The following is a 71,866-nucleotide window of genomic DNA, read 5'->3' as shown; positions in this document are numbered from 1 at the left end:
AGGGAGAGAGCGATGAGAGAGAGAGATAGGACTTATTGACAGACTGCGTTGGTAGAAGGAGACGAGGGGAGGAGGCAGAGAGAGACTGACATATAAACCAACTGAATATATTTGTATCACTGACTTCTCACCAGTGATGTCATCATAACCAGTAACCTTTTCCTCTCTTGGGCCTTAATGGAACATTAAGCCAATATTATATAAGAGGTGAACTCAATCAGTAGAAAGTTAGAGGTGATATTATAGGACACACTATGTGTAACTTTGCTGCTCTGCCAGCAGTTTCCTGTGGAGTTTTTCTAATGTCAGTGTTTCCTGTATGTAGGTGGGTTTAACTGATCTTATCTGCTTAAAGGTTTGTCACGTCATAGAAGTAAGGAAGTAATGATATAGAAGTCATATAGTCTAACAGTATTTCTCACTCTTCAGTCCTCTCTTTATGACAGTAGACTTGTTTTGTCAGTGGAGCCCAAGTTAGAGACAGATATGATACCTGCAGTGGTACTGATGACCCTGTTGTGGAGCACAGGTAGGACGCTGTTATGTTGATGTACACTTGTGACAGTTACTGAGATATGATTTGATATTGTAAGGTATATTATAATTTGCAGGGTTAGTAAAATAACATACAACTGGAAGCAGACAGTAAAAATGTGTCTCAAAGCAGGACAATGATGTGATCACCTGTAAATGTACTTTACTGTAGTCTAACTGTCCATCTGGGGACAGGCACTAATGTCAGTTAAGTTGTGATGGTGTCATGCATCTGACTGTTGTATATTCAGTGTGTCAATGATTGATTGTATCTGTCTCTATGTAAATGAATGAAAGTATATATGATGTATTATATATTAGATTGGTGTTATGTTTGAGTAGGAGAAGGGAGGGGTGTAGATGATAGAGGTCTATGAGCTGAGTCAAGATCAACAGGTCCAACACTATGAGAGAGAGAGAGAGATGAGCAGCGTGAGAGAGAGGAGAGGGGAGGAATGGGGTGAGCATAGGAGGGAGAAGTGGAGGGGACAGAGGGGAGGGGACAGAGGAGGGGAGGGGACAGAGGGTAGGGGAGAGAAAAGGGGAGTGGAGAGAGAAGGGGAGGGGACAAAGGAGGGTAGGGGGAGAGAAAAGGGGAGTGGAGAGAGAAGGGGAGGGGAGGGTGGAGAGGTGGAGGGGACAGAGATTTGTGGAGGAGAGAGAATGAGAGAGAAAGGGAGGGGAGAGAGAGGAGAGGGGAGGAATGGGGTGAGCATAGGAGGGAGAAGTGGAGGGGACAGAGGAGGGAGGGGACAGAGGAGGGGAGGGGAGAGAGGAGGGAGGGACATAGGAGGGGAGGGGACATAGGAGGAGGGGACAGAGGGGGTATGGGAGAGAAAAGGGGAGTGGAGAGAGAAGGGAAGGGTGGAGAGGTGGAGGGGAGAGAGATTTGTGAAGGAGAGAGAATGAGAGAGAAAGGGAGGGGAGAGAGAAGCGGAGGGGATATTTGTGGAGGAGAGAGAAAGTGTCAAGGAAGGGCAACACTAAGACCTTCTAAGCCAGCTGTATCCACTAGGGCCCTCTCAACCAGCTGGCTCCTATCGGGCCCTCTCAACCAGCTGGCTCCACTAGGGCCCTCTCAACCAGCTTTATCCACTAGGGACCTCTTAGCCAGCCGGCTCCACTAGGGCCCTCTCAACCAGCCGGCTCCACTAGGGCCCTCTCAACCAGCGGGCTCCACTAGGGCCCTCTCAACCAGACGGCTCCATTAAGGCCCTCTCAACCAGCTTTATCCACTAGGGCCCTCTCAACCAGCTTTATCCACTAGGGCCCTCTTAGCCAGCTGGCTCCACTAGGGACCTCTCAGCCAGCGGGCTCCACTAGGGCCCTCTCAACCAGCGGGCTCCACTAGGGCCCTCTCAACCAGCGGGCTCCACTAGGGCCCTCTCAACCAGACGGCTCCATTAAGGCCCTCTCAGCCAGCTGGCTCCACTAAGGCCCTCTCAGTCAGCTGGATCCACTAGGGCCCTCTCAACCAGCCGGCTCCACTAGGGCCCTCTCAACCAGCCGGCTCCACTAGGGCCCTCTCAGTCACCCGGCTCCACTAGGGCCCTCTCAGTCACCCGGCTCCACTAGGGCCCTCTCAGTCACCCGGCTCCACTAGGGCCCTCTCAGTCACCCGGCTCCACTAGGGCCCTCTCAGTCACCCGGCTCCACTAGGGCCCTCTCAGTCACCCGGCTCCACTAGGGCCCTCTCAGTCACCCGGCTCCACTAGGGCCCTCTCAGTCACCCGGCTCCACTAGGGCCCTCTCAGTCACCCGGCTCCACTAGGGCCCTCTCAGTCACCCGGCTCCACTAGGGCCCTCTCAGTCACCCGGCTCCACTAGGGCCCTCTCAGTCAGCCGGCTCCACTAGGGCCCTCTCAGTCAGCCGGCTCCACTAGGGCCCTCTCAACCAGCCGGCTCCACTAGGGCCCTCTCAACCAGCCGGCTCCACTAGGGCCCTCTCAACCAGCCGGCTCCACTAGGGCCCTCTCAACCAGCCGGCTCCACTAGGGCCCTCTCAACCAGCCGGCTCCAATAAGGCCCTCCCAGTCAGCTGGCTCCACTAATGCCCTCTCAACCAGCCGGCTCCACTAGGGCCCTCTCAACCAGCTTTATCCACTAGGGACCTCTCAGCCAGCTGGCTCCACTAGGGCCCTCTCAACCAGCCGGCTCCACTAAGGCCCTTTAAGTCATCTGGCTCCACTAGGGCCTTCTCAACCAGTTGGCTCCACTAGGGTCCTCACAACCAGCCGGCTCCACTAAGGCCCTCTCAGTCATCTGGCTCCACTAGGGCCCTCTCAGCCAACTGGCTCCACTAAGGCCCTCTCAACCAGCCGGGTCCACTAGGGCCCTCTCAACCAGCCGGGTCCACTAGGGCCCTCTCAACCAGCTGGCTCCGCTAGGGCCCTCTCAACCAGCCGGCTCCGCTAAGGCCCTCTCAACCAGCTGGATCCACTAGGGCCCTCTCAGCCAGCTGGCTCCACTAAGGCCCTCTCAGCCAGCCGGCTCCACTAAGGCCCTCTCAACCAGCCGGCTCCACTAAGGCCCTCTCAACCAGCCGGCTCCACTAAGGCCCTCTCATTCATCTGACTCCACTAGTGCCTTCTCAACCAGCTGGCTCCATTAAGGCCCTCTCAGCCAGCTGGCTCCACTAGGGCCCTCTCAGCCAGCTGGCTCCATTAAGGCCTTCTCAGTCAGCCGGCTCCACTAAGGCCCTCTCAGTCATCCGGCTCCTTCAGGAGGTTAGGAAGTGCAGCTCAGTTTCCACCTCATTTTGTGGGCAGTGGGCACATAGCCTGTCTTCTCTCTGCCTACCTCTCTCAATAGCAAGGCTATGCTCACTGAGTCTGTAAATTGTCAATTTTTTTCTCCGTTTTTTCTCAGTCACGGTGGTCATATAGTTTGCCATCATTTATATATGTTTGGTTATAATTTGTTTGGGCCAGACTGTCTGAGTTCTGTCCTGAGGCTTTGTTGGGTTAGTAGTGGTTTGTGAACTAAGCTTCAGGACCAGCTGGATGAAGGGACTTTTCTCTTTGTTTATCTCTTGGTATTTCAGTGCTGGTCTCTTGTTTTTATGTGGTTATAGACATTGAAGACTTGTTTCTGGATATTAATTAGTGATGGATATTAATTAGTGATGGATATTAATTAGTGATGGATATTGGTCTAATTCTGTCCTACATTATTTGGGCCTTTTTCTTTGTACTCTAAGAATGTTTATGCAGATAGTACATAACTCAACTCTCCCTGACCCCACCAGTCTAGTACATAACTCAACGCTCTCCCTGACCCCACCCCACCAGACCCCACCTAGTACATAATCAAACCCCACCACTAACTCAACTCTCTCCCTGACCCCACCAGTCTAGTACATAACTCAACTCTCCCTGACCCCACCAGTCTAGTACATAACTCAACTCTCCCTGACCCCACCAGTCTAGTACATAACTCAACTCTCCCTGACCCCACCAGTCTAGTACATAACTCAACGCTCTCCCTGACCCCCACCAGTCTAGTACATAACTCAACTCTCTCCCTGAACCCCACCAGTCTAGTACATAACTCAACTCTCTCCCTGACCCCCACCAGTCTAGTACATAAGTCAACTCTCTCCCTGACCCCCACCAGTCTAGTACATAAGTCAACTCTCTCCCTGACCCCCACCAGTCTAGTACATAACTCAACTCTCTCCAACACAATTTCATTCCTACCTTTTGTTTGTTTTCATCCCAAGGGAAAGGTTTGGAAACACCTACACATACATTAACACAGAAACAGCACAATTCATCTCATATGACCTAGTAGTCCTGTAGAGCTCTTTAACATCCACACAGTATAGCTGGGTCTCCCTGTCCTGTCCCTATGTGTCCACTGCCCTGCAGAGCGCCAACCCAACACATCCCACTCAGCTTTAGGGTCTTAGTGAAACATTCATTATTGGTTTCAGGTGTATTAGGTCAAGGCCAGAGTGACAACCCACAGGACAGCAGACCCCCAGGGCAGGACGGAACAACCCAGCAGCTGTTGAAAACAGGAAGTGGACATCTTTTCAATACAGACTCCTTTTGTTGTACTGTTTTCAATATAAGACATCCAGACCTTATTCAAATTGTCCAGTAAACCCTTATAAGAGGTGAACTGAAGCAGTAGAAAGTTAGAGGTGATATTATAGAACACACTATATGTGTAACTTTGCTGCTCTGCCAGCAGTTTCCTGTGGAGTTTTTCTAATGTCAGTGTTTCCTGTTGTTATGTGGGTTTAACTGATCTTATCTGCTTAAAGGTTTGTCACGTCATAGATGTGACCTGAGTCAAACTCAACAGGCCTGATGCTATATGTCAGGAAGAGAGAGAGAACGAGAGAGAGAAAGGGGGGTGGGAAGGGCAGAGGAGAGGAGAGAGTAGTGGAGAGGAGGGGAGGGGAGGAGACAGAGGAGAGAGTAGTGGAGAGAGAGGAGGGGAGGGACATAGGAGAGAGTAGTGGAGAGAGAGAGGAGGGGAGGAGACAGAGGAGGGAGTAGTGGAGAGAGAGAGGATGGGAGGGGACATAGGAGAGAGTAGTGGAGAGGAGGGGAGGGGAGGAGACAGAGGAGAGAGTAGTGGGAGAGAGAGAGGAGGGGAGGGGACAGAGGAGAGAGTAGTGGAGAGAGAGAGGAGGGGAGGGCAGAGGAGAGAGTAGTGGAGAGAGAGGAGGGGAGGGGACAGAGGAGAGAGTAGTGGAGAGAGAGAGGATGGGAGAGGACAGAGGAGAGAGTAGTGGAGAGAGAGAGGAGGGGAGGGGACAGAGGAGAGAGTAGTGGAGAGAGAGAGGTGGGGAGGGGACAGGCCAAGGGAAGTAGGCGTGATGAGGGTGCTGCAGTGACCCCAAAAAAATAACACATGTAACTTTACTCAAATATTCCAATAACGTGTCGTAAATACTGAGCCCACAGTAACAGACCAAACATACATAAAACAATCCCGCACAAAAACCATGGGGAAAACAGAGGGTTAAATAATGAACATGTCATTTGGAATTGGAACCAGGCAAAGCAAAGACAAAACAAATGGAAAATGAAAAGTGCATCGGCGATGGCTAGAAGGCCGGTGACGTTGCTGCCCGAACAAGGAGCTGGACCGACTTCTGTGGAAGTTGTAACAGTACCCCCCCTTGAGGCGCAGGGCGATCCGGATGGAGATGGTGGAACTCCCGCAGCAACGAAGGGTCCAAAACGTCCTCCACCGGCACCCAGCATCTCCTCCGGACCGTACCCCTCCCACTCCACAAGGTACTGAAGGCCTTTCGCTCGACGCCTCGAGTCCATTATGGCTCAAACAGCATACGCCGGGCCCCCCTTGATGTCCAGAGGGGGTGGAGGAACCACCTGCACCTCAGACTCCTGGAGTGGACCAGCCACCACCGGCCTGAGGAGAGACACATGGAACGAGGGGTTAATACGGTAATTGGGGGGAAGATGTAACCCGTAGCAAACCTCGTTCAGTCTCCTCAGGACTTTGAATGGCCCCACAATCCGCAGGCCCAGCTTCCGTCAGGGCAGGCGGAGGGGCAGGTTTCAGGTCGAGAACCAGACCGGTGAAAACCCGATGGCGGAGGTGAAAACCAGAGGTAAGGCTGACCGAGACCCCAGACGTTCCATGAACGCCCTACAGACCCTTGACGTGAACTGGGGACCTCGGTCAGACACTATAACCTCAGGCACCCCATAGTGCTTATAAGACATGTGTAAACATGGCCTCCTCAGTCTGTAGGGCTGTAGGGAGATCGGGCAAAGGAAGGAGACCGCAGGACTTAGAGAACCGATCCACAACGACCAGGATCGTGAGGGAGGAAGATCCTTGAGGAAGTCCACAGAAAGGTGCGACCAAGGTCATTGTGGAATGGGTAAGGGCTGTAACGTCCCTCTGGGCAGGTGGAGGGGAGTGGGCTCTGTACGTAACACCTGCTCGATGTCCGCGTCCAGCTCCCACACTACCGGTGCCACCAAGCAAGAGACCGGAAGTTCGGGAGTGTGATCTATGGACCGCTCCTCTGTGTCATACATCCGGGACAGTGTGTCTGCCTTAGCGTTCTGGGAACCTGGTCTGTAGGACAGTGCATCTGCCTTAGCGTTCTGGGAACCTGGTCTGTAGGACAGTGCGTCTGCCTTAGCATTCTGGGAACCTGGTCTGTAGGACAGTGCGTCTGCCTTAGCATTCTGGGAACCTGGTCTGTAGGACAGTGCGTCTGCCTTAGCGTTCTGGGAACCCGGTCTGTTGGACAGTGCGTCTGCCTTAGCGTTCTGGGAACCTGGTCTGTAGGACAGTGCGTCTGCCTTAGCGTTCTGGGAACCTGGTCTGTAGGACAGTGCGTCTGCCTTAGCGTTCTGGGAACCTGGACTGTAGGACAGTGCGTCTGCCTTAGCGTTCTGGGAACCTGGTCTGTATAGGACAGTGCGTCTGCCTTAGCGTTCTGGGAACCTGGTCTGTAGGACAGTGCGTCTGCCTTAGCGTTCTGGGAACCTGGTCTGTAGGACAGTGCGTCTGCCTTAGCGTTCTGGGAACCTGGTCTGTAGGACAGTGCGTCTGCCTTAGCGTTCTGGGAACCTGGTCTGTAGGACAGTGCGTCTGCCTTAGCGTTCTGGGAACCTGGTCTGTAGGACAGTGCGTCTGCCTTAGCGTTCTCAGAACCTGGTCTGTAGGACAGTGTGTCTGCCTTAGCGTTCTGGGAACCTGGTCTGTATAGGACAGTGTGTCTGCCTTAGCGTTCTGGGAACCTGGTCTGTAGGACAGTGCGTCTGTCTTAGCGTTCTGGGAACCTGGTCTGTAGGACAGTGTGTCTGCCTTAGCGTTCTGGGAACCTGGTCTGTAGGACGGTGAAAACAAAAAGGGTAAAAAACAACATGGCCCACCTTGCCTGGCGAGGGTTCAGTCTCCACCTTGCCTGGCGAGGGTTCAGTCTCCACCTTGCCTGGCGAGGGTTCAGTCTCCACCTTGCCTGGCGAGGGTTCAGTCTCCACCTTGCCTGGCGAGGGTTCAGTCTCCACCTTGCCTGGCGAGGGTTCAGTCTCCACCTTGCCTGTCGAGGGTTCAGTCTCCACCTTGCCTGGCGAGGGTTCAGTCTCCACCTTGCCTGGCGAGGGTTCAGTCTCCACCTTGCCTGGCGAGGGTTCAGTCTCCACCTTGCCTGGCGAGGGTTCAGTCTCCACCTTGCCTGGCGAGGGTTCAGTCTCCACCTTGCCTGGCGAGGGTTCAGTCCCCACCTTGCCTGGCGAGGGTTCAGTCTCCACCTTGCCTGGCGAGGGTTCAGTCCCCACCTTGCCTTGCGAGGGTTCAGTCTCCACCTTGCCTGGCGAGGGTTCAGTCCCCACCTTGCCTTGGGAGGGTTCAGTCTCCCGGTCCCCCACGTCATAGTCTCGCTCCGCCGGGCTGAGCTTCTTCGAAAAGAAAGCACAGGGGCGGACCTTTAGTGGCGTACCTGTCACGCCCTGGTCGAAGTATTTTGTGTTTATCTTCATTTATTTGGTCAGGCCAGGGTGTGACATGGGTTTTTGTATGTGGTGTGTATGTAGTGGGATTGTAGCTTAGTGGGGTGTTCTAGGTAAGTCTATGGCTGTCTGAAGTGGTTCTCAATCAGAGGCAGGTGTTTCTCGTTGTCTCTGATTGGGAACCATATTTAGGCAGGCATATTCTTTGGTTGTGTTGTGGGTGATTGTCCTTAGTGTCCTTATGTCCTTTTTCTGTCATGTGTTAGCACCAGTGTTAGGCTGTTTCGGTTTTCATATTACGTTTATTGTTTTTGTATTTGATTCGTGTTTACTTTGTCATTTGTCATTCATCATCGGCTGATTGGACTAGATCCATGTTGAGGTGAGACACGTCTGATTGGACTAGATCCATGTTGAGGTGAGACACTTCTGATTGGACTAGATCCATGTTGAGGTGAGGCACGTCTGATTGGACTAGATCCATTTTGAGGTGAGACACGTCTGATTGGACTAGATCCATGTTGAGGTGAGACCATTCCATGTCTTTATTGGTTTGTGTGAGAAGGCAGTTTGGGAGAAGGTGGTGGACCGTTTGAGGATTCTACAGTTCCCCTGGTGGAGGTTCTTGGAACACTGATATTTAAGTCTGAGGTTGATGAAAACAAATTTGGTGCTGCAATGTTGTGTGTTATCTTGAATAGCAGGCAGATGTTGGAGTACAGAATGAAATGGAGAGGAGAGGGGAGGGGAGGAGGGGAGAAGGGGAGGAGAAGAGAAGAGAGGGGGAGAAGAGAAGAGGAGAGGAGAGGAGAAGAGAGGGGGAGAAGAGGAGAAGAGAGGAAAGGAGAGGAGAAGGAGAGGAGAAGCAAGGGGGAGTAGAGGAGAAGTGAGGGGGAGTAGAGGAGAAGCGAGGGGGAGTAGAGAAGGGGAGGAGAGGAGAGGAGAAGCGAGGGGGAGTAGAGGAGAAGAGAGGGGGAGAAGAGGAGAAGAGGGGGAGAAGAGGAGAGGGGAGATGAGGGGAAGAGGACAAGAGATGGGGAGAAGAGGAGAGAGGGAGGAGGGGAGGGGAAGAAGAGAGGGGGAGAAAAGGAGAAGAGAGGGGGAGAAGAGGAGAGATGGGAGGGAGGGAGGGAAGGAGGGAGGGAGGGAGGGAAGAAGAGAGGGGGAGAAGAGGAGAGAGAGGAGGGGAAGAGGAGAAAAGAGAGGGGGAGAAGTGGGAAAAGAGGAAATGGGGAGAAGAGGAGAGATGGGAGGGGAGGGGAAGAAGAGAGGGGGAGAAGAGGAGAGAGGGGAGGGGAGGGAGGGGAGGGGAGGGGAAGAAGAGGAGAGGGGAGGAGAGGAGAAAGGGAGGGGGAGAAGAGAAGGGAGGGGAAGAAGAGAGGGGGAGAAGGGGGAGAAGAGGAGAGAGGGGAGGGAAGAAGAGAGGGGGAGAAGGGGGAGAAGAGAGAGGGGGAGAAGGGGGAAAAGAGGAAAGGGGGAGGCGAGGAGAGAGGGGAGGGGAGGGGAAGAAGAGGGGGAGAAGAGGAGAGAGGGGAGGGAGGGAAGAAGAGGAGAGGGGAGGAGAGGAGAAAGGAGAAGGGGGAGAAGAGGAGAAGAGAGGGGGAGAAGAGGAGAACAGAGAGGAGAAGAGGAAAGGGAGAGAAGAGGAAAGGGGAGAAGAGGACAGGGGAGAAGAGTAGAGGGGGAAGAGTAGAGGGGGAGAAGGGGGAGAAGAGGACAGGGGGAGGGCAGGGGAAGAAGAGGAGAGGGGGAGAAGAGTAGAGGGGGAGAAGAGAGGGGGAGAAGAGGAGAGGAGGGAGGGGAAGAATAAGAGAGGGGGGAGAAGAGAGACTGGGAGAAAAGGAGAGGAGAGGGGAGAATAGGGAGGGGTAGGAGAAGAGAGACTGGTAAATGAGTAGAGGAGAATAGAGGGTCAGAAGAGGAGAGGGGAGGGAGGGAGGGGAGGGGAAGAAGAGGAGAGGGGGAGGAGAGGAGAAAGGGAGGGGGAGAAGAGAGGGAGGGGAAGAAGAGAGGGGGAGAAGGGGGAGAAGAGGAGAGAGGGGAGGGGAAGAAGAGAGGGGGAGAAGGGGGAGAAGAGAGGGGGAGAAGGGGGAAAAGAGGAAAGGGGAGGAGAGGAGAGAGGGGAGGGGAGGGGAAGAAGAGGGGGTGGAGAAGAGGAGAGAGGGAGGGAGGGAAGAAGAGGAGAGGGGGAGAGAGGAGAAAGGGAGAAGGGGAGAAGAGGAGAAGAGAGGGGGAGAAGAGGAGAACAGAGAGGGAGAAGAAGAGGGGAGAAGAGGAAAAGGAGAGAAGAGGAAAGGGGGAGAAGAGGAAAGGGGGAGAAGAGGACAGGGGAGAAGAGTAGAGGGGGAAGAGTAGAGGGGGAGAAGGGGGAGAAGAGGACAGGGGAGGGCAGGGGAAGAAGAAGAGAGGGGGAGAAGAGTAGAGGGGGAGAAGAGAGGGGGAGAAGAGGAGAACAGAGAGGGAGAAGAAGAGGGGAGAAGAGGAAAGGGAGAGAAGAGGAAAGGGGGAGAAGAGGACAGGGGGAGAAGAGTAGAGGGGGAAGAGTAGAGGGGGGAGAAGGGGGAGAAGAGGACAGGGGGAGGGCAGGGGAAGAAGAGGAGAGGGGGAGAAGAGTAGAGGGGGGAGAAGAGAGGGGAGAAGAGGAGAGGAGGGAGGGGAAGAATAAGAGAGGGGGAGAAGAGAGACTAGGAGAAAAGGAGAGGAGAGGGGAGAATAGGGGAGGGGTAGGAGAAGAGAGACTGGTAAATGAGTAGAGGAGAATATAGGGTTAGAAGAGGAGAGGGGGAGAAAAAGGAGCAGGTGAATTGAAGGAGAGAAAAAAAAGAAAAAGAGGAGAGGAGAGAGAGGGGGAGAAAAGGGGGAGAAGAGGAGAAGAGAGGGACAGAAGAGGAGAAAAGAGGGGAGAAAAGAGGGGAGAAAAGAGACTGGGAGACGAAAGAGGAGAAGAGGAAAGGAAGAGGGAGGGGTGGAGGAGGAGGAGAGCGGGAGGAGAAGAGAGGGAGAAGAGGAGAGGGGATGAGAAGAGAGGGGGAGAAGAGAGGGGAGGAGAGGAGAGGAGGTAAGAGAGGAGGAGAGGAGAAGAGAAGAGGAGAAGAGGAGAAGGTGGAGAGGAGGTAAGAGAGGGGAGAAGAGAGGGGAGGAGAGGAGAGGGGGAGAGAGAGGAGAGGGTGAGAAGAGGAGAGGGGAGGAGAAGAGAAGGGGAGAAGAGGAGAAGAGAGGGGGAGGAGAGGAGAGGGGGTAAGAGAGGAGGAGAGGAGGAGAGAGGAGAGGGGGAGAAGAGGACAAGAGAGGGGGGAGGAGAGGAGAGGGGAGAGAGGAGGAGAGAGGAGAGGAGGAGAGAGGAGAGGGGAGAAGAGGAGAAGTGAGGGGGAGGAGAGGAGAGGGGTAAGAGAGGAGGAGAGAGGAGAGGGGGAGAAATGGAGAAGAGAGAGGGGAGAGAAGAGGAAAGGAGGGGAAGGGGAAGGGGGAAGAAGAGGAGAAGAGAGACTGGGAGAAGAGGAGAGGGGTAGGAGAAGAGAGGGGGAGATAAGGCGAGGGGGGAGGAGAGGAGGAGAAAAGGAGAGGGGAGGGGAGAAGAGGAAAGGGGGAGAAGAGGAGAGTGGAGAAAAGGAGAAGAGAGGAGGAGAAAAGGAGAGGGGAGGGGAGAAGAGGAAGGGGAGAAGAGGAGAGGGGAGAAGGGGGAAGAAGAGGAGGAGAGGGGGAGGAGAAGAGAGGGGAGATAAGGCGAGTGGGGAGGAGAGAGGAGAGGAGGAGAAAAGGAGAGGGGAGGGGAGGGGGAGAAGAGGAAAGGGGAAGAAGTGGAGAAGGGAGGGGGAGAAGAGAGGAAGAGAAGAGAGGGTTGAAGAGGAGGAGAGAGGGGGAGAAGAGGAGAGGAGAGAAGAGAGAGGTGGGAGGAGAGGGGAGGAGAGGGGGAGTGGGTGGAGAGAGGAGAGGAGAAGAGAGGGGGAGAAGAGGGGAGAAGGGGGAGAAGAGGAGAAGAGAGGGGAGAAGAGGAGGAGAGAGAGGAGAGAGAGAGGAGAGGGGAGAAGAGGAGAGGTGGGAGAGAGGGGGAGGGGAGAGGGAGTGGGAGGAGAGGGAGGAGGGAGGGGGAAGAGGGGGAGAAGGGGGAGAAGAGGGAGAAGAGAGGGGTTGAAGAGGGAGTGGAGGGAGAAGAGAGAGAGAGGAGAGGGGGAGAGGGGGGGAGAGGGGAGGAGAGGAGGAGAGAAGAGGAGAGGAGAAGAGAGGGGAGGAGAGGGGGAGAAGAGAGGGGGAGTTCATTAACTCAATTCTACTGACAATTTTGTCTATGGAGATTGCATGGCTGAATGCTTGATTGTATACATTTGTCAGGAAGGGGTGTGGCTGAAATATAATCCACTAATTTGAAGGGGTGTCCACATACTTTTGTATATATAGTGTATGTACACATGGGTGTTGTTGCACCATACCAACGATAATCCTGTCTTCCCCATCACATCATGAAAGGTCATGTTGATGTTCTTTAACCTCTGTCTCTCTCTTCCTCTGACTCCTCCCTTTCTCCTTTGTTTCTCTCTCTGTCTCTCTCTATCTCTTTCTCCTCTGTCTCTCTCTTTCTCCTCAGACCTCCAGGCTCAAAGCGTCAGTCCACCAGGTAGGTAGAGTATAAATCTACAGTGATTATAGCAGTTCAATATTAGTCAACTTTATTATCCCACATGGAGAAATTCATGTGTCCATACAAACCATTCTAAACCCCAATAACAAGTAGTGTTTTATGGAACTACTAATACTTGTCAACCACAAAGCATCACTGCTGTTAGAATAACAGAATCACTGTCATCATCTGTCCTCACCACTGTGTTTTCCTCTCTGCTGTTTACAGCTGAAGACTCAGTCAGACTGGTGAATGGGACCACTTCCTGTTCTGGGACAGTGGAAGTCTTCTTTGAAGGAGAGTGGTTGGGTCTATGTTCTAGTTGGTGGTGGAGCATAATGAGAGAGACGAAGGTTGTGTGTAGAGAGATGGACTGTGGGAATCCTGTATCTGTACATAGAGGACCTCTGTTTGAAGATGGAAGAACAGGAGTCACGATGTGGAGATGTAGTGAATATGAGTCTTCTAGAGAGTGTGTGAGCTCAAGATTACCTGGTGACTGTGATGGTGGATATTATAATCATGTGACCTGTTCAGGTAAGAGACTGGTCATATTGAGAGATGTATTTATACATTATATAATATTACCATTTATCATGTTTTATGTGTTTTTAGTTCATTTAAATAGAGGGAGAGATGTCAGATGTATTTAAACATTATATTTGTGTTTGTCATATTGGTTTATGGGAGATGTTCATGGGCAGATCATTGTAGATCAGATGGTACTGAAGTGAAGCTGCCTGATGGATGCCCAGCTGTTTATTTTCTATAAAGTGAAGTGAACTTATTCCTGTCTCCTGCCTGCATTATTCCCAACCCTATTCTGAGTGACTAAGAACCCATTTCTAACTCTTACAATATAAAACAAAGCAAACTACTATCTATTATCCAACATATTTGTGTTTAGTCCTTGACAGTGTCATCAACAAAACTGATTGAATGTTCAACCAACTCTTTTTCTCCAGAGTCTGTGCGGCTTGTGGGTGGAGCTGGTCTCTGCTCTGGGAGAGTGGAGGTGAAGTCCAATCAGTCCTGGGCCTCAGTGTGTGAAGCTGACTTTGACCGGCAGGATGCAGAGGTAGTCTGTAGGGAGTTTGGCTGTGGGGCTCCTGCAGCTCTACAGGGGGGGCTCTATGGAGGAGGTGGGGGTCAGACCTGGGATAAAGAGTTCCAGTGTAAAGGCAATGAGTCCCTTCTCCTGGACTGTGACACCTCAGACAGAGAGAACAACACCTGCCTACCTGGTAATGCTGTTGGACTCACCTGCTCAGGTAAGAAACAGTTTGTCTCTCAATCTACATTGTTTCTCACCTGGAGTGAAGAATATGAGAGACAATATAGGTGTGTTTTAGTGAGAAAATAGTAAGATTACTGTCTCTCTCTCTTCTTTTCTCAGAGCCTGATGATGTGAGGCTGGTGGGAGGAGGCAGTCGCTGTGCTGGTGGAGTGGAGTTGTACCACCAGGGAGAGTGGAGGACTGTGGGAACTGGAGACAGGGACAGGACCAGGATGTGTTTATCTGCAGTAGTGTGTAGACAGATGGGTTGTGGCTCCACTGTTTCAGCACCACCTGGAGACACCACTAGAGGGATTGGAGTTTTCTGTTTTGGGTCTGAGTCTTCACTGAGGGAGTGTGGAAAATCAGATAATCTCCTTCCTGGACTCACAGTGATCTGCTCAGGTAATAACAAGATACACTATATTACCAATAGTATGAGCACACAAATTGAGCACACAGCCATGCAATCTCAATAGACAAACATTGGCAGTAAAATGTTCTTACTGAAGGTCTCAGTGACTTTCAACGTGGCACGTCTGGGAGCAACAACGGCTCAGCTGCGAAGTGGTAGACCACAAAAACTCACAGAACGAACCTCAGAAGCACATAAAGTTCCACATACTTTTGTCCATGTATTATATCTCCTTCCTGGACTCACAGTGATCTGCTCAGGAAATATCAACATATTATAATTATATTTCAACTGATTTCCTTCATTCATACAACTTCCTCTGCACCTCTCATGATGACTGTTTAACTTGTCAATCTGCTTTACTAAATAGATCACTCAGTCAAGTAGGAATCAAATACACCTTAAATATCCCAGAATGCTTTGTAGTTGAGTGTTATCTCAGTGAATGTCTCTACTCACTACCACTGTCACATGTCATGTTATTGTCACATCTAAATGAGGAAAGTAGTTGAGGAGCTACGTTTTCTTTTTCTCTCCTCTTGTTCCAGATGTCCTGCTTAAGCCTGATATCAACATATGTTGTCTCAGTGACTGTAGGCCGACTACTCATGTTGCCCTGTGAGGGAGGGTGGCTGGCTCTGTTACATGCTGATGTTATTGTCATATCTATAGGAAACTAGTTGAAGAGGTTTTTCTTGTTCTCTTTTTCTTGTTACAGATCTCTTGGTCCAGCCTGATATCTTCCTGACTGACCCAATGGGAGGGGTCTTCAGGGGCCACCAGGGGCCCGAGATGTTCAGGGGCTACAATTTCACCATCACCTGCTCCACTCAGCCACAGTACCCAGGAGGCTCCTTCCTCCTCACGTTCACCGGCTCCAACAGAACCCAGACCCAGCCAGCTGTCAATCACTCTGCTGCCTTCCTCTTCCCTGCTGCAGATGACTCCCACCAAGGGAACTACAGCTGTGTTTATGACAATTATGTTTTCTCTCATAACTTCTCCTCTGAGAGTGAGCTCCTCTCCCTCACCATCACAGGTAACTGAACACGAACCAGACTTATAACTTTGTCATTGACAGATTTCCCACAGATCTATGTGATGATGATCAGTCCCCTCATCAAAGGTGTTTCTGTTTGCAGCCTCTCCTCTGCCAGCCTTCATCATCAGACACGTTGTAGTGCTGCTGATCGTACTGACAGCAATCACCACCTCCTACCTGTACTACAAGGTAAAGACATTTACTCAGACGTTACAAGTCATTTAAACTAGAGGGTGAGGAGGGGGAGGGAGAATGGAGATACTAGAGAGTAAATGTCTGACTGTTGGTGCTGTGCCTCCCTAGCCCACCAGGAGGCAGAAGAGGGTGAACAGGGTGAGCAGCATGGATCTTGATGTCAATGCCATGGAGATGGTCTCTCTGAGCTCCAGAGCTGAAGCTGGACCGGGAGAGGAGAGAGCAGCCCAGGGGACGGAGTAGGAGTAGAATGAATCTGACCCTACATGCTGATCTTAGGTCAGTTTTGTGTTTTAAATCGATGGTCAGCAGTGGACTGGTGTTTAAAATGTGGTGACAAACCTGAAGTGGTTCTAATTTTAATAACAAGTTCAGAATTAGTTTATCTTTCTAGAACCTTGGAAGAAATCTAAAAGTAGTGACTGCAACCACCATTATTCATTTAGTTTGGTTTTTTACCACCAGAGAAACATGGGGTTTTGGTAACATGGGGTTTTGGGTAACATGGTGTTTTGGGTAACATGGGGTTTTGGGTAACATGGGGTTTTGGGTAACATTGTGTTTTGGGTAACATGGTGTTTTGGGTAACATGGGGTTTTGGGTAACATGGGGTTTGGGGTTGGGTTTGGGGTAACATGGGGTTTGGGGGGTAACATGGGGTTTTGATTATTTTAAGGGGCTTAATTATGGGGTTTGTTTCATGTTCATTCATTCTTCATTTTTTCATGGTATCATGGGGTTATCTTTATTTCATGGGGTTTGGTAACATGGGGTTTTTTTTTTTTTGTCTTATTTAGTGTCTCTTAGATTCTCTTATTTAGTGTCTCTTAGATTCTTTTCTTTTGTCTCTTCTTATTTAGTGTCTCTTAGATTCTTTATCTTATTTAGTGTCTCTTAGATTCTTTATCTTATTTAGTGTCTCTTAGATTCTTTATCTTATTTAGTGTCTCTTAGATTCTTTATCTTATTTAGTGTCTCTTAGATTCTTATTTATCTTATTTTAGTGTCTCTTAGATTCTTTATCTTATTTAGTGTCTCTTAGATTCTTTATCTTATTTAGTGTCTCTTAGATTCTTTATCTTATTTAGTGTCTCTTAGATTCTTTATCTTATTTAGTGTCTCTTAGATTCTTTATCTTGAAGTGTTTCCATTCTTTATCTTGAAGTGTTTCCATTATTATTATAATCATCTGTTCATTCTTTGTATTTTGAAACATTTTTTAATAAAGGGGTTTGTTGTTGTTTACCTCTCATGATGTTATTGATTATAAATGTTATGTTATATTGATTATGATGTATGATTAGTGTTATGTTGTTAGTAGTATAGAGATAATGATGTTATTGATTATAAATGTTATGATATTGATTATGATGTAGATTAGTGTTATGTTGTTAGTAGTATAGAGATAATGATGTTATTGATTATAAACATTATGATATTGATTATGATGTAGATTAGTGTTATGTTGTTAGTAGTATAGAGATAATGATGTTATTGATTATAAATGTTATGATATTGATTATTGATTATGATGTAGATTAGTGTTATGATGTTGCTCTCTAAACTGCCATGTAATCAACTGAATGCTTTTAATAAAATTACAGGCTGTCAGTCTTGTGTGATTTAATTATTAGACAGACTACAACATACAGTATGAATTAACTGAGATCAGTCTGTGTGATTCCCCTCTTGGACAGACTACAACATACAGTATGAATTAACTGAGATCAGTCTGTGTGATTCCCCTCTTGGACAGACTACAACATACAGTATGAATGAACTGAGATCAGTCTGTGTGATTCCCCTCTTGGACAGACTACAACATACAGTATGAATTAACTGGTCATACATTTGGCAGGAGGTTAGGAAGTGCATCTCAGTTTCCACCTTACTTTGTGGGCTGTGTGCACATAGCCTGTCTTCTCTGGAGAGCCAGGTACTGACCTGTATATAGTCCTGCTATTGTTATTTTACTGCTGCTCTTTAATTACTAGTAACTTTAATTTCATATTCTTATCCTTAGGGCTCGTAACTAATACAATTTGATTTGAGTTCTGCCTACGGCAGCCTTTCTCAATAGCAAGGCTATGCTCACTGTGTCTGTTCATAGTCAATGCTTTCCTTAAGAAATGGGTCAGTCATAGTGGTCAGGTATTCTAGTAATTAAAGAGCAGCAGTAAAATAACAATAGCCCAGTCAAAACTGTTCGCTGCTCTGGCCCCCCAATGGTGGAACAAACTCCCTCATAGTGGTCAGGTATTCTGCCACTATGACCCTTGTCATTAATTCTGTGGTGCTCTATTCTGGAATATTAACTGGCGTTTGTCGCCCCCTGGTGGACATAACCTCTTATTGATCTCGCTGTCTTTAGAGATCTCTGCAGTTTGTACCTCGCAGCACACCGTACAAATATTTGAGGTTGAACTCTTATATTACCGTTCTGCTGGCAGCAGGATAATATGCTGGCAGCACAACAGTAGATTATTTTCTTCTAAATAAGAGTTCTCCTGCAAAGACGAGCACAATTTTGAGAATATCTATTATTTTAGCACTGTAGTTCAATACAACTGTTTTTCACAGCAGTGCAACCACTTTTGAAACAAATAAATGGATAATTTGACATATTTTAATATTGTATAATTTATACCAGCATTTCTTTTGACAGTTTCCAAACTGAATACTGGTATGTTAAGTGATATTGTGTAGGTCAGTGGTGTCGTGGTGCCTGGAGAAGTTGGTATTCAGTACTCTAATTTAGTAAAACATTTTCCAAACTGCCCAGAGAAGGAAAGGCACCCTGTGTGAAAAGCACGAGAAACAGTGATACACTCTGAATGACCTAAATGATGAATCCCATATTGGTCTTTCACAGTCAGACAAACCCAAGCTGTACTGTTCAGTAGGATAATAGTAGACCAACCCAAGCTGTACTGTTCAGTAGGATAATAGTAGACCAACCCAAGCTGTACTGTTCAGTAGGATAATAGTAGACCAACCCAAGCTGTACTGTTCAGTAGGATAATAGTAGACCAACCCAAGCTGTACTGTTCAGTAGGATAATAGTAGACCAACCCAAGCTGTCCTGTTCAGTAGGATAATAGTATTACTATTATTGAAACAGAGGATAACTGACGAAGAAACAGGTTTCAGAATTGATCTCATTTTTATTTCACGTTTTAATTCTCAAAGTCAGACTTTTTAAACAGAAACAAAACAAGACCAATTGTTCTATAACTCTTAAAGTAGGAGTTTATAACAATGAACCACATCAGGAGTTTGAGTTTTGGGAAAAATCTAAGAAATGTAGATTTGAGAGTAGTTCCCCTTCAATTCAAGTGTGAACCTGTAGTACAGACACCTAGCACTATTGTTGGATTAGCAGTGTTTATATAGTACAGACACTTAGCACTATTGTTGGATTAGCAGTGTTTATATAGTACAGACACCTAGCACTATTGTTGTATTAGCAGTGTTTATATAGTACAGACACCTAGCACTATTGTTGGATTAGCAGTGTTTATATAGTACAGACACTTAGCACTATTGTTGTATTAGCAGTGTTTATATAGTACAGACACCTAGCACTATTGTTGTATTAGCAGTGTTTATATAGTACAGACAATAGCACTATTGTTGGATTAGCAGTGTTTATATAGTACAGACACCTAGCACTATTGTTGTATTAGCAGTGTTTATATAGTACAGACACCTAGCACTATTGTTGTATTAGCAGTGTTTATATAGTACAGACACCTAGCACTATTGTTGGATTAGCAGTGTTTATATAGTACAGACACCTAGCACTATTGTTGTATTAGCAGTGTTTATATAGTACAGACACCTAGCACTATTGTTGTATTAGCAGTGTTTATATAGTACAGACACTAGCACTATTGTTGTATTAGCAGTGTTTATATAGTACAGACACCTAGCACTATTGTTGTATTAGCAGTGTTTATATAGTACAGACACCTAGCACTATTGTTGTATTAGCAGTGTTTATATAGTACAGACACCTAGCACTATTGTTGTATTAGCAGTGTTTATATGGTACAGACACACTAGCACTATTGTTGTATTAGCAGTGTTTATATAGTACAGACACTTAGCACTATTGTTAGATTAGCAGTGTTTATATGGTTAGGTAGGACACAGCATATTGTTAGATTAGAACAGTGTTTATATGGTTAGGTAGGACACAAGCACTATTGTTGTAGGAACAACAGTAGTTTATATGGTTAGGTAGGACAAGATATCTGTTAGATAGCATATTGTTGATAGGCAGTATCTGTTAGATAGAACAACACATGGTTAGGTAGGACACAAGATATCTGTTAGATAGGAACAACAGTAGTGATACATGGTTAGGTAGGACACAAGATATCTGTTAGATAGAACAACAGTAGTGATACATGGTTAGGTAGGACACAATATATCTGTTAGATAGGAACAACAGTAGTGATACATGGTTAGGTAGGACACAATATATCTGTTAGATAGGAACAACAGTAGTGATACATGGTTAGGTAGGACACAAGATATCTGTTAGATAGGAGCAACAGTAGTGATACATGGTTAGGTAGGACACAAGATATCTGTTAGATAGGAACAACAGTAGTGATACATGGTTAGGTAGGACACAAGATATCTGTTAGATAGGAACAACAGTAGTGATACATGGTTAGGTAGGACACAAGATATCTGTTAGATAGAAACAACAGTAGTGATACATGGTTAGGTAGGACACAAGATATCTGTTAGATAGGAACAACAGTAGTGATACATGGTTAGGTAGGACACAAGATATCTGTTAGATAGGAGCAACAGTAGTGATACATGGTTAGGTAGGACACAAGATATCTGTTAGATAGGAACAACAGTAGTGATACATGGTTAGGTAGGACACAAGATATCTGTTAGATAGGAACAACAGTAGTGATACATGGTTAGGTAGGACACAAGATATCTGTTAGATAGGAACAACAGTAGTGATACATGGTTAGGTAGGACACAAGACATCTGTTAGATAGGAACAACAGTAGTGATACATGGTTAGACAGGAACAACAGTAGTGATACATGGTTAGGTAGGACACAAGATATCTGTTAGATAGGAACAACAGTAGTGACACATGGTTAGGTAGGACACAAGATATCTGTTAGATAGGAACAACAGTAGTGATACATGGTTAGGTAGGACACAAGACATCTGTTAGATAGGAACAACAGTAGTGATACATGGTTAGGTAGGACACAAGACATCTGTTAGATAGGAACAACAGTAACGTTATTGATACAAACCCTCAATGTGAATTGATATTAATCCATAAATACAGAGCACAAGTACAACCCTTTTATATAAACCTTTTAAGGTAGTAAGAAAATAAACATTCACTTAATATTTCAATAAGTCCCCTGCTAGTAAATCACCTGCTGGTAATAACTAGCGTGACATTGTAGTGCAGAGACCAACGGTGCTCGTTAGCTCGTCTTTAACACGGCTAGCTAAGACAGCAACAACTTGGTTAACTGGCTGAAGTAGGTCTTCAATTCATGAACGGATAAATAAATATATACAGAGCCACATTCGCTATTGACTTTAGGATATATGAACCAGTTTTCCAAAACCACTATTGTGTTATACAGTTTGAAACAGTTTTTATGTACAGAGGAAGAGGACTCGAACCTGCTCTCAGAATATCTGTCAGACTGAGGAGCGGGCAGACCAACTTCCCAAATAGGGGAGAAGCACTCAAAACCTACTAGTTGTTCTTTCAAAGAAAATTATACAAAAATGGTAGGTCCGAAGATCTCTCGTATTAACAACCTTACTACAATGGCAGCAAATATCTTAATGAATTCAGTAACACATAATGAAAGGAAACGTTATTTATATCACCCCTTTTCCTGAGGTGAATGGTTTCACCCACTACTCTCCCGGAACTGAGGCTTTGACATCAACAGTTTCACTTTGTTCCACCTTTGGTGAGCAAAACAGCTAATAACGTAGCTAAATACTGACATTATCCTCAATCGAGAAATCTGTTCATATCTAAATACATGGCTCTGCTTTGGTTTATTCCATTGATATTGTCAAACTGAACATTACATTGAACATGTGAGTCATTTATCAGACGCTCTTATCCAGAGAGACTTACAGTAGTGACTGGATACATTTTCATACGTTGCATTGGCAGGACAATTCCATTAGTAGTTGGGAGGAGAGCAGAAACAGCCTAACACCTCCACTGATACTGTGTAACCTGTCTGCAGTCAACCAGCCATCCAGACTGAAGTGAAGGCCTTGTTACAGAATGAAAACACCTTCTCTTTCGTCGGCATGGCAACCTGTAAACATGTCAGTGGCGTCACAATGTTGCACAACAGCAGCAGAACATTGGATGGAGGGTCATTGTATCATTACACAGTGTCACTGTCTATTCTACTGTATTGGTACATGTGGTATTACAATACATTAGAAGATCTGTAGACGGAAGCATTGAAACAATTTACCAGACATTGTCAACTAGCAACCTGCTCTGTTTCAGTGCTGTTTAAATATCCCACTTATTTTATTCTGTTGTTAGAGGCCATCAGTAGAGACAGTCAGGAAAATAGTCTTTGGAGCAAGTTTTTTTTCTGTCAAACATGGGAAGTGTGTCTATATAGGTAAGTACATGTACAACAGATTTTTACCTTGTCAGCTCGGGATTTGAATATAGGCCTACACTCTTAAATAAAAGGTGCTATCTAGAACCTAGAAGGATTCTTCCACTGTCCCCATAGGAGAACCCTTTGAAGAACCCTTTTAGTTCCAGGTAGAAGCCTTTGGGGTTCCATTTAACAGAGGGTTCTACATGGAACCAACATGAGTCAAATGTACTGTCTAGTGAAGAGAATCGAAATATGTTGTTTATTGACCTCCTCTCCTCTACTGATCCCCTCTCCATTCTAGCACCCATTCTGTTGTTTACTGATCCCCTCTCCATTCTAGCACCATACGTTCTGTTGTTTACTGATCTCCTCTCCATTCTAGCACCATACGTTCTGTTGTTTACTGATCCCCTCTCCATTCTAGCACCATACGTTCTGTTGTTTACTGTCCTCCTCCCCTCTCCATTCTAGCACCATACATTCTGTTGTTTACTGATCTTCTCCATTCTAGCACCATACGTTCTGTTGTTTACTGATCTCCTCTCCATTCTAGCACCATACGTTCTGTTGTTTACTGATCTCCTCTCCATTCTAGCACCATACGTTCTGTTGTTTACTGATCTCCTCTCCATTCTAGCACCATACGTTCTGTTGTTTACTGACCTCCTCTCCATTCTAGCACCATACGTTCTGTTGTTTACTGATCTCCTCTCCATTCTAACACCATACGTTCTGTTGTTTACTGATCTCCTCTCCATTTTAGCACCATACGTTCTGTTGTTTACTGATCTCCTCTCCATTCTAGCACCATACGTTCTGTTGTTTACTGATCTCCTCTCCATTCTAGCACCATACGTTCTGTTGTTTACTGATCTCCTCTCCATTCTAGCACCATACGTTCTGTTGTTTACTGATCTCCTCTCCATTCTAGCACCATACGTTCTGTTGTTTACTGATCTCCTCTCCATTCTAGCACCATACGTTCTGTTGTTTACTGATCTCCTCTCCATTCTAGCACCATACGTTCTGTTGTTTACTGATCTCCTCTCCATTCTAGCACCATACGTTCTGTTGTTTACTGATCTCCTCTCCATTCTAGCACCATACGTTCTGTTGTTTACTGATCTCCTCTCCATTCTAGCACCATACGTTCTGTTGTTTACTGATCTCCTCTCCATTCTAGCACCATACGTTCTGTTGTTTACTGATCTCCTCTCCATTCTAGCACCATACGTTCTGTTGTTTACTGATCTCCTCTCCATTCTAGCACCATACGTTCTGTCGTTTACTGATCTCCTCTCCATTCTAGCACCACGTTCTGTCGTTTACTGATCTCCTCTCCATTCTAGCACCATACATTCTGTTTACTGATCTCCTCTCCATTCTAGCACCATACGTTCTGTTGTTTACTGATCTCCTCTCCATTCTAGCACCATACGTTCTGTTGTTTACTGATCTCCTCTCCATTCTAGCACCATACGTTCTGTTGTTTACTGATCTCCTCTCCATTCTAGCACCATACGTTCTGTTGTTTACTGATCTCCTCTCCATTCTAGCACCATACGTTCTGTTGTTTACTGATCTCCTCTCCATTCTAGCACCATACGTTCTGTTGTTTACTGATCTCCTCTCCATTCTAGCACCATACGTTCTGTTGTTTACTGATCTCCTCTCCATTCTAGCACCATACGTTCTGTCGTTTACTGATCTCCTCTCCATTCTAGCACCATACGTTCTGTCGTTTACTGATCTCCTCTCCATTCTAGCACCATACGTTCTGTCGTTTACTGATCTCCTCTCCATTCTAGCACCATACGTTCTGTCGTTTACTGATCTCCTCTCCATTCTAGCACCATACGTTCTGTCGTTTACTGATCTCCTCTCCATTCTAGCACCATACGTTCTGTTGTTTACTGATCTCCTCTCCATTCTAGCACCATACGTTCTGTTGTTTACTGATCTCCTCTCCATTCTAGCACCATACGTTCTGTTTACTGATCTCCTCTCCATTCTAGCACCATACGTTCTGTTGTTTACTGATCTCCTCTCCATTCTAGCACCATACGTTCTGTTGTTTACTGATCTCCTCTCCATTCTAGCACCATACGTTCTGTTGTTTACTGATCTCCTCTCCATTCTAGCACCATACGTTCTGTTGTTTACTGATCTCCTCTCCATTCTAGCACCATACGTTCTGTTGTTTACTGATCTCCTCTCCATTCTAGCACCATACGTTCTGTTGTTTACTGACCTCCTCTCCATTCTAGCACCATACGTTCTGTTGTTTACTGACCTCCTCTCCATTCTAGCACCATACGTTCTGTTGTTTACTGACCTCCTCTCCATTCTAGCACCATACGTTCTGTTGTTTACTGACCTCCTCTCCATTCTAGCACCATACGTTCTGTTGTTTACTGACGTCCTCTCCATTCTAGCACCATACGTTCTGTCGTTTACTGATCTCCTCTCCATTCTAGCACCATACGTTCTGTCGTTTACTGATCTCCTCTCCATTCTAGCACCATACGTTCTGTTGTTTACTGATCCCCTCTCCATTCTAGCACCATACGTTCTGTTGTTTACTGATCTCCTCTCCATTCTAGCACCATACGTTCTGTTGTTTACTGATCCCCTCTCCATTCTAGCACCATACGTTCTGTTGATTACTGATCTCCTCTCCATTCTAGCACCATACGTTCTGTTGTTTACTGATCTCCTCTCCATTCTAGCACCATACGTTCTTCAGAAGCTGGACAGCATATGAATAGAATCCATCTTCTCTCACCTCAAGACCAACATCACACAAGATGCTTCAGAACAACAACAACAACAAGCTGGTGAAGTTGCTACCCAACAGGAACAACCAATATGTTTAAGTTATATATTCTACCAAGTGTTAATGTCATTGTAGAGGGTGGGTCCCAAAGACCCTCCCCATTAGTGATTAAGGGGACTTGAAGATTCATCTGTTTTGTTGCAGGCCTTATAATCGATACTGTTTCTATGTGTCTAAAACTCTGCCACTTTACGTTGTACAAGCATCTATATTAGTCTTTGTGGTTAGGCCCTGGCTGATGTGAGAGTGGGCTTGCAGGCTGGGTCTGAGTCTATATTAGTCTTTGTGGTTAAGCCCTGGCTGATGTGAGAGTGGGCTTGCAGGCTGGGTCTGAGTCTATATTAGTCTTTGTGGTTAGGCCCTGGCTGATGTGAGAGTGGGCTTGCAGGCTGGGTCTGAGTCTATATTAGTCTTTGTGGTTAGGCCCTGGCTGATGTGAGAGTGGGCTTGCAGGCTGGGTCTGAGTCTATATTAGTCTTTGTGGTTAGGCCCTGGCTGTTGTGAGAGTGGGCTTGCAGGCTGGGTCTGAGTCTATATTAGTCTTTGTGGTTAGGCCCTGGCTGATGTGAGAGTGGGCTTGCAGGCTGGGTCTGAGTCAGACTGAAACTAGATAAAGAGAAGTAACCACTGTCTGGTTTTGACATGTTGATATTGTGTGACAGTGGACAATGCTAATGAATTCAGAGAAGCTACTGTACCAGGTTACTTTATAAGGTAACCTCAGCTTATTGATACACACATACATTGACGTAGGTGATCATACCACCAGGTAGTGATCACATGTATATAATCAGCTGTGCCCTTAGGTGGGTTGCAGAACTTACTGGTTACTGGTTGCTGATTTCACCAATTAGCAAATGATTGACAAAGAACAAGGAACCTGTTAATGTCACCACCATGGATGTAGAAGTTATATAGTCTACCAAGTGTTAATGTCACCACCATGAATGTAGAAGTTATATAGTCTACCAAGTGTTAATGTCACTACCATGGATGTAGAAGTTATATAGTCTACCAAGTGTTAATGTCACTACCATGGATGTAGAAGTTATATAGTCTACCAAGTGTTAATGTCACTACATGTTTAAGTTATATAGTCTACCAAGTGTTAATGTCACCACCATGAATGTAGAAGTTATATAGTCTACCAAGTGTTAATATCACCACCATGGATGTAGAAGTTATATATTCTACCAAGTGTTAATGTCACCACCATGAATGTAGAAGTTATATAGTCTACCAAGTGTTAATGTCTATCCTACTGTGTTACTTGTGAGTTGATGTGATGTCATTGATTATTTCTAACAGATTTCCACACAGTGGAGTCCCTGCAGATTGTGAAAAACAGGATGTGTCACACACTGTGGTCACACCCAAACAGCTCTTTGCTGTACGCCCAGACTTAACACTAAGTCACACAAGACAAGTTTGTATCAGTGGAAAAACACTAGCATTTAACAGACAATTCTCTAAGTAAAAAAAACAGTATAGCATGTCTAATTTACCACCACACCTGTTGAGTTGACTTGGGTAACAGACCTCTAGCTTCTACAACACAGAAAGTTAGAGGCGACTTTCCCAAGTCAGTCAATGACAATTAGGTAAGATATTATAGGACACTATGTGTAACTGCTGCTCTGTCAGCAGTTTCCTGTGGAGTTTTTCTGATGTCAGTGTTTCCTTTAGGAAGGCGGGTTTAACTGATCTGATTTGCTTAACAGTTTGCCACATAATTGAAGTGAGGAAGTAATGAGTTAGAAATCATAAAGCCTAGCAGTATTTCTCACTCTTCAGTCCTCTCTTCATGACAGTAGACTTGTTTTGTCAGTGGAGCCCCAGTTAGAGACAGATATGATACCTGCAGTGATATTGATGATCCTGTTCTGGAGCCCAGGTATGTTTCGAAATTGTAAGATATATTACAATTTGTGCGGCTAGTAAAAGAACATGCAACTGGAAGCAGACAGTAAAAAGGTGTCTCAAAGCAGGACAATGATGTGATCACCTGTAAATGTACTTTACTGTAGTCTAACTGTCCATCTGGGGACAGGCACTAATGTCAGTTAAGGTGTGATGGTCAGTCTTATTAGAACCAAGGTAAGACCCAAATGCAGACAACAGGGTTCAGGCAAAGACAGGTCAAGGCAGAAAGGGGTCGAAAGTCCAGAGTCAGGGGGCAAAGGTACAGGACAGCAGGCATCCTCAGGGTAGGCAGAGATATGTAATCCAGAGGAGGGCAGAGGCACAGGTCAGGCAGGTGGGCTCAGAGTCAGGACAGGCAGAGTGGTCAGGCAGGTGGGCTCAGAGTCAGGACAGGCAGAGTGGTCAGGCAGGTGGGCTCAGAGTCAGGCAGGTGGGCTCAGAGTCAGGACAGGCAGAGTGGTCAGGCAGGTGGGCTCAGAGTCAGGACAGGCAGAGTGGTCAGGCAGGTGGGCTCAGAGTCAGGGCAGGCAGAGTGGTCAGGCAGGCGGGCTCAGAGTCAGGACAGGCAGAGTGGTCAGGCAGGTGGGCTCAGAGTCAGGGCAGGCAGAGTGGTCAGGCAGGCGGGCTCAGAGTCAGGACAGGCAAGTGGGCTCAGAGTCAGGACAGGCAGAGTGGTCAGGCAGGTGGGCTCAGAGTCAGGACAGGCAGAGTGGTCAGGCAGGCGGGCTCAAAGTCAGGACAGGCTCAGGGTCAGGCAGGTGGGCTCAGAGTCAGGACAGGCAGAGTGGTCAGGCAGGTGGGCTCAGAGTCAGGACAGACAGAGTGGTCAGGCAGGTGGGCTCAGAGTCAGGGTCAAGGGTCAAAACCAGGAGGACAAGAAAACAGAGACTGGGAAAAAGCATAAATACAGGCATAAATACACAGGGGATAATGGGGAAGATGGGCTTCACCTGGAAGGGGGTGGAGATAATCACAAAGACAGGTGAAACAGATCAGGGTGTGACACAATGTTCTCTCTAAGCTGCAGATAAATCAGCCAATAGCGAGAAGCACAAGATTGAACTTCACTAACTTTTCTAGAGCAGCTGGTCACCAACCGGTTGATCGCGAACTGGTCGATCTCCATGGTATTCCCAGTGGATCGACAAAGACTTCTGTAAAAACCCACGATAAAGCCTTGTGTTCCAATTTTTTGGGGGGTCTCGGGCTGTTGGCAGGAGGTGCACCTGATTCAGTTGCCCTGTACGCCGGGTTGATATGGTCTAGTCATAGTAACCAGGAGTGGTATGGGGTTGATATATCTGGTGTACCGTTGGATATTATGTATTATTGACCCCTATGGAGAATGTAGCTGTTTGACCTCTATGGAGAATGTAGCTGTTTATCTGTATTATTGACCCCTATGGAGAATGTAGCTGTTTATCAGTATTATTGACCCCTATGGAGAATGCAGCTGTTTGACCTCTATGGAGAATGTAGCTGTTTATCAGTATTATTGACCTCTATGGAGAATGTAGCTGTTTATCTGTATTTGACCCCTATGGAGAATGTAGCTGTTTATCAGTATTATTGACCTCTATGGAGAATGTAGCTGTTTATCAGTATTATTGACCCCTATGGAGAATGTAGCTGTTTGACCTCTATGGAGAATGTAGCTGTTTATCTGTATTATTGACCCCTATGGAGAATGTAGCTGTTTGATGGAGAATGTAGCTGTTTATCAGTATTATTGACCTCTATGGAGAATGTAGCTGTTTATCTGTATTACTGACCCCTATGGAGAATGTAGCTGTTTGACCTCTATGGAGAATGTAGCTGTTAATCTGTATTATTGACCCCTATGGAGAACGTAGCTGTTTATCAGTATTATTGACCCCTATGGAGAATGTAGCTGTTTATCTGTATTATTGACCCCTATGGAGAATGTAGCTGTTTGACCTCTATGGAGAATGTAGCTGTTTATCAGTATTATTGACCTCTATGGAGAATGTAGCTGTTTATCTGTATTACTGACCCCTATGGAGAATGTAGCTGTTTGACCTCTATGGAGAATGTAGCTGTTTATCTGTATTATTGACCCCTATGGAGAATGTAGCTGTTTATCTGTATTATTGACCTCTATGGAGAATGTAGCTGTTTGACCCCTATGGAGAATGTAGCTGTTTATCTGTATTATTGACCCCTATGGAGAATGTAGCTGTTTATCAGTATTATTGACCCCTATGGAGAATGTAGCTGTTTATCAGTATTATTGACCTCTATGGAGAATGTAGCTGTTTGACCTCTATGGAGAATGTAGCTGTTTATCTGTATTATTGACCCCTATGGAGAATGCAGCTGTTTATCTGTATTATTGACCCCTATGGAGAATGTAGCTGTTTGACCTCTATGGAGAATGTAGCTGTTTATCTGTATTACTGACCCCTATGGAGAATGTAGCTGTTTATCAGTATTATTGACCTCTATGGAGAATGTAGCTGTTTATCAGTATTATTGACCTCTATGGAGAATGCAGCTGTTTATCTGTATTATTGACCCCTATGGAGAATGTAGCTGTTTGACCCCTATGGAGAATGTAGCTGTTTATCTGTATTATTGACCCCTATGGAGAATGTAGCTGTTTGACCCCTATGGAGAATGTAGCTGTTTATCTGTATTATTGACCTCTATGGAGAATGTAGCTGTTTATCAGTATTATTGACCCCTATGGAGAATGTAGCTGTTTATCTGTATTATTGACCTCTATGGAGAATGTAGCTGTTTGACCTCTATGGAGAATGTAGCTGTTTATCAGTATTATTGACCTCTATGGAGAATGTAGCTGTTTGACCCCTATGGAGAATGTAGCTGTTTATCAGTATTATTGACCCCTATGGAGAATGCAGCTGTTTGACCCCTATGGAGAATGCAGCTGTTTGACCTCTATGGAGAATGTAGCTGTTTGACCCCTATGGAGAATGTAGCTGTTTAACTGTATTATTGACCCCTATGGAGAATGTAGCTGTTTATCTGTATTATTGACCCCTATGGAGAATGTAGCTGTTTGACCCCTATGGAGAATGTAGCTGTTTAACTGTATTATTGACCCCTATGGAGAATGTAGCTGTTTAACTGTATTATTGACCTCTATGGAGAATGTAGCTGTGTGACGTAGAAGTCCGTCACTGGCCGCGGGCAGCATTTGGTTCTTTAACACACACACATATTCATCACTCCTCCCTGCGCCATTATAAGATAAGTTAACAATGTGGGTCGACACACAAATTAACTTCTGTCTTGGTGCATGCATTTCACACTTGTCAATGTTCATATTTGAGAGATACAATAATTATTATACTTATCAATGTTGTGGATGAGCCCATTGTTTGTTTGTTCTGTTCTCTCTCTCCATCTCTGTAGCTTCCGGGTATGCTGGAAAAGGACCCGAGCTAAGGGAATTGGGTTGGCTTTACAGTGCCTGTCCCAAATGGCTCATTAATGCATATGGGCATATTGAAAGATATTGTCAGTAGTGATGTAATGTTGTAAATGTTATGTTGTGATATTGTTTAAAACCGTGTTGCAATGTATATCCTTTAGTATGTTTAGTTCATGGAAAATGTAGGTTTGTATTGTTAATTGATTAATTAATGAGGGTTAATTGTTCTGAGGGGAGGGGCTAGCCCTACAAAAGGAGCCTCTCTTTCAGTCATGGGGAGGCATTTTGGATTGAGCTGTGGATGGGGCAGCATTGTTTTTAAGCTGTCCCATAAGGTAGACGTTGATGGCAGTAGAATCACTTGTAAATAAACACCTTTGCACAGAACAACTTTTGCGGCTCCGCCATTTTTTTATTTTGATAGAGGTTAGGTTATCCAGTTTAGCCTACTCTACGTGACAAGCTGTTTAACTGTATTATTGACCCCTATGGAGAATGTAGCTGTTTATCAGTATTATTGACCTCTATGGAGAATGTAGCTGTTTGACCCCTATGGAGAATGTAGCTGTTTATCAGTATTATTGACCTCTATGGAGAATGTAGCTGTTTATCAGTATTATTGACCTCTATGGAGAATGTAGCTGTTTGACCCCTATGGAGAATGTAGCTGTTTATCAGTATTATTGACCTCTATGGAGAATGTAGCTGTTTATTAGTATTATTGACCTCTATGGAGAATGTAGCTGTTTATCAGTATTATTGACCCCTATGGAGAATGTAGCTGTTTGACCCCTATGGAGAATGTAGCTGTTTATCAGTATTATTGACCTCTATGGAGAATGTAGCTGTTTATCAGTATTATTGACCCCTATGGAGAATGTAGCTGTTTATCAGTATTATTGACCTCTATGGAGAATGTAGCTGTTTGACCTCTATGGAGAACGTAGCTGTTTATTTGTATTATTGACCTCTATGGAGAATGTAGCTGTTTATCAGTATTATTGACCTCTATGGAGAATGTAGCTGTATATCTGTATTATTGACCTCTATGGAGAATGTAGCTGTTTATCTGTATTATTGACCTCTATGGAGAATGTAGCTGTTTATCAGTATTATTGACCCCTATGGAGAATGTAGCTGCTGTTTGACCTCTATGGAGAACGTAGCTGTTTATCAGTATTATTGACCCCTATGGAGAATGTAGCTGTTTATCAGTATTATTGACCCCTATGGAGAACGTAGCTGTTTATCAGTATTATTGACCTCTATGGAGAACGTAGCTGTTTATTAGTATTATTGACCTCTATGGAGAATGTAGCTGTTTATCAGTATTATTGACCCCTATGGAGAATGTAGCTGTATATCTGTATTATTGACCCCTATGGAGAATGTAGCTGTATATCTGTATTATTGACCTCTATGGAGAATGTAGCTGTTTGACCTCTATGGAGAATGTAGCTGTATATCTGTATTATTGACCTCTATGGAGAATGTAGCTGTTTGACCTCTATGGAGAATGTAGCTGTTTATCTGTATTATTGACCCCTATGGAGAATGTAGCTGTTTGACCTCTATGGAGAATGTAGCTGTTTATCAGTATTATTGACCCCTATGGAGAATGTAGCTGTATATCTGTATTATTGACCCCTATGGAGAATGTAGCTGTATATCTGTATTATTGACCTCTATGGAGAATGTAGCTGTTTGACCTCTATGGAGAATGTAGCTGTTTATCTGTATTATTGACCCCTATGGAGAATGTAGCTGTTTGACCTCTATGGAGAATGTAGCTGTTTGACCTCTATGGAGAATGTAGCTGTTTGACCTCTATGGAGAATGTAGCTGTTTGACCTCTATGGAGAATGTAGCTGTTTGACCTCTATGGAGAATGTAGCTGTTTATCTGTATTATTGACCCCTATGGAGAATGTAGCTGTTTGACCTCTATGGAGAATGTAGCTGTTTATCTGTATTATTGACCCCTATGGAGAATGTAGCTGTTTATCAGTATTATTGACCTCTATGGAGAATGTAGCTGTTTGACCTCTATGGAGAATGTAGCTGTTTATCAGTATTATTGACCTCTATGGAGAATGTAGCTGTTTATCAGTATTATTGACCTCTATGGAGAATGTAGCTGTTTATCTGAATTAGCTGTTTGACCTCTATGGAGAATGTAGCTGTTTATCTGTATGGAGAATGTAGCTGTTTGACCTCTATGGAGAATGTAGCTGTTTGACCTCTATGGAGAATGTAGCTGTTTATCTGTATTATTGACCCCTATGGAGAATGTAGCTGTTTGACCTCTATGGAGAATGTAGCTGTTTGACCTCTATGGAGAATGTAGCTGTTTATCTGTATTATTGACCCCTATGGAGAATGTAGCTGTTTATCAGTATTATTGACCTCTATGGAGAATGTAGCTGTTTGACCCCTATGGAGAATGTAGCTGTTTATCTGTATTATTGACCTCTATGGAGAATGTAGCTGTTTATCAGTATTATTGACCTCTATGGAGAATGTAGCTGTTTGACCCCTATGGAGAATGTAGCTGTTTATCAGTATTATTGACCTCTATGGAGAATGTAGCTGTTTGACCCCTATGGAGAATGTAGCTGTTTATCAGTATTATTGACCTCTATGGAGAATGTAGCTGTTTGACCCCTATGGAGAATGTAGCTGTTTATCAGTATTATTGACCTCTATGGAGAATGTAGCTGTTTATCAGTATTATTGACCTCTATGGAGAATGTAGCTGTTTATCTGTATTATTGACCTCTATGGAGAATGTAGCTGTTTGACCTCTATGGAGAATGTAGCTGTTTGAACTCTATGGAGAATGTAGCTGTTTGACCTCTATGGAGAATGTAGCTGTTTGACCTCTATGGAGAATGTAGCTGTTTGAACTCTATGGAGAATGTAGCTGTTTGACCTCTATGGAGAATGTAGCTGTTTGACCTCTATGGAGAATGTAGCTGTTTGACCTCTATGGAGAATGTAGCTGTTTGACCTCTATGGAGAATGTAGCTGTTTATCTGTATTATTGACCTCTATGGAGAATGTAGCTGTTAATCTGTATTATTGACCTCTATGGAGAATGTAGCTGTTTGACCTCTATGGAGAATGTAGCTGTTTATCAGTATTATTGACCCCTATGGAGAATGTAGCTGTTTATCAGTATTATTGACCTCTATGGAGAATGTAGCTGTTTATCAGTATTATTGACCTCTATGGAGAATGTAGCTGTTTATCAGTATTATTGACCTCTATGGAGAATGTAGCTGTTTATCAGTATTATTGACCTCTATGGAGAATGTAGCTGTTTATCAGTATTATTGACCTCTATGGAGAATGTAGCTGTTTGACCTCTATGGAGAATGTAGCTGTTTATCAGTATTATTGACCTCTATGGAGAATGTAGCTGTTTGACCTCTATGGAGAATGTAGCTGTTTATCAGTATTATTGACCCCTATGGAGAATGTAGCTGTTTATCAGTATTATTGACCTCTATGGAGAATGTAGCTGTTTATCAGTATTATTGACCTCTATGGAGAATGTAGCTGTTTATCAGTATTATTGACCTCTATGGAGAATGTAGCTGTTTATCTATGGAGAATGTAGCTGTTTGACCTCTATGGAGAATGTAGCTGTTTGACCTCTATGGAGAATGTAGCTGTTTATCAGTATTATTGACCTCTATGGAGAATGTAGCTGTTTATCAGTATTATTGACCTCTATGGAGAATGTAGCTGTTTATCAGTATTATTGACCTCTATGGAGAATGTAGCTGTTTGACCTCTATGGAGAATGTAGCTGTTTGACCTCTATGGAGAATGTAGCTGTTTATCAGTATTATTGACCCCTATGGAGAATGTAGCTGTTTGACCTCTATGGAGAATGTAGCTGTTAATCTGTATTATTGACCTCTATGGAGAATGTAGCTGTTTGACCCCTATGGAGAATGTAGCTGTTTATCTGTATTATTGACCCCTATGGTGAATGTAGCTGTTTGACCTCTATGGAGAATGTAGCTGTTTGACCTCTATGGAGAATGTAGCTGTTTGACCCCTATGGAGAATGTAGCTGTTTATCAGTATTATTGACCTCTATGGAGAATGTAGCTGTTTATCAGTATTATTGACCCCTATGGAGAATGTAGCTGTTTATCAGTATTATTGACCTCTATGGAGAATGTAGCTGTTTATCTGTATTATTGACCTCTATGGAGAATGTAGCTGTTTGACCTCTATGGAGAATGTAGCTGTTTGAACTCTATGGAGAATGTAGCTGTTTGACCTCTATGGAGAATGTAGCTGTTTGACCTCTATGGAGAATGTAGCTGTTTGAACTCTATGGAGAATGTAGCTGTTTGACCTCTATGGAGAATGTAGCTGTTTGACCTCTATGGAGAATGTAGCTGTTTGACCTCTATGGAGAATGTAGCTGTTTGACCTCTATGGAGAATGTAGCTGTTTATCTGTATTATTGACCTCTATGGAGAATGTAGCTGTTAATAGCTGTTTATGTATTATTGACCTCTATGGAGAATGTAGCTGTTTGACCTCTATGGAGAATGTAGCTGTTTATCAGTATTATTGACCTCTATGGAGAATGTAGCTGTTTGACCTCTATGGAGAATGTAGCTGTTTATCAGTATTATTGACCTCTATGGAGAATGTAGCTGTTTGACCTCTATGGAGAATGTAGCTGTTTATCAGTATTATTGACCTCTATGGAGAATGTAGCTGTTTATCAGTATTATTGACCTCTATGGAGAATGTAGCTGTTTATCTGTATTATTGACCTCTATGGAGAATGTAGCTGTTTATCAGTATTATTGACCTCTATGGAGAATGTAGCTGTTTATCTATGGAGAATGTAGCTGTTTATGGAGAATTATTGACCTCTATGGAGAATGTATTGACCTCTATGGAGAATGTAGCTGTTTATCTGTATTATTGACCTCTATGGAGAATGTAGCTGTTTGACCTCTATGGAGAATGCTGTTAGCTGTTTGACCTCTATGGAGAATGTAGCTGTTTGACCTCTATGGAGAATGTAGCTGTTTGACCTCTATGGAGAATGTAGCTGTTTGACCTCTATGGAGAATGTAGCTGTTTGAACTCTATGGAGAATGTAGCTGTTTGACCTCTATGGAGAATGTAGCTGTTTGACCTCTATGGAGAATGTAGCTGTTTGACCTCTATGGAGAATGTAGCTGTTTGACCTCTATGGAGAATGTAGCTGTTTTTATCTGTATTATTGACCTCTATGGAGAATGTAGCTGTTAATCTGTATTATTGACCTCTATGGAGAATGTAGCTGTTTGACCTCTATGGAGAATGTAGCTGTTTATCAGTATTATTGACCTCTATGGAGAATGTAGCTGTTTATCTGTTTGACCTCTATGGAGAATGTAGCTGTTTATCAGTATTATTGACCTCTATGGAGAATGTAGCTGTTTGACCTCTATGGAGAATGTAGTTTATCTGTATTGATCTATGGAGAATTAGCTGTTTGACCTCTATGGAGAATGTAGCTGTTTATCAGTATTATTGACCTCTATGGAGAATGTAGCTGTTTATCAGCTGTTTATCAGTATTATTGACCTCTATGGAGAATGTAGCTGTTTATCAGTATTATTGACCTCTATGGAGAATGTAGCTGTTTATCAGTATTATTGACCTCTATGGAGAATGTAGCTGTTTGACCTCTATGGAGAATGTAGCTGTTTATCAGTATTATTGACCTCTATGGAGAATGTAGCTGTTTATCAGTATTATTGACCTCTATGGAGAATGTAGCTGTTTATCAGTATTATTGACCTCTATGGAGAATGTAGCTGTTTGACCTCTATGGAGAATGTAGCTGTTTGACCTCTATGGAGAATGTAGCTGTTTATCAGTATTATTGACCCCTATGGAGAATGTAGCTGTTTGACCTCTATGGAGAATGTAGCTGTTAATCTGTATTATTGACCTCTATGGAGAATGTAGCTGTTTGACCCCTATGGAGAATGTAGCTGTTTATCTGTATTATTGACCCCTATGGTGAATGTAGCTGTTTGACCTCTATGGAGAATGTAGCTGTTTGACCTCTATGGAGAATGTAGCTGTTTGACCCCTATGGAGAATGTAGCTGTTTATCAGTATTATTGACCTCTATGGAGAATGTAGCTGTTTATCAGTATTATTGACCTCTATGGAGAATGTAGCTGTTTATCAGTATTATTGACCTCTATGGAGAATGTAGCTGTTTATCTGTATTATTGACCTCTATGGAGAATGTAGCTGTTTATCAGTATTATTGACCTCTATGGAGAATGTAGCTGTTTGACCTCTATGGAGAATGTAGCTGTTTGACCTCTATGGAGAATGTAGCTGTTTGACCTCTATGGAGAATGTAGCTGTTTGACCTCTATGGAGAATGTAGCTGTTTGACCTCTATGGAGAATGTAGCTGTTTATTGACCTCTATGGAGAATGTAGCTGTTTGACCTCTATGGAGAATGTAGCTGTTTGACCTCTATGGAGGAGCTGTTTGAATGGAGAATGTAGCTGTTTATGTATTTTGACCTCTATGGAGAATGTAGCTGTTTATCAGTATTATTGATTGCTGTTTGACCTCTATGGAGAATGTAGCTGTTTATCTGTATTATTGACCTCTATGGAGAATGTAGCTGTTTGACCTCTATGGAGAATGTAGCTGTTTGAACTCTATGGAGAATGTAGCTGTTTGACCTCTATGGAGAATGTATTGACCTCTATGGAGAATGTAGCTGTTTGACCTCTATGGAGAATGTAGCTGTTTGACCTCAGTATTATTGACCTCTATGGAGAATGTAGCTGACCTCTATGGAGAATGTAGCTGTTTATCAGTATTATTGACCTCTATGGAGAATGTAGCTGTTTATCAGTATTATTGACCTCTATGGAGAATGTAGCTGTTTATCAGTATTATTGACCTCTATGGAGAATGTAGCTGTTTATCAGTATTATTGACCTCTATGGAGAATGTAGCTGTTTATCAGTATTATTGACCTCTATGGAGAATGTAGCTGTTTATCAGTATTATTGACCTCTATGGAGAATGTAGCTGTTTATCATTGACCTCTATGGAGAATGTAGCTGTTTGACCTCTATGGAGAATGTAGCTGTTTATCAGTATTATTGACCTCTATGGAGAATGTAGCTGTTTATCAGTATTATTGACCTCTATGGAGAATGTAGCTGTTTGACCTCTATGGAGAATGTAGCTGTTTGACCTCTATGGAGAATGTAGCTGTTTATCAGTATTATTGACCCCTATGGAGAATGTAGCTGTTTGACCTCTATGGAGAATGTAGCTGTTTATCTGTATTATTGACCCCTATGGAGAATGTAGCTGTTTGACCTCTATGGAGAATGTAGCTGTTAATCTGTATTATTGACCTCTATGGAGAATGTAGCTGTTTGACCCCTATGGAGAATGTAGCTGTTTATCTGTATTATTGACCCCTATGGTGAATGTAGCTGTTTGACCTCTATGGAGAATGTAGCTGTTTGACCTCTATGGAGAATGTAGCTGTTTGACCCCTATGGAGAATGTAGCTGTTTATCAGTATTATTGACCCCTATGGAGAATGTAGCTGTTTATCTGTATTATTGACCCCTATGGAGAATGTAGCTGTTTGACCTCTATGGAGAATGTAGCTGTTTATCAGTATTATTGACCTCTATGGAGAATGTAGCTGTTTGACCCCTATGGAGAATGTAGCTGTTTATCTGTATTATTGACCCCTATGGAGAATGTAGCTGTTTATCAGTATTATTGACCCCTATGGAGAATGTAGCTGTTTATCAGTATTATTGACCCCTATGGAGAATGTAGCTGTTTATCAGTATTATTGACCTCTATGGAGAATGTAGCTGTTAATCTGTATTATTGACCCCTATGGAGAATGTAGCTGTTTATCTGTATTATTGACCCCTATGGAGAATGTAGCTGTTTATCTGTATTATTGACCTCTATGGAGAATGCAGCTGTTTGACCCCTATGGAGAATGTAGCTGTTTGAACTCTATGGAGAATGTAGCTGTTTGACCTCTATGGAGAATGTAGCTGTTTATCTGTATTATTGACCTCTATGGAGAATGCAGCTGTTTGACCCCTATGGAGAATGTAGCTGTTTGAACTCTATGGAGAATGTAGCTGTTTGACCTCTATGGAGAATGTAGCTGTTTGACCCCTATGGAGAATGTAGCTGTTTATCTGTATTATTGACCCTATGGAGAATGTAGCTGTTTGACCTCTATGGAGAATGTAGCTGTTTATCTATGGAGAATGTATTATTGACCTCTATGGAGAATGTAGCTGTTTGACCTCTTGGAGAATGTAGCTGTTTATCAGTATTATTGACCTCTATGGAGAATGTAGCTGTTTATCAGTATTATTTATATTATTGACCTCTATGGAGAATGTAGCTGTTTATCAGTATTATTGACCTCTATGGAGAATGTAGCTGTTTATCAGTATTATTGACCTCTATGGAGAATGTAGCTGTTTATCAGTATTATTGACCTCTATGGAGAATGTAGCTGTTTATCAGTATTATTGACCTCTATGGAGAATGTAGCTGTTTATCAGTATTATTGACCCCTATGGAGAATGTAGCTGTTTATCAGTATTATTGACCTCTATGGAGAATGTAGCTGTTAATCTGTATTATTGACCCCTATGGAGAATGTAGCTGTTTATCTGTATTATTGACCTCTATGGAGAATGTAGCTGTTTGACCCCTATGGAGAATGTAGCTGTTTGAACTCTATGGAGAATGTAGCTGTTTGACCTCTATGGAGAATGTAGCTGTTTGACCCCTATGGAGAATGTAGCTGTTTGAACTCTATGGAGAATGTAGCTGTTTGACCTCTATGGAGAATGTAGCTGTTTGACCTCTATGGAGAATGTAGCTGTTTGACCTCTATGGAGAATGTAGCTGTTTATCTGTATTATTGACCCCTATGGAGAATGTAGCTGTTTGACCTCTATGGAGAATGTAGCTGTTTGACCTCTATGGAGAATGTAGCTGTTTATCAGTATTATTGACCCCTATGGAGAATGTAGCTGTTTATCAGTATTATTGACCTCTATGGAGAATGTAGCTGTTTATCAGTATTATTGACCCCTATGGAGAATGTAGCTGTTTGACCTCTATGGAGAATGTAGCTGTTTGACCTCTATGGAGAATGTAGCTGTTTGACCTCTATGGAGAATGTAGCTGTTTGACCTCTATGGAGAATGTAGCTGTTTGACCTCTATGGAGAATGTAGCTGTTGACCTCTATGGAGAATGTAGCTGTTTATCAGTATTATTGACCCCTATGGAGAATGTAGCTGTTTGACCTCTATGGAGAATGTAGCTGTTTGACCTCTATGGAGAATGTAGCTGTTTGACCTCTATGGAGAATGTAGCTGTTTGACCTCTATGGAGAATGTAGCTGTTTATCAGTATTATTGACCTCTATGGAGAATGTAGCTGTTTGACCTCTATGGAGAATGTAGCTGTTTATCAGTATTATTGACCCCTATGGAGAATGTAGCTGTTTATCAGTATTATTGACCCCTATGGAGAATGTAGCTGTTTATCAGTATTATTGACCCCTATGGAGAATGTAGCTGTTTATCAGTATTATTGACCCCTATGGAGAATGTAGCTGTTTGACCTCTATGGAGAATGTAGCTGTTTATCAGTATTATTGACCCCTATGGAGAATGTAGCTGTTTATCAGTATTATTGACCCCTATGGAGAATGTAGCTGTTTATCAGTATTATTGACCCCTATGGAGAATGTAGCTGTTTATCTGTATTATTGACCTCTATGGAGAATGTAGCTGTTTGACCTCTATGGAGAATGTAGCTGTTTATCAGTATTATTGACCCCTATGGAGAATGTAGCTGTTTATCAGTATTATTGACCCCTATGGAGAATGTAGCTGTTTATCAGTATTATTGACCCCTATGGAGAATGTAGCTGTTTATCAGTATTATTGACCCCTATGGAGAATGTAGCTGTTTATCAGTATTATTGACCCCTATGGAGAATGTAGCTGTTTATCAGTATTATTGACCTCTATGGAGAATGTAGCTGTATATCTGTATTATTGACCCCTATGGAGAATGTAGCTGTTTATCAGTATTATTGACCCCTATGGAGAATGTAGCTGTTTATCTGTATTGCTCGCCATGGAAACCCATTTCATGAAGCTCCTGACGAACAGTTATTGTGCTGGCGTTGCTTCCAGAGGCAGTTTGGAACTCGTTAGTTAGTGTTACAGCCGCTGATGCTCCTAGAAATTTCCAGTTCACATAAACAGCACTTACGGGTGACAGGGGCAGCTCTAGCAGGGCAGGAATTTGACAATCTGACTTGGAAAGGTGGCATCCTATGATGGTGCCATGTTGAAAGCCACTGAGCTCTTTATTAAGGCCATACTACTGACAATGTTTGTCTATGGAGATTGCATGGTTGAGTGTTTGATTTTATACATCTGTCAGGAAGGGGTGGCTGAAATAGAATCCACTAATTTGAAGTGGTGTCCACATACTTTTGTATATATAGTGTATGTACTAATGGGTGTTGTTGCCCCATACTAACGATAAGCCTGTCTTCCCCATCACATCATGAAAGGTCATGTTGATGTTCATTTAACCTCTGTCTCTCTCTTCCTCTGACTCCTCCCTTTCTCCTTTGTTTCTCTCTGTCTCTTTCTCTCTCTTTCTCCTCTGTCTCTCTCTTTCTCCTCTATCTCTCTGTCTCTCTCTTTCTCCTTTGTTTCTCTCTATCTCTCTGTCTCTGTCTCTCTCTTTCTCCTCAGATCTCCAGGCTCAAAGCGTCAGTCCACCAGGTAGGTAGAGTATAAATCTACAGTGATTATAGCAGTTCAATATTAGTCAACTTTATTATCCCACATGGAGAAATTCATGTGTCCATACAAACCATTCTATAACCCATTAACAAGTAGTGTTTTATGGAACTACTAATACTTGTCAACCACAAAGCATCACTGCTGTTAGAATAACAGAATCACTGTCATCATCTGTCCTCACCATTGTGTTTTCCTCTCTGCTGTTTACAGCTGAACTCTCAGTCAGACTGGTGAATGGGACCACTTCCTGTTCTGGGACAGTGGAAGTCTTCTACAGAGGAGAGTGGTTGGGTCTATGTACTAGTGGGTTGTGGAGCATAATGGGAGAGACGTGGTTGTGGGACATGAGAGAGACCAAGGTTGTGTGTAGAGAGCTGAATTGTGGGAATCCTGTATCTGTATCTAGAGGACCTCTGATTGAAGATGGAAGAAGAGGAGTCACACTATATAGGTGTAGTGGAGATGAGTCTTCTATTGGACAGTGTGACATCACAGGAGGACCTGGTTTCTGTGATGGTGGATATTATCATCATGTGACCTGTTCAGGTAAGAGACTGGTCATATTGAGAGATTTATTTATACATTATACAATATTACCATTTATCATGTTTTATGTGTTTTTATTTCATTTAAATAGAGGAGAGATGTCAGATGTATTTAAACATTATATTTGTGTTTGTCATATTGGTTTATGGGAGATGTTCATGGGCAGATCATTGTAGTTCAGATGGTACTGAAGTGAAGCTGCCTGATGGATGTCCAGCTGTTTATTTTCTATACCAATATACCAATTTTCAATACCACTGTCACAAAGAGAGAATGAGGGAGGAGGAGAGGAAGAGGGAGATATGGGAGAGATCAAATATATTTTTATCACTGAGTTCTCTCCAGTGATGTCATCATAACCAGTAACCTTTTCTACTCTTGGCCCATCCTGACCCTGACATACAGCATCAGACCTTGTAGATCAGATGGTACTGAAGTGAAGCTGCCAAGTGGATGTCCAGCTGTTTATTTTCTATAAAGTGAAGTGAACTTATTCCTGTCTCCTACCTGCATTATTCCCAACCCGATCCTGAGTGACTAAGAACCCATTTCTACCTCTTACAGTATCAAACATAGCAAACTACCATCTTTTATCCAACATATTTGTGTTTTGTCCTTGACAGTGTCATCAACAAAACTGATTGAATGTTCAACCAACTCTTTTTCTCCAGAGTCTGTGCGGCTTGTGGATGGAGCTGGTCTCTGCTCTGGGAGAGTGGAGGTGAAGTCCAATCAGTCCTGGGCCTCAGTGTGTGAAGCTGACTTTGACCGGCAGGATGCAGAGGTAGTCTGTAGGGATGTTGGCTGTGGGGCTCCTGCAGCTCTACAGGGGGGGCTCTATGGAGGAGGTGGGGGTCAGACCTGGGATAAAGAGTTCCAGTATGAAGGCAATGGGTCCCTTTTCCTGGACTTTGACACCTTAGACAGAGAGTACAACACCTGCCTACCTGGTAATGCTGTTGGACTCACCTGCTCAGGTAAGAAACAGTTTGTCACTCAATCAACATTGTTTCTCACCTGGAGTGAAGAATATGAGAGACAATATAGGTGTGTTTTAGTGAGAAAATAGTAAGATTACTGTCTCTCTCTTCTTTTCTCAGAGCCTGATGATGTGAGGCTGGTGGGAGGAGGCAGTCGCTGTGCTGGTGGAGTGGAGCGGTACGACCAGGGAGAGTGGAGGACTGTGGGAGCTGAGGACTGGGAGCAGGAGGATGTAGCTGCAGTAGTGTGTAGACAGATGGGTTGTGGCTCCACTGTTTCAGTACTTCCTGGAAACACCACTAGAGGGTTTGGAGTTTCCTGTTATGGGTCTGAGTCTTCACTGAGGGAGTGTTCCAGAAGTTATGATCTCTCTCCTGGACTCACAGTGATCTGCTCAGGTAATATCAACATATTATAATTATATTCAACTGATTTCCTTCATTCATACAACTTCCTCTGCACCTCTCATGATGACTGTTTAACTTGTCAGTCTGCTTTGCAAAATAGATCACTCAGTCAAGTAGGAATCAAATACAACTTAAATATCCCAGAATGCTTTTGTATTTGAGTGTTATCTCAGTGAACGTCTCTACTCACTACCACTGTCACATGTCATGTTATTGTCACATCTAAATGAGGAAAGTAGTTGAGGAGCTACGTTTTCTTTTTCTCTCCTCTAGTTCCAGATGTCCTGCTTCAGCCTGATATCAACATATGTTGTCTCAGTGACTGTAGGCCCACTACTCATGTTGCCCTGTGAGGGAGGGTGGCTGGCACTGTTACATGCTGATGTTATTGTCATATCTATAGGAAACTAGTTGAAGAGGTTTTTCTTGTTCTCTTTTATTGTTACAGATCTCCTGGTTCAGCCTGATATCTTCCTGACTGACCCAATGGGAGGGGTCTTCAGGGGCCACCAGGGGCCTGAGATGTTCAGGGGCTACAACTTCACCATCACCTGCTCCACTCAGCCACAGTACCCAGGAGGCTCCTTCCTCCTCACGTTCACCGGCTCCAACAGAACCCAGATCCAGCCAGCTGTCAATCACTCTGCTGCCTTCCTCTTCCCTGCTGCAGATGACTCCCACCAAGGGAACTACAGCTGTGTTTATGACAATTATGTTTTCTCACATAACTTCTCCTCTGAGAGTGAGCTCCTCTCCCTCACCATCACAGGTAACTGAACATGAACCAGACTTATAACTTTGTCATTGACAGATTTCCCACAGATCTATGTGATGATGATCAGTCCCCTCATCAAAGGTGTTTCTGTTTGCAGCCTCTCCTCTGCCAGCCTTCATCATCAGACACGTTGTAGTGCTGCTGATCCTACTGACAACAATCACCACCTCCTACCTGTACTACAAGGTAAAGACATTTACTCAGATGTTACAAGTCATTTAAACTAGAGGGAGAGGGGAGGGGGAGAGAATGGAGATACTAGAGAGTAAATGTCTGATGAGCCCACCAGGAGGCTGAACAGGGTGAGCAGCATGGAATGTCAATGCCATGGAGATGGTCTCTCTGAGCTCCAGAGCTGAAGCTTAGGAGGAGAATGAATCTGACAAATCTTAGGTCAGTTTTGTGTTTTAAATCGATGGTCAGCAGTGGACTGGTGTTTAAAATGTGGTGACAAACCTGAAGTGGTTCTAATTTTAATAACAAGTTCAGAATTAGTTTATCTTTCTAGAACCTTGAAAGAAATCTAAAAGGAGTGACTGCAACCACCATTATTCATTTAGTTTGGTTTTTACCACCAGAGAAACATGGGGTTTTGGGTAACATGGGGTTTTGGTAACATGGCGTTTTGGGTAACATGGGGTTTTGGGTAACATGGGGTTTTGATAACATGGGGTTTTGGGTAACATGGGGTTTTGGGTAACATGGGGTTTTGGGTAACATGGGTTCTGGGTGACATGGGGTTCTGGGTAATATGGGGTTTGGGGTAATATGGGGTTCTGGGTAACATGGGGTTTTGGGTAACATGGGGTTTTGGGTAATATGGGGTTTTGGGTAACATGGGGTTTTGGGTAACATGGGGTTTTGGGTAACATGGGTTCTGGGTGACATGGGGTTCTGGGTAATATGGGGTTTGGGGTATAACATGGGGTTATGGGTAACATGGGGTTTTGGGTAACATGGGGTTTTGGGTAACATGGGGTTTTGGGTAACATGGGGTTCTGGGTAATATGGGGTTTGGGGTAATATGGGGTTCTGGGTAATATGGATGGGGTTCTGGTAACATGGGGTTTTGGTAACATGGGGTTTTGGTAACATGGGGTAACATGGGGTTTTGGTAACATGGGTTTTGGTAACTTGGGTTTTGGGTAACATGGGTTTTGGGCAACATGGGGTTTTATTATTGTAAGATAGTAGCTACATTTCGTCTGTTTGTGTTCCAGAATGTGTTGCTTTTTGCTTTTGTTTTTATGTCTTTATTGTGGTTTGTTGTTGGGGTTTGTTTTTATGATGTTGTTTACTTCATTATGTTATTGATTATAAATGTTATGATATTGATTATGATGTAGATTAGTGTTATGTGGTTAGTAGTATAGAGATAATGATGTTATTGATTATAAACGTTATGATATTGATTATGATGTAGATTAGTGTTATGTTGTTAGTAGTATAGAGATAATGATGTTATTGATTATAAATGTTATGATATTGATTATGATGTAGATTAGTGTTATGATGTTAGTAGTATAGAGATAATGATGTTATTGATTATAAATGTTATATTGATTATGATGTAGATTAGTGTTATGATGTTGCTCTCTAAACTGCCATGTAATCAACTGAATGCTTTTAATAAAATTACAGGCTGTCAGTCTGGTGTGATTTAATTATTAGACAGACTACAACATACAGTATGAATTAACTGAGATCAGTCTGTGTGATTCCCCTCTTGGACAGACTACAACATACAGTATGAATGAACTGAGATCAGTCTGTGTGATTCCCCTCTTGGACAGACTACAACATACAGTATGAATTAACTGAGATCAGTCTGTGTGATTCCCCTCTTGGACAGACTACAACATACAGTATGAATTAACTGAGATCAGTCTGTGTGATTCCCCTCTTGGACAGACTACAACATACAGTATGAATTAACTGGTCATACATTTAGCAGGAGGTTAGGAAGTGCATCTCAGTTTCCACCTCATTTTGTGGGCTGTGTGCACATAGTCTGTCTTCTCTGGAGAGCCAGGTACTGACCTGTATATAGTCCTGCTATTGTTATTTTACTGCTGCTCTTTAATTACTTTTTACTCTTTAATTACTTGTTACAGGCCAACCCAAGCTGTACTGTTCAGTAGGATAATAGTAGACCAACCCAAGCTGTACTGTTCAGTAGGATAATAGTAGACCAACCCAAGCTGTACTGTTCAGTAGGATAATAGTAGACCTTTTATTGAAACAGAGAAACTGAGTCAGAAATTCACAAATTCAGAATTTTTCTCATTTTTTCACGTTTTTGTTCTCAAAGTCAGACTTTTTTTTAACAGAAAAACAATGCAATTGTCCATAACAGAGACCACTTTTGAGGTTTGGGGAAAATCTAAGAAATGTACATTTTTGAAGTAGTTCCCCTTTAATTCAAGTGTGCAGGCACCTAGCACTATTGTTGTATTAGTAGTGTTTATATAGTACAGACACCTAACAGTGTTTATATAGTACAGACACCTAACAGTGTTTATATAGTACAGACACCTAACAGTGTTTATATAGTACAGACACCAGTGTTTATATAGCACTATTGTTGGATTAGCAGTGTTTATATAGTACAGACACCCAGCACTATTGTTGGATTAGCAGTGTTTATATAGTACAGACACCTACACTATTGTTGTATTAGCAGTGTTTATATAGTACAGACACCTAGCACTATTGTTGTATTAGCAGTGTTTATATAGTACAGACACCTAGCACTATTGTTGGATTAGCAGTGTTTATATAGTACAGACACCCAGCACTATTGTTGGATTAGCAGTGTTTATATAGTACAGACACCTAGCACTATTGTTGTATTAGCAGTGTTTATATAGTACAGACACCTAGCACTATTGTTGTATTAGCAGTGTTTATATAGTACAGACACCTAGCACTATTGTTGTATTAGCAGTGTTTCTATAGTACAGACACCTAGCACTATTGTTGTATTAGCAGTGTTTATATAGTACAGACACCTAGCACTATTGTTGTATTAGCAGTGTTTCTATAGTACAGACACCTAGCACTATTGTTGGATTAGCAGTGTTTATATAGTACAGACACCCAGCACTATTGTTGGATTAGCAGTGTTTATATAGTACAGACACCTAGCACTATTGTTGGATTAGCAGTGTTTATATAGTACAGACACCTAGCACTATTGTTGTATTAGCAGTGTTTATATAGTACAGACACCTAGCACTATTGTTGGATTAGCAGTGTTTATATAGTACAGACACCTAGCACTATTGTTGTATTAGCAGTGTTTATATAGTACAGACACCTAGCACTATTGTTGGATTAGCAGTGTTTATATAGTACAGAAATCTTATGTTTATTTGACTCTGATGATAAAGAAATACAATTTATAACATTGAAAGACTTTCCAATACCTTTCAGAGAGTTTATTTCTGTGGTCAAAGCCGTTCCCAGGGGTCTAACTACACTAATGAAAACTCATCTTATCTTTGGTAATGATCACAAAGTTGATCCAGAACTCAGGGCCGTTCCCAGGGGTCTAACTACACTAATGAAAACCCATCTTATCTTTGGTAATGATCACAAAGTTGATCCAGAACTCAGAGCCGTTCCCAGGGTCTAACTACACTAATGAAAACCCATCTTATCTTTGGTAATGATCACAAAGTTGATCCAGAACTCAGAGCCGTTCCCAGGGGTCTAACTACACTAATGAAAACCCATCTTATCTTTGGTAATGATCATAAAGTTGATCCAGAACTCAGATTGGAAGGCCTGGGTTTACTTGAGAAATCTTGTTGTAATAAATATATAAGACAAATTCTCCGTTCAGAAAACCAACTTCCACCGAGAGGAAAGTGTTTGTGGAACCTGCTTCTTATTCCTGACCTTGTCTGGAAACATGCCTGGTTAAGGCTTTACAAATACTGTATAACAAACAAGGTTAAGGAAGAGCACTTTAACATGTTACATCAGATATATCCATGGAATTCTATGATGTCCACATGTGGCTGTTGATGATATCTGTGTTTTCTGTGAAAAAGGTGAGAATCTGTCCCACTTGTTCTTTAATGTACATTTGTGTCAGAATTTTGGGAAAACCTTGTAAGATACTTATTTACCATTATGAACACTGCCCATGTTTAACATGAAGGATATAATATGTTACTATTGCAATGACAACAAAACCACTGAAGTGATTGTGATTCTTTTTATTCTTGTTGCCAAATACTTTGTACACAAACAAAAATTCCAAAATTCTATACCAAAATTACAAATTTTTCTGACTGAATTTAAATATTTTATTAAAACATTAACCCTAGTGAATAACAACAAGAAAAAACATTTTCCTGAATCATTATAGATTTTTTCAGAATGATAACAATTTCACTAAAATAGTAATTTTTTTATTACTTCATTGATATTTTGTGTGTTTTAGTATTTTCTAGTTGATACTAGTTCTGTTTTGTATGATGAAATAATGTCAATTGTTGGTCTGTATTTTGAAGAATTTTTTTTATATATTAAATAAAAAATAAAAAGACACATCGTCATCTGCTGACTGGAGGGGCAACACAGTTGAGGAACCAAAAGTTTATTTTCATTTATTTCATAAAAGTGTAATATTATATTAAGTTGTTCAAAGAGAAGTATGTGTTGATTGATTCGTTTTTAATGAGTGATAATTTAAAACAAACTCTAGACCCACTACATATTTACATTGATCCATAGTTCTGACATGGATCATTATGACCCCAGAGGCATATCTTTTATCACAGCCAAAATATGGTTCATTTAATTTTTCATGACTTTGTCAATCAACTTGTTCTTAATACATCTAAATCATGGTTTAGTGTTTCTGTATCAATATGGACTTTTAACAAATTCAAATCCTTTGTACTCCAACTACAATGTTAAAACATTCTACATTGTGACATCATTAAAATACTCCTACTACAATGTTAAAACATTCTACATTGTGACATCATTAAAATACTCCCACTACAATGTTAAAACATTCTACATTGTGACATCATTAAAATACTCCTACTACAATGTTAAAACATTCTACATTGTGACATCATTAAAATACTCCTACTACAATGTTAAAACATTCTACATCGTGACATCATTAAAATACTCCTACTACAATGTTAAAACATTCTACATTGTGACATTTCATTGATATCATGAAACAACTACTTCATGTATGTATTTTCTGATGTTTGATCAGAGATCTTTTATCAGAGTATCTCTTGTGACATTGATCCCAGCTATGAGGTTTCTCTCCTGTGTGTGTTCTCTGGTGTGATATCAGGCTACTTGACTGAATAAAACTCTTCCCACATTGACTACAGCTGTAAGATTTCTCTCCTGTGTGTGTTCACTGGTGTATAGTCAGATGCCTAGATGTAACAAAACTCTTCCCACATCGATCACAGCTATAAGGTTTCACTCCTGTGTGTGCTCTCAGATGTACTATCAGCCAGCTTGAGTGATTAAACCACTTCCCACATTGAGTACAGTTATAAGGTTTCTCTAATGTGTGTATTTTCTGGTGTGATTTTAGATCTGTTGAACTAACAAAACTCTTTCCGCAGTCAGAGCAGTGGTAAGGTTTCTCTCCCTTGTGTGCTCTCAGATGTACTGTCAGGCAGCTTGAGTGAGTAAAACTCTTCCCACATTGATCACAGCTATAAGATTTCTCTCCTGTGTGAATTCTCATGTGTACGTTTAGTGATTCTGATCTTAAGTAACTCTTCCCACAATCAAAACAGTGGTGAGATTTCTCTCCTGTGTGTACTCGCTGGTGGATTTTAAGTTCTGATGAAGATTTGCAACCTTTCCCACAGTCTGAGAAGCAATGAGATTTATTCCCTGTGGGTCTCTGCTGCTGTTTCTTGAGGTGATGTGATCTGGAGAGACTCTTCTCTGCCTCGTTAGCATCATGATGTTGATTCTCCCCAGAGGATCCACGATAGTCACATCTCTCTCCTGTGTGAACAACAAGTCAGACAGATGGTTAAAGGCCCACAACAGCAGAAATCCACTGTAAAAGGTGATGCCAACAGCGTAGCCATGATGTTGTACAACAATTGACGTCTGTAATGAATGTTAAAATTACTTGACAATTGTCTTGGAAAGGCACACACCTTATATAGACAGGTGTGTGCCTTTCCAAATCATGTCTAATATATTGAATTTACCACAGGTGGACTCCAATCAAGTTGTAGAAACATCTCTAGGATGATTAATGGAATCAGGATGCATCTGATCTCAATTTGAGTCTCATAGCAAAGGGTCTGAACACTTAAGTAAATACATTTGCAAAAATGTCTAAAAAAAAAAACAGTTTTTGGTTTGTCATTATGGGGTATTGTGTTTAGATTGATGAGGGGGGAAATCATTCTATTTTATAATGAGGCTGTAACGTAACTAAATGTGGAATAAGTGAAGGGGTCTGAATACTTAATGAATACACTGTATACCACTGGAAGAGGTTTCTATCATTGGCAGTTTTGTACACAGTCAGGTGATACGTGGTATAGAAAGTCCAATCTTAGGAGAGAACATGGGAGGCACTATACTGTGTGTCTGCAGGTGTCTATCTGGTCAAAACCACTGATACAGGTGTCCCTCCACCCTCTGGTGGGATGGATCATGTCTACAGAGAAACCTACATTCAAATACTTAGATTTGTGTGTATTGGGTATATGTTGTGAAATTATTAGATATTACTTGTTAGATATTACTGCACTGTCGGAGCTAGAAACACAAGCGTTTTGCTACACCTGCAATAACATTTGCTAAACACTTGTATGTGACAAATAAAATGTGATTTTGATTTGAAATAAATGTCCTATTTATCAAAGGTGCTTTTGGCTGGTGTCAAAATGACTCCAAAGGATTTGAATTTGTTAAAAGTCCATATTGATACAGAAACACTAAACCATGATTTAGATGTATTAAGAAATAGTTGATTGACAAAGTCATGAAACATAGGATGAATTGAATGACCCACATTTTGGCTGTGATAAAAGATATGCCTCTGGGGTCAAAATGATCCATGTCAGAACTATGGATCAATGTAAATATGTAGTGGGTCTAGAGTTTGTTTTAAATTGTCACTCATTATAAACGAATCAATCAACACATGCTTTTCTTTGAACGACTTAATATGATAATCAACTTTAATGAAATAAATTAAAAATAAACTTTTGGTTCCTCAACTGCGTTGCCCCTCCAGTCAGCAGATGGCGATGTGCGTCTTTTACGTTCAGGCGATGCTGCCAGTGTGACGTATAATCTAGTGGACGGGACGCTCCTTCAACAACAACAGTTAGACACCTCGGTAGCTTTATAGCAAACATAGTTACAACATTCACTATCTTTACACTGTTTTGGTGTATGTTAGTCGCTGTGTATTAAACACACTTCTGTCGTATGTACGTGTTGGCCCATTTAATTATATATTTACGTTGTTTGTCAGCTAGCTGGTTTGCTCAATTAGCTTAGAGCTAGGCTAGTTGCTAATGCTAGCTAGCGAACATCTCCGACCATAAGTTCACTAAGCTGCTCTCCTCCTGATAAAGAAGAGGAGGTCTTCTGGACGGAGAAAGAAGTTCTCCTGAAAGAGGAGGAGGAAGAGAAGGATGTTACAATACAAAAACAAGTAGAGGGTGAGGCTGTTCCCGTGAAAGAAGAGAAAGACGTTTCAGTGAAAGAAAAGGAAGACTCGTTCAGAGTGAAAGAGGAGGAGGATGTTACAGTAAAAGAAGAGGAAGCGGAGAGAGAGGAGGATGCAGTTTTGGAGTGAAAGAGGGGGAGGGGGAGATGACTGTCACATCGAAAAAGGAGGAGGAGGACGAAGAGGAGGAAACTGGACATCTGGGCCCGGTTTCCCAAACGCATCTTAAGGCATCCTATGGTTCTAACGGTGAACTCAGCCGTAAGATGGTTTTGAGAAACTGGGCCGTGATTAACACTAGTAAGTACTGTCTTAAAAACAGAGGCACAAACTCTGCAGTTGTTGAACTGATGTGTGGTGTTAAAGGGGAAATATGTAATTGCTACATTTATATTATTTATAGTCATTGATTCTTGAAGAATATAACACAAACCTCATGAGCTTAGTTCAACTGTACCACATCAGAACCCCAAATAAGATTTTTTACTCCAATGTTTAGAAACAATGTAAATCAACACTGTATAGCCTCAACATGGTTAAGACCCAGGTTTGAGTTCAGCTCAGGACTTCCCCCTGAATTCACTACACTATAAATATGTTTATAATGTTACTGTCTGCTTGATTTACAGTCATCTCATTACTCTGTTTGTGTAGAGAACTGTTACTTAATGGACAGGCTATTGTACAACACACAGGGCTATTTTCCTTCATTCAGGACATTTAGAATGACAACACATTACAGAGGAGCCTGAGTGGGATTATTCACACAATTATCTGGTGATCAGGTTATGAAATGTCATGACAAACACATTTTAGTTTCCATGTTTCACCTGAAATATTAAATTATTTATAATCCTAGGTCTATGTTGTTGTTAGGGGAAGTTATGGGTCCTACAGTAGGTCTATGTTGTTGTTAGGGGAAGTTATGGGTCCTACAGTAGGTCTATGTTATTGTTAGGTGAAGTTATGGGTCCTGACAGTAGGTTTATGTTGTTGTTAGGTGAAGTTATGGGTCCTACAGTAGGTCTATGTTGTTGTTAGGTGAAGTTATGGGTCCTACAGTAGGTCTATGTTATTGTTAGGTGAAGTTATGGGTCCTACAGTAGGTCTATGTTATCTGGTGAGTTATGGGTCCTACAGTAGGTCTATGTTGTTAGGGAAGTTATGGGTCCTACAGTAGGTCTATGTTGTTGTTAGGTGAAGTTATGGGTCCTACAGTAGGTCTATGTTGTTAGGGAAGTTATGGGTCCTACAGTAGGTCTATGTTGTTAGGTGAAGTTATGGGTCCTACAGTAGGTCTATGTTGTTAGGTGAAGTTATGGGTCCTACAGTAGGTCTATGTTATTAGGTGAAGTTATGGGTCCTACAGTAGGTCTATGTTGTTAGGGAAGTTATGGGTCCTATAGTAGGTCTATGTTGTTAGGTGAAGTTATGGGTCCTACAGTAGGTCTATGTTGTTAGGTGAAGTTATGGGTCCTACAGTAGGTCTATGTTATTAGGTGAAGTTATGGGTCCTACAGTAGGTCTATGTTGTTAGGTGAAGTTATGGGTCCTACAGTAGGTCTATGTTATTGTTAGGTGAAGTTATGGGTCCTACAGTAGGTCTATGTTATTAGGTGAAGTTATGGGTCCTACAGTAGGTCTATGTTGTTAGGGGAAGTTATGGGTCCTACAGTAGGTCTATGTTGTTGTTAGGTGAAGTTATGGGTCCTACAGTAGGTCTATGTTGTTGTTAGGTGAAGTTATGGGTCCTACAGTAGGTCTATGTTATTGTTAGGTGAAGTTATGGGTCCTACAGTAGGTCTATGTTGTTTGTTAGGGGAAGTTATGGGTCCTACAGTAGGTCTATGGTATTGGTATGACTAGCGGTTTCCACATTAGCATGGAGGAGTTTCTGCAACCAAATTCCGTGTGCATTGCCCTCGTGCGCCTAATTTAGCAAACACAGAAAGGGGCCTATATTGGTGACCAAAGGTTGTCTGGCACACTGCTTAGGGGTTCAGCAACTGTAATAACTTATTTCTAGCCTACAATCATCGATGTTACTACTAATGTGAAAACCAGACAAAATATGACTATTGTTGCTCACTTGACTGTCTTAAGACAATTGTCAAATAATTGTAACATTCATTACAGACGTCAATTGTTGTACAACATCATGGCTACGCTGTTGGCATCACCTTTTACAGTGGATTTCTGCTGTTGTGGGCCTTTAACCATCTGTCTGACTTGTTGTTCACACAGGAGAGAGACGTGACTATCGTGGATCCTCTGGGGAGCCTCAACAACATCATGAAGCTGACGAGGCAGAGAAGAGTCCCTCCCGATCAGAACACCTCAAGAAACACCAGTGGAGACCAACAGGGAAGAAATCTCACTGCTGCTCTGACTGTGGGAAGAGTTACTTAAGATCAAATTCACTAAAAGTACACATGAGAATTCACACTGGAGAGAAACCTTATGGCTGTGATCAATGTGGAAAGAGTTTTACTACATCTAGCCATCGGATTGTACACCAGAGAACACACACAGGAGACAAATCTTATAGCTGTGATCATTGTGGGAAGAGTTTTACTCAGTCAAGCAGCCTGTTATCTCACCAGAGAACACACACAGGAGAGAAACTTTATAGCTGTGATCAATGTGGAAAGAGTTTTACTACATCTAGCCATCTGTCTATACACCAGAGAACACACACAGGAGACAAATCTTATAGCTGTGGTCAATGTGGGAAGAGTTTTACTCAGTCAAGCAGCCTGTTATCTCACCAGAGAACACACACAGGAGAGAAACTTTATAGCTGTGATCAATGTGGAAAGAGTTTTATTACATCTAGCCATCTGTCTATACACCAGAGAACACACACGGAGACAAATCTTATAGCTGTGATCAATGTGGGAAGAGTTTTACTCAGTCAAGCAGCCTGTTATCTCACCAGAGAACACACACAGGAGAGAAACCTTACAGCTGGAAAATCCAGGCTCTGAATTGAAAGAGTGATATTTATATGATATAACAGAAAGTGACTAACACAAAAAGAGCTGTGTTACACTTACAGCATTGGTGACCCACTGGAATCAAAATGTAGCTAGATGTTTTCTACAAGTTGTCCTCTAACCAGTGATGTACACATTATTCCCAGATTCCATGTGGTTTTTGAGCTGTTAGTTTTAACAGGACAACCTCATCTCCCCTTTCGCACAAATGATTTCAACATGATATCGATGAGTGATGGAAAATAAGTGTTGCGTTCCTTTGTTTAACGACCTCTAAATGTAAATGCATCTCTCCAAAATGTAGCTGACTGTCTTCTGCAGGTTGTCCTCTAACCAGGGAGGTAAAATATATCTCCCATTTCCATGTGTTTTTTTAGTTGTGTTAGTTACCAGTAATATGATTATTGTTGCAGATGTTTGTGCAGATGGTACATTTTATGTTTAGGTTTTCAATATCACAAATGGTTTCTGCATATTGGTTATTGATTTGGACACATTAAAGCTGTGTTTTGACATTGGGCTGAACCACCAAGCTAAATGTCATTGAAAAGACGTTGAAAAGAAGACTATACCCAACGTCCAATATACGTTTGGTTTTAGTTGAAGGTTTTAAATATTTATTTTCAGGTTGTTGTTAATAATGACTTGAAAACAACTTAATTTCAATGTTCGTGCAGTTTAGACACATTGACTGTTGTGGAAAATATTGAATCAACTATTTCACCAAAACCAGAACCTGTGAATTCAACTAGACTTTATTACAAACAGTAACAAAGCTGAACAATTCCATGGAAGAACTGACTCTTCATTCTTAGTACTTGGCTTTTATACAGTCTGACCCTGATATAACATTCTAACCACTAGGCTGCTGCCCCAATAATACACTAAATACATGTAATATAGCCTATACAGTCTGATCCTTACATAACATTCTAACCACTAGGCTACCCTGCCGTCCCAATGTTGTGAGAGGTGATATTCTCCTGGACCAGACAGCATCACAGGTGATATTCTCCTGGACCAGACAGCATCACAGGTGGTATTCTCCTGGACCAGACAGCATCACAGGTGATATTCTCCTGGACCAGACAGCATCACAGGTGATATTCTCCTGGACCAGACAGCATCACAGGTGATATTCTCCTGGACCAGACAGCATCACAGGTGGTATTCTCCTGGACCAGACAGCATCACAGGTGATATTCTCCTGGACCAGACAGCATCACAGGTGATATTCTCCTGGACCAGACAGCATCACAGGTGATATTCTCCTGGACCAGACAGCATCACAGGTGATATTCTCCTGGACCAGACAGCATCACAGGCGATATTCTCCTGGACCAGACAGCTGGGTGTATACACTATATATACAATAGTATGTGGACACCCCTTCAAATTAGTAGATTGGGCCATTTCAGCCACACCAGTTGCCGACAGGTGTTTAAATTTAAGCCCACAGTCATGCAATCTCCATAGACAAACATTGGCAGTAGAATGGCCTTAATGAAGATCTCAGTAACTTTCCTGTTTCAGCATGACAACGCCCCTGTACACAAAGCTAGTTCAATACATGAATGGTTAGTTGAGATTGGTGTGGAAGAACTTCACAAAGCCCTGACATTAAAAACGTCAAACACCTTTGGGATGAATTGGAACGCTGACTGACAGGCCTCATCGCCCGACCTCACTAATGCTCTTGGAATGGAAGCAAGTCCTCGCAGCAATGTTCCAACATCTAGAGGAAAGCCTTCCCAGAAGAGTGGAGGCTGTTATGGCAGCAATGGGGGTACTAAATCCATGCAAATGCCCATGATTTTGGATTGAGATGTTTGACGAACAGGTGTCCACATACTTTTGTTGATTTCGTCTATATACTGCAGGCAGGCAGGCCCTCCTCTTCTCCCCCCTCCCCCCCCGTCCTCTCCTCTTCTCCCCCTCTTCTTCTCCCCCTCTCCTCTTCTCCCTTCTCTCCTCTCCTCTTCTCCCTCTCTCCTCTTCTCCCTCCTCTCCTCTTCTCTCCTATCCTCTCCCCCCCTCCCCCCTCTCCTCTCCTCTTCTCCCCCATCTCCTCTCCTTTTCTCCCCCCCTCTCCTCTTCTCCCCCTCTCCTCTCCTCTTCTCCTCCCTCCTCTCCTCTCTCCCTCATCTCCCCCTCTCCTCTCCTCATCTCCCCTCTCCTCTTCTCCCCCTCTCCTCCTCTCCCTCTTCTCTCCCCTCTTCTCCCCTCTCCTCTCCTCTTCTCCCCCTCTCCTCCTCATCTCCCCCTCCCTCCCCCCTCCTCTCCTCTTCTCCCCATCTCTCCCTTTCTGCCCCCTCTCCTCTTCCCCTCCTCTCCTCTTCTCCTCCCTCTCTCCTCATCTCTCTCCTCATTCTCTCCTTCTCCCCCTCCTCCTCTCCTCTTCTCCCCCTCTCCTCTCCTCTTCTCCTTCTTCTCTCCTCTCCTCTCCTCTCCCCTTCTCTCACCTCTCCTCTTCTCCCCTCTCCTCTCCTCTTCTCCTCTTCTCCCCCTCTCCTCTCCCCTCATCTCCCCCTCCCTCCCCTTCTCTCCTCTCCTCTTCTCCCCCTCTCCTCTCCTTTTCTGCCCCCTCTCCTCCCCTCTCCTCTTCTGCCCCCCTCCCTCCTCTCCCCTCCTCTCCTCTTCTCCTCCCTCCTCTCCTCATCTCCCCCTCTCCTCTTCTCCTCCCTCTCCTCTCCTCTTCTCCCCCTCTCCTCTTCTCCTCCCTCTCCTCTCCTCTTCTCCCCCTTTACCCTTCTTCTACCCCCCCTTACTTTATTTAATATAAATTAAAGGATGGGAGGGAGACAGAGAGGGGGAGGGGTAGGGAAGTAGGGTAGAGAGGGAGGAGGGGGAGAGAGAGAATATATATTTTATCACTGTCTTCTCACCAGTGATGTCATCATAACCAGTAACCTGTTCCTCTCTTGGCCCAGCCTGACCCTGACATATAGCATCAGGCCTGTTGAGTTGACTTGGGTAACAGACCTCTAGCTTCTACACCACACCCCCCTTCTCCTGCTCTAACATGAGACCTCATCAGTACTCATTTTGGGTGCTGGTACTGTTTCTATTTAGGTGCTGGAACATTAAGCCAATATTCTATAAGAGGTGAACTCAAGCAGTAGAAAGTTAGAGGTGATATTATAGGACACTATGTGAAATGTTGCTGCTCTGTCAGCAGTTTCCTGTGGAGTTTTTCAGTTTGCTGTAGTGTGTTCAACCACTGATCCAAGATAAGTTGCTAAGAAGTTAATCTCACATCATTGACGTTAGGACGTAATGAGAGAGAAGTCATATAGCCTAGCAGTATTTTACACTCTTCAGTCCACTCTTTTTGACAGCAGACTGTGGAGCCCCAGTTAGAGACAGATATGATACCTGCACTGATATTGATGACCCTGTTGTGGAGCACAGGTAGGATTTTGCTACACTGATATACACTTGTGACAGTTGCTGAGATATGTTTTGATATTGTAAGATATATTATAATTTGCAGGGTTAGTAAAATAACATACAAATGGAAGCAGACAGTAAAAATGTGTCTCAAAGCAGGACAATGATGTGATCACCTGTAAATGTACTTTACTGTAGTCTAACTGTCCATCTGGGGACAGGCACTAATGTCAGTTAAGTTGTGATGGTGTCCTGCATCTGACTGTTGTATATTCAGTGTGTCAATGATTGATTGTATCTGTCTCTATGTAAATGAATGAGAGGATATATTATGTATTATATATTATATTGGTGTTATGTTAGAGTAGGAGAAGGGAGGGTGTAGATGATAGAGGTCTATGAGCTGAGTCAAGATCAACAGGTTCAACACTATACGTCACGAAGAGAGAGAGAACTAGAGAGAGAGAGAGATGAGAAGAGAGGAGGGGTGGGGAGAGAGATTTGAGGAGGAGGAGAGAGAGAGGGTATGGAGAGAGGAGGGTTGGGGAGAGAGAAAGGGAGGGGGAGAGAGAAAGAGAGGGTAGGGAGAGAGAAAGGGAGGGGAGAGAGAAAGGGAGGGGCGATGGGAAAGGAGGGAATAGAGCAAGATAGGTGAGAGAGGAGGGTAGGGAAGAGAGGGTAGGGTAGAGAGAAGGGGAGGGGAGAACAGAGGGAAGGGGAGAGTGGAGGGTAGGAGAGAGAAGGGTAGAGTAGAGACGATGGGAGGGGTGGGGATAGAGAGATTTGCGGAGGAGAGAAGAGGGTAGGGGAGAGAGGAGGATGGAGGAGAGAGGAGGGTGGAGGAGAGATGGCGAATGTGTTTACACATGGTTGTTGTTGCACCATACCACTGTCATCCCCATCATATCATGAAAGGTCATGTTATGTTGATTTAACCTCTGCCTCTCTCTTCCTCTGACTCCTCCCTTTCTCTCTATCTATCTCTCTTTCTCTCTCTCCCTTTCTCCTCTGTCTCTCTCTTTCTCCTCAGATCTCCAGGCTCAAAGCGTCAGTCCACCAGGTAGGTAGAGTATAAATCTACAGTGATTATAGCAGTTCAATATTAGTCAACTTTATTATCCCACATGGAGAAATTCATGTGTCCATACAAACCATTCTAAAACCCAATAACAAGTAGTGTTTTATGGAACTACTTATACTTGACATATTATATATTATATTGGTCTGATGTTAGAGTAGGAGAAGGGGGGTGTAGATGATAGAGGTCTGTTACCAAGGCAACAGGTCTGATGCTATCTGTCAGGAAGAGAGAGAGAGGAACAGAGAGAGAAGGCGTGGAGAGAAAGTGAGATGTCAACAGAGATAGGGCTGACAGACTAACATGCAGCCAACTGAATATCTTGTCTTTACTGACTTCTCACCAGTGATGTCATCATAACCAGTAACTTTTTCCACTCTTGGTCCGGCTCAGCTTGACCCCTGACCTCTGATATTAATGATTTATAAAATGATTTAAATTTTTAAAATTAGATTTAATCTCATCTGCAAAGAGAGTTACACATTTGCATGGAAGGGGAATGTACACTACATGACCAAAAGTATGTGGACACCTGCTCATCTAACATCTCATTCCAAAATCATGGGCATTAATATGGAGTTGGTCCCCCCCTTTGCTGCTATAACAGCCTCCCCTGTTCTGCGAATAATTTCCACTAGATGTTGGAACATTGCTGCTATAACAGCCTCCACTCTTCTGGGAAGGCTTTCCGCTAGATGATGGAACATTGCTGCTATAACAGCCTCCACTGTTCTGCGAAGGCTTTCCTCTAGATGATGGCACATTGCTGCTATAACAGCCTCCACTGTTCTGGGAAGGCTTTCCTCTAGATGATGGCACATTGCTGCTATAACAGCCTCCACTGTTCTGCGAAGGCTTTCCTCTAGATGTTGGAACATTGCTGCTATAACAGCCTCCACTCTTCTGGGAAGGCTTTACTCTAGATGTTGGAACATTGCTGCTATAACAGCCTCCCCTGTTCTGCGAAGGCTTTCCACTAGATGATGGAACATTGCTGCAGGGACTTGCTTCCATTCAGCCACAACAGCATTAGTGAGGTTGGGCTATTAGGCCTGGCTCAGTCAACGTTTCAATTCATCCCTAAAGGTATTCAATGGGGTTTAGGTCAGGGCTCTGAGAAGGCCAGTAAAGTTCTTCCACATCGATCTCAACAAACTATTTCTGTATGGACCTCGCTTTGTGTACAGGGGCATTGTCATGCTGAAACAGGAAAGGGCCGTCCCCAAACTGTTGCCACAAAGTTGGAAGCACAGAATAGTCTAGAATGTCATTGTCTGCTGTAGCGATGACATTTCCCTTCAATGAAACTAAGGGGCCTAAACACCATCCATTAAAAACAACCCCAGACCATTATTCCTCCTCCACCAAACTTTACAGTTGGCACTATGCTTTGGGGCAGGTAGCGTTCTCCTGGCATCTGCCAAACCCAGGTTTGTGGTACGGACTGCCAGATGGTGAAACGTGATTCAACACTCCAGAGAAAGTGTTTCCACTCCAGCAGACGCTTGGCATTGCACATGGTGATCTTAGGCTTGTGTGCTGCTGCTCTGCTGTAGAAACCCATTTCATGAAGCTCCAGATGAACAGTTCTTGTGCTGAAGTTTCTTCCAGAGGAAGTGAGTGTTGCAACCGAGGACAGATGATTTTTACACGCGACAAACTTCAACACTCGCGGTCCCGTTCTGTGAGCTTGTGTGAGCTACCACTTCGAGGCTAAGCCACTGCAGCTCCTAGACGTTTCCACGTCACAATAACAGCACTTACAGTTGACTGGGGCAGCTAAAGCAGGGTGGAAATTAGACCAACAGACTTGTTGGAAAGGTAGCATACTATGATGGTGACGTGTTGATTGTCACTGAGTTCTTCAGTAAGGCCATTCTACTGTCAATGTTTGTCTATGGAGATTGCATGGCAGTGTGCTCAATTTTTTTTTTTATCAACCACAAGGCTGGGGGAGAGAGATCGTTCTTACTCACTGACAGACTGAGGAGCAGACAGGGGAGGAGAGAGAGAGAGAGAGATAGTTCTTACTCACTGACAGACTGAGGAGGAGACAGGGGAGGAGGGAGAGAGAGAGAGAGATAGTTCTTACTCACTGACAGCCTGAGGAGGAGACAGGGGAGGAGGGATAGAGAGATAGGAGAGAGAGATAGTTCCTACTCACTGACAGACTGAGGAGGAGACAGGGGAGGAGGGAGAGAGAGAGAGATAGTTCTTACTCACTGACAGCCTGAGGAGGAGACAGGGGAGGAGGGAGAGAGAGAGAGATAGGAGAGAGAGATAGTTCCTACTCACTGACAGACTGAGGAGGAGACAGGGGAGGAGGGAGAGAGAGAGATAGGAGAGAGATAGTTCTTACTCACTGACAGACTGAGGAGGAGACAGGGGAGGAGGGAGAGAGAGAGATAGGAGAGAGAGATAGTTCTTACTCACTGACAGACTGAGGAGGAGACAGGGGAGAGAGAGATAGTTCTTACTAACAGACTGGGTTGGTAGAAGGAAACAGGGGAGGAGAGAGAGACAAACATTTAATGAATATCTTTTCATTAGTGACTTCTCACCAGTGATGTCATCATAACCAGTAACCTGTTCCTATCTTGGCCCAGCCTGACCCTGACATATAGCATCAGGCCTGTTGAGTTGACTTGGGTAACAGAGAAAGGGAGGGGCGAGAGAGGGTGGGGAGAGAGGAGGGTTGGGGAGAGAGAAAGGGAGGGGAGAGAGAAAGGGAGGGGCGATGGGAAAGGAGGGCATAGAGCAAGATAGGTGAGAGAGGAGGGTAGGGGAGAGAGATTTGAGAAGGAGAAAAGAGGGAAGGGTAGAGGAGAGAGGAGGGTAGATACGAGAGAAGGGTAGAGGAGAGAGGAGGGTAGATACGAGAGAAGGGTAGAGGAGAGAGGAGGGTAGGGGATAGAAGGTAGGGTAGAGAGAACGGGAGGGGAGAAAGGAGGGAAGGGGAGGGTAGGAGAGAGAAGGGTAGAGTAGAGACGATGGGAGGGGATAGAGAGATTTGCAGAGGAGACGAGGGTAGGGGAGAGAGGAGGGTGGAGGAGAGAGGAGGGTGGAGGAGAGAAGAGTTTAGGGGAGAGAGGAGGGTGGAGGAGAGAGGAGGGTAGGGGAGAGAGGAGGGTGGAGGAGAGATGGGGAATGTGTTTACACATGGGTGTTGTTGCACCATACCAACGATAAGCCTGTCTTCCCCATCACATCATGAAAGGTCATGTTGATGTTCATTTAACCTCTGCCTCTCTCTTCCTCTGACTCCTCCCTTTCTCCTCTGTCTCTCTCTTTCTCCTCAGATCTCTAGGCTCAAAGCGTCAGTCCACCAGGTAGGTAGAGTATAAATCTACAGTGATTATAGCAGTTCAATATTAGTCAACTTTATTATCCCACATGGAGAAATGCATGTGTCCATTCAAACCATTCTAAAACCCAATAACAAGTAGTGTTTTATGGAACTACTAATACTTGTCAACCACAAAGCATCACTGCTGTTAGAATAACAGAATCACTGTCATCATCTGTCCTCACCACTGTGTTTTCCTCTCTGCTGTTTACAGCTGAAGACTCAGTCAGACTGGTGAATGGGACCACTTCCTGTTCTGGGACAGTGGAAGTCTTCTATGAAGGAGAGTGGTTGGGTCTATGTTCTAGTTGGTTGTGGGACATGATGAGAGATACTAATGTTGTGTGTAGAGAGCTGGACTGTGGGAATCCTGTAGCTGAATCTGGAGGACCTCTGATTGAAGATGGAAGAAGAGGAGTCAGACTATATAGTATTTGTAGTGGAGATGAGTCTTCTATTAGATGGTGTGACATCACAGGAGGACCTGGTTTCTGTTTTGGTGGATATTATCATCATGTGACCTGTTCAGGTAAGAGACTGGTCATATTGAGAGATTTATTTATACATTATACAATATTACCATGTATCATGTTTTATGTGTTTTTATTTCATTTAAATAGAGGGAGAGATGTCAGATGTATTTAAACATTATATTTGTGTTTGTCATATTGGTTTATGGGAGATGTTCATGGGCAGATCATTGTAGATCAGATGGTACTGAAGTGAAGCTGCCTGATGGATGTCCAGCTGTTTATTTTCTATAAAGTGAAGTAAACTTATTCCTGTCTCCTGCCTGCATTATTCCCAACCCGATCCTGAGTGACTAAGAACCCATTTCTACCTCTTACAGTATCAAACATAGCAAACTACAATCTTTTATCCAACATATTTGTGTTCAGTCCTCGACAGTGTCATCAACAAAACTGATTGAATGTTCAACCAACTCTTTTTCTCCAGAGTCTGTGCGGCTTGTGGATGGAGCTGGTCTCTGCTCTGGGAGAGTGGAGGTGAAGTCCAATCAGTCCTGGGCCTCAGTGTGTGAAGCTGACTTTGACCGGCAGGATGCAGAGGTCGTCTGTAGGGAGCTTGGCTGTGGGGCTCCTGCAGCTCTACAGGGGGGGCTCTATGGAGAAGTTGAGGGTCAGACCTGGGATAAAGAGTTCCAGTGTAAAGGCAAAGAGTCCCTTCTCCTGGAATGTGACACCTCAGACAGAAAACACAACACCTGCCTACCTGGTAATGCTGTTGGACTCACCTGCTCAGGTAAGAAACAGTTTGTCACTCAGTCAACATTGTTTCTCACCTGGAGTGAAGAATATGAGAGACAATATAGGTGTGTTTTAGTGAGAAAATAGTAAGATTACTGTCTCTCTCTTTTCTTTTCTCAGAGCCTGATGATGTGAGGCTGGTGGGAGGAGGCAGTCGCTGTGCTGGTGGAGTGGAGTGGTACGACCAGGGAGAGTGGAGGACTGTGGGAACTGAAGACTGGGACAGGACCAGGATGTTTTTATCTGCAGTAGTGTGTAGACAGATGGGTTGTGGCTCCGCTGTTTCAGTACTACCTGGAAACACCACTAGAGGGTTTGGAGTTTTCTGTTCTGGGTCTGTTTCTTCACTGAGGGAATGTTCCAGAAGATATGATCTCCGTCCTGGACTCACAGTGATCTGCTCAGGTAATAACAACATATTATAATTATATTCAACTGATTTCCTTCATTCATACAACTTCCTCTGCACCTCTCATGATGACTGTTTAACTTGTAAATCTGCTTTACTAAATAGATCACTCAGTCAAGTAGGAATCAAATACAACTTAAATATCCATTTACATTACATTTAAGTCATTTAGCAGACGCTCTTATCCAGAGCGACTTTCAAATTGGTGCATTCACCTTATGACATCCAGTGGAGCAGCCACTTTACAATAGTGCATCTAAATCTTTTAAGGGGGGGGGTGAGAAGGATTACTTTATCCTATCCTAGGTATTCCTTAAAGAGGTGGGGTTTCAGGTGTCTCCGGAAGGTGGTGATTGACTCCGCTGAAGTATCCCAGAATGCTTTGTATTTGAGTGTTATCTCAGTGAACGTCTCTACTCACTACCACTGTCACATGTCATGTTATTGTCACATCTAAATGAGGAAAGTAGTTGAGGAGCTACGTTTTCTTTTTCTCTCCTCTTGTTCCAGATGTCCTGCTTAAGCCTGATATCAACATATGTTGTCTCAGTGACTGTAGGCCCACTACTCATGTTGCCCTGTGAGGGAGGGTGGCTGGCACTGTTACATGCTGATGTTATTGTCATATCTATAGGAAACTAGTTGAAGAGGTTTTTCTTGTTCTCTTTTATTGTTACAGATCTCCTGGTCCAGCCTGATATCTTCCTGACTGACCCAATGGGAGGGGTCTTCAGGGGCCACCAGGGACCTGAGATGTTCAGGGGCTACAACTTCACCATCACCTGCTCCACTCAGCCACAGTACCCAGGAGGCTCCTTCCTCCTCACGTTCACCAGCTCCAACAGAACACAGATCCAGCAAGCTGTCAATCACTCTGCTGCCTTCCTCTTCCCTGCTGCAGATGACTCCCACCAAGGGAACTACAGCTGTGTTTATGACAATTATGTTTTCTCTCATAACTTCTCCTCTGAGAGTGAGCTCCTCTCCCTCACCATCACAGGTAACTGAACATGAACCAGACTTATAACTTTGTCATTGACAGATTTCCCACAGATCTATGTGATGATGATCAGTCCCCTCATCAAAGGTGTTTCTGTTTGCAGCCTCTCCTCTGCCAGCCTTCATCATCAGACACGTTGTAGTGCTGCTGATCCTACTGACAGCCATCACCACCTCCTACCTGTACTACAAGGTAAAGACATTTACTCAGACGTTACAAGTCATTTAAACTAGAGGTTGAGGGGGAGAGGGGGAGAGAATGAAGATACTAGAGAGTAAATGCCTGACTGTTGGTGCTGTGTCTCCCTAGCCCACCAGGAGGCAGAAGAGAGTGAACAGGGTGAGCAGCATGGATCTTTATGTCAATGCCATGGAGATGGTCTCTCTGAGCTCCAGAGCTGAAGCTGGACCGGGAGAGGAGAGAGCAGCCCAGGGGACGGAGTAGGAGTAGAATGAATCTGACCCTACATGCTGATCTTAGGTCAGTTTTGTGTTTTAAATCGATGGTCAGCAGTGGACTGGTGTTTAAAATGTGGTGACAAACCTGAAGTGGTTCTAATTTTAATAACAAGTTCAGAATTAGTTTATCTTTCTAGAACCTTGAAGAAATCTTTTAGTTTGCAACCAATTATTCATTTGTTTGGCAACCACCATGGGGTTTTGGGTAACATGGGGTTTGGGGTAACATGGTGTTTTGGGTAACATGGTTTTTGGGGTAACATGGGATTTTGGGTAACATGGTGTTTTGGGTAACATGGATTTTGGGTAACATGGTGTTTTGGGTAACATGGTTTTTGGGGTAACATGGGATTTTGGGTAACATGGGGTTTGGTGTAACATGTTGTTTCGGTAACATGGGATTTTGGTAACAATCGGTTTTTAATTATTTTAAGAGAGTAGCTCAATTACGTCTGTTTCATGTTCCAGAATGTATTGCTCTTATCTTATTTAGTGTCTCTTAGATTCTTTATCTTATTTAGTGTCTCTTAGATTCTTTATCTTATTTAGTGTCTCTTAGATTCTTTATCTTATTTAGTGTCTCTTAGATTCTTTATCTTATTTAGTGTCTCTTAGATTCTTTATCTTATTTAGTGTCTCTTAGATTCTTTATCTTATTTAGTGTCTCTTAGATTCTTTATCTTATTTAGTGTCTCTTAGATTCTTTATCTTATTTAGTGTCTCTTAGATTCTTTATCTTGAAGTGTTTCCATTATTAGTCCAGGTATTATTATAATCATCTGTTCATTCTTTGTATTTTGAAACATTTTTTAATAAAGGGGTTTGTTGTTGTTTACCTCTCATGATGTTATTGATTATAAACGTTATGATATTGATTATGATGTAGATTAGTGTTATGTTGTTAGTAGTATAGAGATAATGATGTTATTGATTATAAATGTTATGATATTGATTATGATGTAGATTATTGTTATGATGTTAGTAGTATAGAGATAATGATGTTATTGATTATAAATGTTATATTGATTATGATGTAGATTAGTGTTATGTTGTTAGTAGTATAGAGATAATGATGTTATTGATTATAAATGTTATGATATTGATTATGATGTAGATTAGTGTTATGATATTGCTCTCTAAACTGCCATGTAATCAACTGGATGCTTTTAATAAAATTACAGGCTGTCAGTCTTGTGTGATTTAATTATTAGACAGACTACAACATACAGTATGAATTAACTGAGATCAGTCTGTGTGATTCCCCTCTTGGACAGACTACAACATACAGTATGAATTAACTGAGATCAGTCTGTGTGATTCCCCTCTTGGACAGACTACCTCACACCAGTTAAAGTACATCACCAAGCAGTATCTACCTCTGGTACCAAACATCTACATGTATCAGTTAGTGTAGTAGGGTTTCTCACAGTATCTACCTCTGGTACCAAACATCTTCATGTATCAGTTAGTGTAGTAGGGTTTCTCTCTCTCTCTCTCTCTCTCAGGCTATGAAAAAAGACAACAGACAATGCATTGATTCAAATCAAATGTATTTATAAAGTCCTTCGTACATCAGCTGATATCTCAAAGTGCTGTGCAGTAACCCAGCCTAAAACCCCAAACAGCAAGCAATGCAGGTGTAGAAGCACGGTGGCTAGGAAAAACTCCCTAGAAAGGCCAGAAACCTAAGAAGAAACCTAGAGAGGGACCAGAATTTACAGAATGAAAGGACCAGGGCTGAGCAGGGACTTCATTTGTACTTTGGTCCTTGGCCCTTTAAAGTTAGAAAGTCCATCAAATTCACATACTGTAGTGTACACATTCATTTATTTATGATTTCATGACTGTTTGATAGTAGATCCCTGAATGGTAAAAAAAAAAAACTCTCCAAATAGAAGTATGTAGCTAAAATATTTGACAGGTATATCTTACAGATATTTTGACCATATCTGACAGTCTCCCAGAGGCAGGGCCAATCAAAGGCTCCAGCTCACTGAATGGAACCACCCCTCTCCAACAGAAGATAACGGAATGTTGACATCCTGAATGGAACCTCCCCTCTCCAACAGAAGATAACGGAATGTTGACATCCTGAATGGAACCTCCCCTCTCCAACGGAAGATAACGGAATGTTGACATCCTGAATGGAACCTCCCCTCTCCAACAGAAGATAACGGAATGTTGACATCCTGAATGGAACCTCCCCTCTCCAACGGAAGATAACGGAATGTTGACATCCTGAATGGAACCTCCCCTCTCCAACAGAAGATAACGGAATGTTGACATCCTGAATGGAACCTCCCCTCTCCAACAGAAGATAACGGAATGTTGACATCCTGAATGGAACCTCCCCTCTCCAACAGAAGATAACGGAATGTTGACATCCTGAATGGAACCTCCCCTCTCCAACAGAAGATAACGGAATGTTGACATCCTGGGAAGATCACCGCCAAATGTCATTCTCTCTTAGCCTCTCAACAATTTTCTGACAGGGAAAAATTCAAAACTACAGGGACAAACAATTGCTTCTGGCCTGTTAGGTTGTATTTGACTATATTATTGTACCAAAACTTCTCAGACTAGAAAATACAATTAGAAAGTACATTTATCAACTATGATTAGAAACTATGATTAGAAACTATGATTAGAAACTATGATTAGAAACTATGATTGGAAACTATGATTGGAAACTATGATTAGAAACTATGATTGGAAACTATGGCCAACTATGTTCAAACTATGATTATAAGCGATAATTAAAAATGGTGAGAAACTACGATAATAAACTGTGAACAACGATGAAGCCACGTTTGTGTGTGTGAGAGATGATCTATTATTTAATTGTGTAATATTGCACATTCTCTTTCAATATGTATAACATTTCACTCAAAACCAAAGTAACAAATATTTAACAATGTTTCAAAGTTTTGTATTGCAACAGTTATGAGAGACAATGACATCCAATTTTTAGGGAATTATTAATATAATGTGTTTTACATAGTGTTGCATCTGTGATAACTTTATGTAACAGATCCTCTCTCTCTCAAGCTATGTGACCTTTTTAACCCCTCAAAACAGCACCTGTGACCCAAATCCCTCTCAGCCATCACAGATGAACACAAGTTCATGTAATAGATCCTCTCTGTCTCTCTCGGCATGAAACATGAAAATAATATTAATTACATAGTTAATAACTACTTTAAAATCTATTAATTCTCATTAAAATATGTAAACAGTTAAATGAAAGTAAAATCTCTGTACATACCTCCTGTTTGAAATGGGGAATGTTGTTGTCGTCGCGGAGATATTTCCCAAATCCAGCCAGCAGATCACAATCCAGAGGGGCTTTTGGTATAAACCACTGCTTTGCATCCCCTTTCTCAGTGTGGTGTCCCATGACTGGTTCAATGGTCTGGAAAATATCTGGTATGCAGATTAGAATTAATAAAATACATCCATGTTTGTTTATATACTTATACGTACTACTTGTTAAAAACTTCTTACGGCTGCTGTCCCTGTACAGGGATCAACATCAGCGGAAATTTCAGAGTGACAACTAATAGTACTCGATACAACTCAAACTTTCATTAAAACACACATGCAGGGTACTCAATTAAAGCTACACTTGTTGTGAATCTAGCCAACATGTCAGATTTTTAAAATGCTTTTCGGCGAAAGCATGAGAAGCTATTATCTGATAGCATGCAACGCCCGAAATACCCAAAGGGGACGTAAACAGAATAATTAGCGTAGCCGGCGCTACACAAAACGCAGAAATAAAATATAAAACATTCATTACCTTTGACGAGCTTCTTTGTTGGCACTCCTATATGTCCCATAAACATCACAATTGGGTCTTTTTTTCGATTAAATCCGTCATTGTATACCCAGGGAATATATATATATATATTTTTTTGTGAACAGTTTTCCTTGGGATTATGCCTGCTAAACACGTTCCGTTAAAGTCACAGACATGATTTAACCAGTTTTATAAACTTCAGAGTGTTTTCTATCCACACATACTAATTATATGCATATACTATATTCCTGGGATGAGTAGCAGGACGTTGAAATTTTGCGCGATTTTTACCAAAAAGTTACGAAAATTCGCAGCCTCCTTAAAAGAGATGATTTCTATTTGCATTTACTTACGGTTGGTACAACGCCGACTGGTCATCGTCCATGTTGACGTCTGAGTCTTCATCTATATGTTCATCTGGAGTTGGTGCCAACAGTTGAGCCACTTCCACTTGGCTGAAATATCATACAGATTAACAAAAACATTTATATTATTTTACAATCAAACATAATTGGACAACAGTTCAAATGAGTTCCAATGTAACTTGCACATATATTATTTTATCAGTGTAAAATAGCAGCTTACCCAGTTATTTGATTGTCTTCTGGCTTGTTCGTAACAAAAGGACCCATTTGTTCACGATTCTTAATCAGAGGTTGGAGTGTGTCCTGTTGTGTCACAATACAGCTGAGTATTCTGTAGTCAATGATCCTGTCGTGCCAAAGATGCTCTACCATGGAATCGCGGGAATTATGAACTTCCTGATCAATCTTTGGTTTTGATTCTGTCTTCATGCACACTCTGTGGAGATGTATAGATATGTTTTCCTGGTTCTTCATGCACACTCTGTGGAGATGTATAGATATGTTTTCCTGGTTCTTCATGCACACTCTGTGGAGATGTATAGATTATGTTTTCCTGGTTCTTCATGCACACTCTGTGGAGATGTATAGATTATGTTTTCCTGGTTCTTCATGCACACTCTGTGGAGATGTATAGATATGTTTTCCTGGTTCTTCATGCACACTCTGTGGAGATGTATAGATATGTTTTCCTGGTTCTTCATGCACACTCTGTGGAGCTGTATAGATATGTTTTCCTGGTTCTTCATGCACACTCTGCGGAGATGTATAGATATGTTTTCCTGGTTCTTCATGCACACTCTGTGGAGATGTATAGATTATGTTTTCCTGGTTCTTCATGCACACTCTGTGGAGATGTATAGATATGTTTTCCTGGTTCTTCATGCACACTCTGCACACAATAGGGATCCTTCTTTGTTTTCTGTAAGACAGTGAACGCACAATAAGTACATGTAATGAAGTTATTACTTAAACCCTCTCTGGGATATGTGGGACGCGTCCCACCTGGCCAACATCCAGTGAAAATGCAGAATGACAAATTCAAATAAATGACTGTAAAAATTTAACTTCATGAAATTCACACATTCAATACACCAAATTAAAGCGACACTTGTTGTGAATCCAGCCAGCATGTCAGATTTCAAAAATGCTTTACAGTGAAAGCAAACAATGCTATTATCTGAGGACAGTGATTTCAAAAAGTGATTTCAAAAACATTCTGCACACTCTCACCCTCTAACCCTCTGTGAAACATGATAGAAAGCAATTCATTTATGGTCTGATTTAAGAGAAAGAGCCAAATGAGAGTATAAAACCCCCACTGAGAGGTGTGCTATTCCCTTCATTTAGAGAGAACTTACTTTGAACCAGTAGCAGTTGCAGATGCCATCTTGCTCCAAGGAGAAGGAAGTCAATTCTCAATGAAATGTTTTCAGAATATGGGGAAAAGGCAATAATCCAACTCCAGCTCCTTCTAAGTGTCTCACAGTATAACGTTCTGTAGTGAATGAGTTCAGACTCTGGAAAGGTCTTTATATTTACAATCAGATCGGCCCAACCCCTTTACACATTTAAATATTCTATTCAGGGCAAATTGTTTGGTGAAGGGAGGGAATATCACACCTCTGAGTGGGGGTTTTCTCACAAGTTGTATTTGCATTAATTCCATTTGAAAACAAAAGGTTGGCAGTTTGGAAAACTCTCTCCAAAGGTCACTATCTCAAACTCTCATAAATGTTCTGAAGGGGATCAAAAAATGCAGGGACAATTTAAGGTTCCTCCAGGTGTTATAAATCATTTAATTTATTCAATATCAGAAGCCTTTATTCAGTAGTATTTACAGCTGTAGTTATGTGACTAAATAAAGTACATTTTCGTTATACCTGATATACGACATAATATGTCATGTGTAAAGCCCTGAAAGCCTATGAAAGTACCAGGGCAGGGCTATGGGCTTTGGGCCTTTGGGCCTGTGGCATGTGAGCATATGGGCCTGTGGCATGTGAGCCGATCGAAAGGGTTCAGATCCCCAAATCCGGAGTGGCGGAGCCAGGTGTACAGTGCCCTGGATCCCGGAGGGCTGGCGGGA

The 71,866-nt window shown here is 43.1% G+C and overlaps 2 protein-coding genes, 1 long non-coding RNA gene and 1 pseudogene across 3 annotated transcripts; all 4 read left to right on the top strand.

The window, feature by feature from the left end:
• Positions 1–13,283: 13,283 nt before the first annotated feature.
• Positions 13,284–16,095, top strand: LOC115123635 (deleted in malignant brain tumors 1 protein-like; annotated as a pseudogene).
• Positions 16,096–26,595: 10,500 nt separating this feature from the next.
• LOC135571209 (CD5 antigen-like) lies at positions 26,596–44,191 on the top strand. The gene is made up of 7 exons (XM_065016998.1): positions 26,596–26,911; positions 41,210–41,239; positions 41,471–41,806; positions 42,478–42,783; positions 42,907–43,185; positions 43,643–43,963; positions 44,067–44,191. Exons 1-7 carry the CDS (start codon positions 26,869–26,871, stop codon positions 44,189–44,191), a joined length of 1,440 nt encoding a protein of 479 aa, XP_064873070.1. The 5' UTR covers positions 26,596–26,868.
• Positions 44,192–51,289: 7,098 nt separating this feature from the next.
• On the top strand, positions 51,290–55,192 carry LOC135571205 (uncharacterized). Its single transcript, XR_010463679.1, has 2 exons — positions 51,290–51,971; positions 53,916–55,192. It is a non-coding gene; the product is annotated as an uncharacterized LOC135571205 (long non-coding RNA).
• A 3,661-nt stretch (positions 55,193–58,853) lies between these two features.
• On the top strand, positions 58,854–65,756 carry LOC135571203 (deleted in malignant brain tumors 1 protein-like). The gene is made up of 8 exons (XM_065016995.1): positions 58,854–59,117; positions 62,435–62,464; positions 62,696–63,010; positions 63,439–63,744; positions 63,870–64,154; positions 64,838–65,158; positions 65,262–65,350; positions 65,468–65,756. The coding sequence occupies exons 3-8, from the start codon at positions 62,803–62,805 to the stop codon at positions 65,600–65,602; spliced, it is 1,344 nt and encodes a 447-aa protein (XP_064873067.1). The 5' UTR covers positions 58,854–59,117; positions 62,435–62,464; positions 62,696–62,802; the 3' UTR covers positions 65,603–65,756.
• Positions 65,757–71,866: the final 6,110 nt, after the last annotated feature.

Source organism: Oncorhynchus nerka, unplaced genomic scaffold (assembly GCF_034236695.1).
Source record: "Oncorhynchus nerka isolate Pitt River unplaced genomic scaffold, Oner_Uvic_2.0 unplaced_scaffold_696, whole genome shotgun sequence".
Classification (NCBI taxonomy): domain Eukaryota; kingdom Metazoa; phylum Chordata; class Actinopteri; order Salmoniformes; family Salmonidae; genus Oncorhynchus; species Oncorhynchus nerka.
Note: the sequence above shows the minus strand (reverse complement) of the source record. Positions and strands in the feature narration are given on the sequence as shown.

What these genes read in the sequence shown, in the direction of transcription:
- LOC135571209 (XM_065016998.1), top strand. Translation starts at nt 26,869, where the DNA reads ATGATACCTGCAGTGATATTGATGATCCTGTTCTGGAGCCCAG. An exon ending in GATCCTGTTCTGGAGCCCAG is followed by an intron (nt 26,912 to 41,209) that starts GTATGTTTCGAA and finishes CTTTCTCCTCAG; the next exon opens with ATCTCCAGGCTCAAAGCGTC. An exon ending in TCAAAGCGTCAGTCCACCAG is followed by an intron (nt 41,240 to 41,470) that starts GTAGGTAGAGTA and finishes TGCTGTTTACAG; the next exon opens with CTGAACTCTCAGTCAGACTG.
- LOC135571203 (XM_065016995.1), top strand. Translation starts at nt 62,803, where the DNA reads ATGATGAGAGATACTAATGTTGTGTGTAGAGAGCTGGACTGTGGGAAT. An exon ending in TCATCATGTGACCTGTTCAG is followed by an intron (nt 63,011 to 63,438) that starts GTAAGAGACTGG and finishes CTTTTTCTCCAG; the next exon opens with AGTCTGTGCGGCTTGTGGAT. An exon ending in CCTCCTACCTGTACTACAAG is followed by an intron (nt 65,351 to 65,467) that starts GTAAAGACATTT and finishes GTGTCTCCCTAG; the next exon opens with CCCACCAGGAGGCAGAAGAG.